The 70,631-nt window shown below is 46.2% G+C and overlaps 3 protein-coding genes across 3 annotated transcripts in view; all 3 read left to right on the top strand.

Moving 5' to 3' along the window:
- The first annotated feature begins 2,436 nt into the window (after positions 1-2,436).
- CPA2 (carboxypeptidase A2) lies at positions 2,437-23,923 on the top strand. Its single transcript, XM_088018389.1, has 11 exons — positions 2,437-2,501; positions 4,288-4,462; positions 5,340-5,474; positions 6,062-6,157; positions 8,509-8,610; positions 10,735-10,833; positions 12,150-12,260; positions 13,381-13,471; positions 15,034-15,233; positions 17,296-17,380; positions 23,708-23,923. Exons 1-11 carry the CDS (start codon positions 2,437-2,439, stop codon positions 23,893-23,895), a joined length of 1,347 nt encoding a protein of 448 aa, XP_087874515.1. The 3' UTR covers positions 23,896-23,923.
- Positions 23,924-27,148: 3,225 nt separating this feature from the next.
- Positions 27,149-47,038, top strand: CPA4 (carboxypeptidase A4). Its single transcript, XM_088018390.1, has 11 exons — positions 27,149-27,192; positions 31,224-31,305; positions 31,750-31,884; positions 32,987-33,085; positions 35,922-36,023; positions 37,351-37,458; positions 38,213-38,323; positions 39,468-39,558; positions 41,125-41,324; positions 42,278-42,362; positions 46,568-47,038. The coding sequence occupies exons 1-11, from the start codon at positions 27,149-27,151 to the stop codon at positions 46,753-46,755; spliced, it is 1,245 nt and encodes a 414-aa protein (XP_087874516.1). The 3' UTR covers positions 46,756-47,038.
- Positions 47,039-63,880: 16,842 nt separating this feature from the next.
- Positions 63,881-70,631, top strand: part of CPA5 (carboxypeptidase A5) — a 21,036-nt gene continuing 14,285 nt past the window's right edge. Inside the window, exons 1-3 of the mRNA XM_028106387.2 lie at positions 63,881-63,996; positions 65,151-65,232; positions 66,323-66,457. Of these exons, the coding sequence (XP_027962188.2) occupies positions 63,881-63,996; positions 65,151-65,232; positions 66,323-66,457 (333 nt within the window). The remainder of the gene's footprint in view (positions 63,997-65,150; positions 65,233-66,322; positions 66,458-70,631) is intronic.

The following is a 70,631-nucleotide window of genomic DNA, read 5'->3' on the forward strand; positions in this document are numbered from 1 at the left end:
CAGAGAAAATTCCGCTTCGTTTGAAAGCGTGCTGTAAGGGCGATAAAACAAAGTTCACAGTGGAACTTCACAGCGTGACGTGTGGGTGAGGAGCTGCGGGAGGCTGTGTGGAGGTGGTGATCTGCCCCCTTCCTTCAACACACCCTGGGAAGCACCCTTTCCCCAACTTCTTCCATTCCCAGCCAGGCATCAGTCACTCAGCACAGACTCGAGATTCTCCCAAGGAAGTACTTTTGAGCCCCTTTCACACATTCCCTCTGCTACCACCTAGTCTAGATGCACCACTTTATTTATTTATTTTTTATTTATTTTTTAAAAGATTTTATTTATTTGACAGAGAGAGAGCACAAGCAGGGGGAGTGGCGGAGGGAGAGGGAGAAGCAGGCTCCCCTGCAGAGCAGGGAGCCCGATGTGGGTCTGGATCCCAGGCCCCTGGGATCATGACTTGAGCCGAAGGCAGTTGCTTAACCAGCTGAGCCACCCAGGCGCCCCTAGATGCTCCACTTTAAATCCAGATTTCTTCAGGAAGCTCCTCACCTGGCTCTCTGCTTCCAGTGTCCCTGCCCTGCAGCCCACCCTGCCAGATTCATCATTCTCAATACTGCCTTCCTCAATCACTTGCCAGCTCAGCAACCTCCTGAGGCTCTCCATTTCCCCCTTTCATCAGGGGTAAACTCTGCTTGGACTGTGAGGCCTTCACTATCAGCCCTTCTCATATCTTCTCCTATTTCCCCTTTCTCACCATGCCCAGGGGCATGTCTGCGCAAGTGGGGCAAGTTTCCTCCTGGACCCAATCCCATGCCATGTGTCTCTTCTGGACCTTTCTCACCTTTCCCTACCACCAGGTTGTCCTCAGCAAATCCTACCTGCCTTAAGACTCACTCGGCTCAGACCCCATCTTTTCCCAGAAGCATTTACTGATTCTCCAAGTACATTCATCCCAAGTCCTATGACTACTGTTTACTTGCTAGGAGCTGGGCATATGAGGATGAATTACAGCCTCTGTCTTTTGGTTTCTGTCTTCTCCCTGACACCCAAGAGAATGAAAAACCAAGTTAATCCAGGAGTTTCTTAAACCAGAAACCCCATACATGTATACCTTTCCCCTTCAAGTACGTACTTGAGAATTCTAACCCCTGGATTTAAAGTGTGTGCAGAGGAATAATTTGACACACAGAGGACAGAAGAAAATTTCCTTTTGTCTGTTTGTGGTTGATTCTTGCTGGGCTGAACACAATGTGTGTGAATGATTAAGTGCAATAAAGTATGATTCCTAAAAATAGGTAGTTTGATCTTTCTCTTTCGCAATGAAGAACAAAGTCAGATTAATGTAGATTTATGTTTATAGACAAGGAAAGATCGCCTTTTTTTTTTTTTTAAGATTTTTAAAAATTTATTTGACAGAAAGAGACACAGCAGGAGAGGCAACACAAGCAGGGGGAGTGGGAGAGGGAGAAGCAGGCTTCCCGCGGAGCAGGGAGCCCGATGCAGGGCTTGATCCCAAGACCCTGGGATCATGACCTGAGCAGAAGGCAGACGCTTAACAACTGACCACCCAGGCACCCCAAGATCACCTTTGTTTAAAAAACCCTTTGCTTAAAAATCAGAATACATGGTATCATCTAATCTTTAAGAAAAAGATCTAAAACATAGAAATTTGGAAAGATATGCACCAAATGATTTTCTTCAGGTGGAGGAACTATTGGTGGTGAAATAAAACACTTCCTTTTTATCCAAACTTTCTATAACAAGCAATTTCATTGTCATAATCAGAAAGACATTTTCATTTTGGGAAAAAAGCGCAGAAACAAGGACAACAATTTGGTACAAATGCAGATGGATCACTTTAGAAACAGTCCAAAATTGAATATTAAAAGGCCTTCTGTTTTGTTTTAATATAGAGTGAGGACAGGAATGGGCCACCTCTACAGGGAGATTCAGTAGATGTGGACTGAGTGATTGTAGTGTTTCAGGGTAAACGTTATAAAAATAAACAAATGAGCAAACTAATGGAATGTGATAGGATGCTCGCATAATTACTATAAATGCTGTACCCTTTTTGTTTTTTTGTTTTTGTTTGGTCAGAGACCCAGAAAGGACTTTAACCTCAGGTCTATTAATTTGGCTTCTATCACTGGTCAGAGTGACACTTTATGTTCTAAATCATAAATACATGATTTGCCCTTGGTATGCTCTAGCAATTCTGTTTTCTTGCCATCAAAGTTTATCTCATTGCAGGAATGGAAAATGTACAGATTGGTGATATCACACAGGTGAGTGTTTACAGCCTTGAGAATCTGACATGCAGGTGGGAATTTTACCATGTGGGCATTCACTTGAGTTCTTACACCGCCTCCAGATCAGCCTCAGCCGTGGGCCCTATAAATAAAGTTCAGGAGTGACCCTGAATTCTGGACTCTGGGAACACCCTTGACCATGAAGTTGATCCTGGTTTTTGGTGCCCTTCTGGGGCATATCTACTGTCGAGAAACATTTGTGGGGTAAGTTATGCTTTTTGGTGTCTGTTTGAACTTTTTTTTTACCTGATTCACAGGGTCTCACTGGATTGTCACAGAATAATGGGTGCAAGTGTTCAGCATTTTCAGAGAGGTTCTCTTAGATTTAGAGAGGGAATAGTGGGAATGACAGAAATGAGTGACCCAAGAAAGAGATGAATGACATCTAAAGGAAAAAACAAAGTGAAGTCTGAACACATATACTTTATATCTCTTTCCCCTGATGATCTGAATGTAGGGATGGTGGGCATCAGTGAAAATAAAGCAGCTTGGCCGATTGTCTCAGTGCATCTCAGTAAGTGATGGGTTACTCTCCCACCACCTCCTCCTGGCCATTCTGGGCTTCGCCCTCCACGTCAGCCCTTGTCCTCCCCATCTCCAGATCTAGTGCCCGGGCCACGGAACTTCACGAGGTGGGAGGACCAGGGCTGTAGATTTCAGCCCAAATCCAACTCTCGTGGCATCATAGGATTCACCTTTGCTCTAAAGTACTTTGTTTTCAAGATTCTATGAAAGGCTTCAGGCAGCATTTTTTGAAGAATGTTCCAGGGAATTAAGGAAGTGGTCAAATAAGTTTGGCCCTAAGTAGTGGGTGGTCAAATAAACTTGGAAATCAGCGGTTTAACAAACTATAGGATTTCCAGTGACTTTTACTAAATTCTTGTGCATTGTAAATCTATAAGAAGGGATCTAGGTTGCTGCATTTACCCATTTTTTGGATCATCAAACTCCTCCCCACTTTTTTTTTTTAAATGTCCTGAGCAACTCAAAGGGCAACTATTCCTTAGAACACACACCAGGAAATATTAGCCCAAAGCAGTACTTTTCTCAATGCCTTCCCATTACAAAGGAGGGCTCCTGGGCTGTCTGTACTAACCAAAAGGAATGTGACTCAAGTGGAAGAATTTTCAGATCATGGGGCAAGTGGATACTTGTAGGCAGAAGAGCCTTGAAGATCTCACGCTATTACTTACGTATTTTACTAATGTTCATTGGAAGTTGCATGGCACTTGGTTTCAGAAGGTCTGGTTTCTGGTCCTTGTATATGGCTCTTTGTACCAATCCTTTCTCCACTGCACAAATGCTCAGGGCAGTGACTCAGGAAGTCAGCCTACTTGGAGAAAGGACAGAGGAGAAGGAATCTCTATTGCCAAGGAAGGGCTATACAAATCCAGATCTACTCCCCAACTTTTTTCTAAGGATATATGTTTGCTTGTTTTGCAACTTCTCTTTCCTGCCAAGGTGTCCCTGATATCTTTTATTCCTCATTATGCGTGTGTATGGTTTGTGTGTGGAGAGCACACCATGATTTTTCAGGGTCCTAGTTGTCTTTGGCATACCCCAAGCTTGGGCCACATGAATGGGGTTTGGAGATGGAACTCTAATACATTTCAGTTAACAACAACAACAAAACATCCTAGGTCTACCCAGATGTGAATTCGATTTCCTCTTACAAGCACCAACCTAATTATTCCACTTAAAAAAAAAAAAAACCCACCTCATTTCTGAAAAGCAGGAACAGACAAGTTTTAAAAGCTATTGCTTTATGACCAGCAGGTGTTATTTTATAAATCATCATTAGCTAAAGGAAAGGTAACTTTAATGGCAAGCTTCCTGCTAGGCGTAGGTACACCTCTTAATTATTATCTAGATACCATTTCCTTGGGGGGAAGTAAAGCCATTCTACCAAGTCCTCATTCTGGCGATGTGGGTCAGTATACAATTTATTAGTTTCTCAATTGTCAAAGAGATTATTAACTGCTCCATTAAGCTCCTACATGCAGAGAGTAACAGGAGCAGAAAGCAACAGGAAAGAGTGTCCAGGCTTTGCTTTTAAGATCATGTCTGTGGTTAATATTCTTAGGGACCAGGTTCTTGAGATCTCACCAAGGAATGAAGAACAAGTAAATCATCTGGTGGAATTGGAAGCTGAAGAACATCTTCAGGTATCCATCCTAGAGGGAGCTTCTGTTTCCCAAAGTGACTACTCCACAGTTAGACACGATGATTGGGATCTCTTTAGATTGGCTCTCATCTTCTCTGACATAGCGTGGAACGCAAACTCAAGGAGCTGGGATATGGAAAGCTTGGGCTCTAGTTTCGACTCTGTGACACTGGGGAAGTCACCTACCTTCCCTGTGTCTCATTATCTCATTCAGTATAATGAGGATAAATATACCATTCTTCTATCTCACAGGTTTATCATAAGAGTGAAAAGAGAGATCAGTTGTGAAAGTTACTTTGAAAAATTGCTGAACAGGGGCACCTGGGTGGCCTAGTCGGTTAAGTGTCTGCCTTCGGCTTGGGTTGTGATCCCAGGGTCCTGGCTTTGCGCTCCACGTCGGGCTCCCTGCCCAGCGGGGAGCCTGCTTCTCCCTCTCCTTCTGCCTGCCGCTCACCCTGCTTGTGCTCTCTCGCTATCTCTGTCACTGTCTCTATCAGATAAATAAATAAAATCTTGAAAAAAAAAGAAAAATTGCTGAACAGCTTTAATGCATTATTTCCATCCTAAAATAATTTACAGTATTAATGTTCTGTTATGAAATGAATTGGATTGGAATGTCAACTGTTAAAAAAAAACTGCCATAGTTTTAAAATAATCTTTGCCTTCCGCCAGTTTTAATATCTAACCGTAGGGGGGGTACAAACAATATGACACATAGGCCCCTGCTTGGATATTTAAAAACCCTCTTGCAATATCAGAGTGATTCTACAGTGATTCTAGTCTTGCGGGCTGGTAAAATGGATACAAATTGATTTCTGGAAACCTGTCCATTTCCCTGGAATGACCCACTTATTGCCTCAGCCTTTTACCCCTTCCAGCTTGATTTTTGGAAATCACCCACGATCCCAGGAGAGACAGCCCATGTCCGAGTTCCTTTTGTGAACGTCCAGGCAGTCAAAGTTTTCTTGGAGTCCCAGGGAATTGCTTATTCCACCATGATTGAAGATGTTCAGGTAATTACCCCATCGACCATCCTTCCAGAGTCTTGCTGGTCTACATGAACTGACAATCCATCCTTTTTTCTCCTTGGATACCCTCTGCCAGGGAAAGGGACCTGTGGGTGCCACTGGGGCCTTCCTGCAGTCTGGGCTACCCCTGACACTGACCCTCTCCCTTTTGCATTTGGCATAAGTGGAATATGGTAATAAAAGTCTTAAGGGAAAGGGCAAAACAATCTCTGGCAGAAATATAAAGTACAAACTGAAGGGTGTTCATTTAAGTAAAAGTAAAACCTTATTCATTTAGTTTTTAATTGGGGGTTAGCTCGGGCCCTGCGTTCCCAGAAAGGTAGGAGAGCTATAACACAACCACGGGACTAACTGTCATCCCATATTTGCCGCGTCTGGCTGGCCAGAGGTCCTGTTAGCACCTCATCCCCTTTCAGGATGCTGCCAGAATAAGGGAAAGGCATGACCCTAGAGCCTGTATGACAGGAAGAGGATGCTTGGGACTGGGGACCTGAGTGTTGGCATTTCCCTCACAACTGTAGATGCAAATGGATTGCCATTAACTGATCATAGGTGTGACTGGTTTATCTTAGGTTCTGTTGGACAAAGAGAATGAAGAAATGTTACTTAATCAGAGAAGACAACGGGATGGTAACTTCAACTTTGAGGCTTATCATACTTTGCAAGAGGTAGGTGTTTCAAAATGAACATCAGAGGAATGGGCCGTTTTCTCCTCTGATGACAAGGCTTTTACTTCTACCTTGTGATTTAATGGGGAGTATTCTCATATGATCTCCTCACTTCTCCAATTTTCTCTAGGATCTCACAGCCAGTATCCGTGTCACTGCTTTAAGGCAGGACCCTGAAGCCCACTTGCCCATCCCAGGGGCCATTCCATTATTTGGAATTGTCTAGGAGTGTCTTTTTTTTTTTTTTTTTTTTTTAAGATTTTATGTATTTATTGGACAGAGAGAGACACAGCGAGAGAGGGAACACAAGCAGGGGGAGTGGGAGAGGGAGAAGCAAGCTTCCTGTGGAGCAGGGAGCCCGATGCGGGGCTCGATCCCAGGACCCCGGGATCACCACCCGAGCTGAAGGCAGATGCCCAACGACTGAGCCACCCAGGAGCCCCTGTCTAGGAGTGTCTTAAGTGAGCACACAAACAGCCTCTTCTGCTCATGAGCCTCTCCCCTCAAGGCCCTTCTGCCCATTTCTGACCTGTGATGCCCCCAAAGCCACTTGAGAACTGTGCTTCCTGGCTGCCATTGATAATGGAATCGGGGGAGACCCTGACACCTCTGACTTTCTGCTGAGGGTTGGGTCTCCCAACATGACCAACACTCCCAGACCTAGTAGTAGCAAGTCTTGTGAGGTCTCTGCTGTCTCGCTGGAGTTTTGTTGGTGTGAAGACTGCCCCCCTTCCTCCAGCTGGGTCACACACTGCCACCCGCACATCTGGGCAGGGCTGTACTTGCCTCTTTGTGACACAGAACTTTTCTCGGGGTTCACAGGGGTCCACGTGCCTAAATGATTTGGAGTGGGCGAATGGAAGGGAGAGGATGAAGAGATGGGGGCTGGAGGGTAACAGGGAGAGGTGGGGGAGTAGGGCAGAGCCAGAGAGGAGGAATCCGGTGGGTCCTCATCCCCTAAACCAGCAATTCTAAATGCAAAGAAGTCTGAAACTCATTTTTTCCCCGATTTATTTGGTGGCAAAAGCTGACCTGACCTAAACTCATCTGGGGGCAAACTCTGACCTTAACTGACTTGCTACTCATTTGTCTCACTGCCAGAAAAATCTTTTTTTAAAAAGATTTTTTAATTTATTTGACAGAGAGAGACACAGCGAAAGAGGGAACACAAGCAGGGGGAGCGGGAGAGGGAGAAGCAGGCTCCCCGCGGAGCAGGGAGCCCGATGCGGGGCTCCCTGGGATCATGACCCGAGCTGAAGGCAGACGCTTAACGACTGAGCCACCCAGGCGCCCCTCACTGCCAGAAATATTAATGTCTCCGAATATGGAGTAATGCCACATGTACAATATACAATATAGGCTTCCTCCAACCTTTTTTTTCTAAGATTTTTATTTATTTACCTGACAGAGAGAGAGAGAGAAAGACAGCGCACAAGCAGGGGGAGTAGCTGAGGGAGAGGCAGAAGGGGGCTCCCCACTTGAGCAGGGAGCCCAAGGCGAGGCTCCATCCCAGGGACCCCGGGATCATGACCTGAGCCCCCCCCAGGCGCCCCCTTCCTCCGAACTTTCTTAAAAATTTTTTTTCTTAATTTGAACTATGTATGGCCCCTATGGGTTTCAGCTAAGGGATTGTGAACCAGTACAAAGAATGAGGGGTAAAGGGCGTGAAGAAAGTGAGAGGCTCGCTGGCTCGCTCTCTCCTTTGCCTGGCCTCACAAAGTGGTGTCCGTGTCGTCGGGGCGCAAGCGCCGGCAGCGGCCGGAGGGGCCGTTTTCACGCGGGTCCCTCGCCCAGGCACGTCTCAGTCCCAGCCACGGACCCAGCTCGGGTGGCCCGGCTGCACAGCGTTTCAGTCAGCCTCCAAGTAGGAGCCCAGGGGGCTGGTGACGGAAGTGCCTCGGAGGCCAGCGCCCCGTCGCCCCCGGCCTGAACCAGCCCCGCTGCCTTTTGTAGCGCCGGCCTCCAAGTCCACCTTTTTTTGGGGGCGTGCCCCTGCCATGCGTGTCCCTCTGCTAGTAAGGGCGAGCAGGTGTGTGGCCGGGAAAGCTATCCCTCCGAGCGGGGCTGAGGAAAGCCACAGGCAAGCCAGGGAAGTGCCATTTTGTCGGAAGCGCAAAGCCGGAACGAGCCGGCTCCGCTGCCACAAAATGGCTTCCCCCTTTCCCACCCCGGCGGACGCCCGGTGACTCATCGTGTCTTCGCTTTGTGTCCAACGTCCTCAGTCCCGCAGCATCTGCCGCGCTGCCCTCTCCGTTTCCCGGAAGGAATGGAAATGGAGGCGGGAGAAAAGTCATTAATGGTTGCATCACATCATTCATTTGCAAATGTCTACTTATTCTTACACATTTCAGATTTCCCAAGAAATGGATAACATCGTTGCTCAGCACCCGGGTCTAGTGAGCAAAGTGAATATTGGCCATTCTTTTGAAAAGCGGCCCATGAACGTGCTCAAGGTACACAAGTGCAGCTGTGGGTTTTCCTCCCGAGGTTTCTAGAATCTCGCCGCTCCCAGGCGGGCCGTCAGTCCCGGCTCTGCCTGCAGAGCAGTTCCTCTCCCTCCCCCCCCCCACCCCCTTCCCTTTTCTCCTCCTAACCGGTCCTTGCTGGTTTTGAGTATCCACCTCCCCACTACCCCCAACCCCCCCCTTTCCTTTTCTTTTTCTCTTTCTTGCGCAAGCTGACGCAGGTCTGCAGGAGTGAATTAATGCTCTCATTTTGATAGACTCGCTCGCAGGGAACCAGAGGCGAACGCGCCAATAGGAACAGAGGAAGGGGGAGGCGGTGCGGGCCCCAGGGCGAGGGGGGCGGATGGAGGAGGTGACGGGGGTCCCAGGGCGAAGGCCGGGGATGGAGGAAATGACGAGGGCCCCAGGGTGAGGGAGGTATGGGGGTGGTCGTCCGCCGTGAGGTGGGGGCTTTGGGAGAGGTGGTGTGGGCCCCGGGGGTGAAAGGGGAGAGGGACGGGGTGCGGCCCTCAGGGTGAGCAGGGGGGATGGAGGAGGTATTCTGTAATTAATCAAGGTAGGAGTTCTATACCTTGTTTCCCTTTTCTTTTCCTTTTCTTTTTTCTCTTTCTTTTTTAAACCAAGAAATTAAAAAAAAAAAAAAAAAAAAAAAAGGCGCCAAGTACTTGCCTGAGCTGCATTTGAAAACAGAAGCGTCCCTGCAGTGTGCGGGAGGATGACAGGGCAACTGAACTGCACAGGCAAATGCCCAGGAAACCAAGGCATTTGTTTGCTAGTTTGAAAAAGATTAGGGTTTTACTCCAACCTATAACCTCTTACCGTCTTAGTGCTGATAGTTTCAAGCTTTTTTACTTTGCCCCGAAAAAGTGAAACTTATTTACCAGGTTTCCTAGAAAGAGTTTGTGAAAGAGGGGGGAAAAAAAAAGAGATAATGTCACAACTCCCTACTAAATTTGGAAATGTTATGGCTGAGAACCAACGGACTCATTGGGACAGATGGATTTCTCCAGAGTGTTTCTCCCGAAGCAGGCTTGAGAGAAGTGGTTTGCCTACTTTATGACACCGTGGTACATTTGCTAATATTTACTACCTTCTTTAAAAAAATTTTTTTTTTCCTCTTCCCTGTTTCTCCTACCACTGGGCCAGGAAATCCCAGATTCTCCTCCCCCTCGGATTGTCCTGGCCTTCTCTTCTCTAGGGTAGTTCGTGGGTGAGAATGTTACGTGTTTTTGAAAGTTCCCCACTTTCTACAATTGAGCTCTTTGGAGGAAAAGACATGAAACACTTATAACTAAAACTCTCGAAGCCCATGAAATGTAATTTTTAGCAAGGATTTGCATTTCTCATTTACCTTATCTGCTATGTTTAGAATGCAGCGCAGAGATAGAAGTTGATGGTGCAAAAATAATCTTTTCCTCCCCATTTACTGATCCAATTGGCAAAGCCACTCTTCCAAATAAAACTGAGACACTTAGATCATAAAATTTAAACTCTGGAAAACACCTCCAGAACCTACCATCCTGTTTTTATGAAGGACTCAAAAGGTTATCACAAGCATTTTTATTACAAAAATAACACAATCATTGTAAAAATTGGAAAATAGAGAAGCAAAAAAGGAAAAACATCCCGAGTTCCACGGCTATGGGGTGATAGCCGTTAATATTTTGTTGTAATACATCTTGCTATTTCTCCCTTCCTCCCCTCTTCCTTTGTCTCATATGTTTGTGTGTGTATATATATAAACATACATACATGAATTAGCCTTTTAAGAGAATTGAAAATGCATCATACTATTCTGTAACCTGTTTTGTAAAATTTACAACAAATGATTTCCCGTCATTACATTATCTGCAACGAGTTTTTACAGATATCAGAGGAGGAAAAGTCTATGCCCTCTTGTTAGCCTGCATTTAAACTTCTATTAAAAGCAGGGGATCAGAAAAATCACGTGAAATAAGAGTTAATCGACAGCATCTCTGTCTACACCTCCTCCTTCTCTCTCAGTCACATCAAGTACAGAAAGAGGGACGGACAGACAAGGCCTCAGGGGAAAAGATCGGGGACAGGAGCCTGCAGCGGTGGAGTTGTTCACATTTCCACACTGTTTTACAGTTCAGCACCGGAGGAGACAAGCCAGCCATCTGGCTAGATGCCGGGATCCATGCTCGTGAGTGGGTTACACAAGCTACTGCACTGTGGACAGCAAATAAGGTCATTTTTCCTATAATTCCTCGATTATTTTGACTTTCTGGGGTTAGGCCCCACCTAATCACGCAACGGTCTTTGTGGTCCTAACGGTTGATGCTCTCCGCGAGCTTTTCTTTGCACCGGCAGGAAATAGGCCCGTTCAACCTTTTTGGGGATTGTGGTATTGCAACAACTAGCACATTGGCACTGTCCCCAGGCCTGCCGGCCACTGTGTTCTCTGTTAATAGGCACAGCCAGAAGAGATTGAGAGGGTGCTAAGTAAGGACCCCAGGAGTCAGATTTCAGCATAAGAACAGACTAGAGAAAAATTGCTCTGCTGCCTTGGGCCCTGAGGGCTGAGGGACGATGTGCTAGAAATCTATAAAATCACCAGAGGGGCTCAGATGGAAAATATAAACAGGTGCTAGAAGAGTTTACTTTGCCCTATAGATCCAAAGTGAAATTAGTTAACGGTTTTTGGGTTTTTCTGAAAATGTTCCAAATCTGATTTTGAAGTCAGAGTGTCGCAATACCTTTCCTCCACATGTTCATTGGAACTAAGAGGACAGTGGGCTGGGTGTGACCTAGTCTGGTATTGCTTAAGTAATTCAAAAATGACATGCTATAAATCAGAATGTTAATTCATGAGCAAAGGAAATCAATCCACATCAGATCATTCAAGCATGTGCAACCACGTGCATACTGACTGATACATTTTTCCTTTCAATTAAAATGCAGTTACCTTTAGGGTATTATGAAATGGATATTTAACAGTTGAATAATAATGCCTTAGGATGGCTGAGCACAGGAAATGAATAAATTTTAATCCAGCAGAAACTTCAACTCCACTGCAATTGATCGCAAGTGGAAATTTAATTCCCCAAATGGAATTTAACCGGTCCTCTGTATCTTCAGAAAAGTCTCTACACATTTAAGTAATCTGTTGTTTGTCATGAGTCCTTTTGGAAAGCTAGTCTCTGTGATGATGAAGGAAAACTGAAAAAATGTCTTCGGTGCACAGATCCCTATAAGCCACATATACCATTGCAAAATGCTTCCTTGGAATGAATAGAAAGAATTCCACTTTTGAGAGAGAATGGATAAGTGATATCTGAGTTTTACTTAAGTAAGTTATTCTGACTGGAAATAAAAGTATGGATGCTGGCATATTAAACACATGAGCATCACAGGAGACTGGGCTGTAGTCCTGGCAGGCTCTCATTGACCAGCAGTGGTATCTAGTTCATGTTCGAAAAAAAAACACATTGCCTTAATACTCCATCCCGTGTTCCCCCGTGAGAGGGGAGTGTGAAATTGATGTCTACATTGTCTCTGCTCAGATTGCCTCTGATTATGGAAATGATCCATCCATCACCTCCATTCTGGACACGATGGATATCTTCCTGCTGCCGGTCACAAATCCCGATGGATATGTGTTCTCTCAAACCAAAGTAAGCCTGGACCTTTTTCTTCAACAAGAATTTACGGAGATGTGTAGGAACTTAAACAAAAGTAACCTTTCTGTTCTTGGTTTACCAGAAGCGGAATGCGTAATTTCTCAGTAGTGGCCCTGAATTGAGGCATGTAGTGGAGTTTATAATCACCTCTCATTCTGACACACGATGTCTTTACACATCGCCTCGGTCAGAGCCCATTTCAGCTGTTAGGCTGGACTATTAGAGCTCAGTGTTCACTGTGAGTCACCTCGGAGCTTTGTTCCAATTCTCTCTGCGTTTTTTGTGGTGGGGTTGATGGAAAAGAGGAGGCGGATGTTACCTGCTGATAATTCGACTGCAGTAGGATTTAGGTAGGCAGTACAATGCAGTTAGCATTTTACTTACAATCTGTAGAAGAAATCCTCTGTAATATCACTAAAAGGAGTTACGTAGATTTTTTTCCCCCTTTAAAATCTTATTACAGAACCCCACTGTGGCAACGGTGACCCCACATATATTCAAAGTGAATCAGAGCTTCAAGTTTATTTTTGGAGAGAGCTGACTACGCTAGTGTTTTTCAACGGGTGTTCAAAAAGAACTCATACAAATACTAGTACTCACCTCATGAGATACCCTGTGGGTAGAGGGCTGCACGGTCAAGTGTGGGAAGTACCGCCTACCATATCCCTCTCCTGGAGCCGCAGGAAAAAACAGGAAAGCATTAAGAAACTCTTAGAAGTGCTGAAGTACCTTCGCGAATTTAGCTCTATAGTTTCCTGAAATATTCTATCACAGAACTCTTGCTCTCTCCCCACTTTTTGTTGTTGTTATTTTTTGTTATTGTTAACACTGAATAGAACCGGTGTCCTATGGAAAATGGTTTGCCAGGTATTGATTGGAGGAGATGGGGGATTATTTACTTCTCATTCTGGTGAGATGACCAAGAAGCTCCTTGAAGAACCCCGTAGGAGGACTGCTTGACTACTTTGTGGGCAAGGGAAATTAGTGTAATTCCAAAGGGGCCTTCCCAGGAGGGAGCAAGGGAAATGAACAGGATTCTAAAGGGACCTTTCTCATCAGGCCAAGTGACAGTCATTCTTTTTTTCCTGTCTTCTCTTTCGGTTGGATTTTAAAGAATCGTATGTGGCGGAAGACCCGGTCCAAGGTATCAGGAAGCTCCTGTGTTGGTGTTGATCCTAACCGGAATTGGGACGCAGGTTTTGGAGGTGAGCGCAGGGACTTGCCCCCAGGGATGGCCCGAAGTTGTCTGGCCAACTAGCTATTTTTGCAGGGCTCTGCAGTGCTGTCAGCCTGCTAAACCCATTCAGGATTGAAGCCATTTAAAAACCTATTTGAAAAACACTTAAGTAAATTCCCTTCACAGGCGCGTAGCGCTGTCACAGATCTCTGAGCAGCATTTAATATATTTTGTCTCACATCTTAGTTTTCCCGCAAGCTCTAGCCCAGCTCGGCTTCGCTTCTGAGTTTTCAGAGCAAGACTTGGCGCAATGGCGGGAGGCCTCACTCAGGAAGCCCTGAACCAACCACTAGAGGGGGTTAGGATCTATTCAGAGGAGAAGCATTACATCATCTCTGGATGTTTCGAGAAAGAAAACTAGAAAGAAGTACAAACAGGATTAAGAAATTGATTTTCAAAACAGATTCAAAGAGAAAATATTGGCTTGCTGCTCGGATTTTGTTGACTTGTGGCTCTAACTTTTTGGGGTTCAGTGGCAGCCTGGTTGGGGGGCTCCTTTATGGTTTTTAGGGACCAGTTAAAACTCCTATGTTTCTCTAATCACAGAACTGAAATCTGTTTGTTTTTTCCTCACTAGTTCTGGTCACAGTGAGGTTAGAAACTGTCTTTCATTGCACCTAGTACAGTGTCTGGAACATAGAAGGCAATCACTAAGTATTTGTAAGACAAATGAATTAATGAGAGTTATTGAACCAAGAAAAGACCCACTCAGGAATTGTGACAGGATATGGATGAATGGCAAGTTCATTCATCGCTTTTATAATGTTTTTTTTTTTAGCGTAGGAAAAAAAAATCAAAGCATCAGATCCAAAATACCGAACAATGCCCAGGGATTCAATGTCAGGTATTTTCTTCCTGAAATATTATGGTTCTTATTAAATAATCTTGAAATAAAGTGACAGGTTGTATTTATACTTTGTCTATATCATTTAGAGACCCTGGGGAGTCCCAGCCTCTCCCTCGAAGTTTCTCTAGCATTCAGAGCCCTGGCCAGGCCACAGTGGACCACTTTGGTGGTCACGAGTAACTCCAGTTGCTGAGAAAATCAAGGCCGAAGGTGGCCTTGTTGTCAAGTGCAGTTGTGATTTCCTCACTGCAGAAACGGTGTCAGAGGTTCCTTGCATTTGTGGCTTTGTGATTTAGAAGTACAGATGCACAGAATCTTCTACTCTTGGACGCTAAGAATTGGAAGCAATCCCAGAAAAAGAGCTTGCTCAACTCCCACCCAATGCAGGAATTCCATCCATAATGTTAAATCTAGCTTTCCTTCCAACAACTCCCACAGAGAGGAGATGATCTAATTTGATAGCTCTTTCTGCCATATAGAGGAACCATCTTTCTAAAGAAGAGAGGATGCATCCAGAATCGCTTCACTTTGGCCTCCTGTGCCCTTAGATAGCACCTCCACCTAATGCAGGGACAGTCTTGCTGACTTCCTGAGGAGGAACTTAGTGATGCACGGTAAATGTATCCATACAGCATCTCCTTGAAGCTTACTGTTCCTACTGGGCTTCTTCTGCATCCCATCAGGACCTGGAGCCAGCAGCAACCCTTGCTCTGATTCCTACCGTGGACCCCATGCCAACTCTGAAGTTGAAGTGAAATCCATAGTGGACTTCATCAAGAGTCACGGGAAGATCAAGGCCTTCATTACCCTCCACAGCTATTCCCAGCTGCTGATGTTCCCCTATGGGTATACATGTACCCAGTCAGATAACTTTGATGAACTGGTAAGTTTCCAAAATGTATTTCAGCTCAGCCACAAAGGTCCATTGTGTGGACAAGTAAGTTTCAGTCATAAAGTTGGGTACTGAGATGGGGGTGTACTAGTGACAGGTTACAAAGATGAATGGGTCCTACCACTGAGAAGATTGTGATACAGGCAGAGGTTTGAAAGACTGGTTGTGGACTTTCCCAAATTAAGTTTCCTTGGGAAGTAGAATTCATGAAATTACTGTTGCCTTAATCTAGATGAGCAGGAGCCTCAATTTGACCATGAATTCCCAGGATGCGCTTCCTGTTGCTTAGGACATAACCACTTGTTTTTGGACGTGAGGCTCTTACATCTGTAGTCAGATGCTGTCAGATGCTGGATGCTAAACAGTACTGTCTTCCAGCTCTTTGCCTTATAGCTTCCTGGTGCTTTCCACTCTGTGACCTGCCATCATGCTGCACAGGTGTGTGATGTTGGGCATCAGACACTCCCTTCCCTAACTTGCTACCTTCCATCATCTTTCCTGTTTCAGGAATGAGCAAACTGGTGGCAGCCTTAAGTCAGATGGTGACATCTCAGGGGGCTACTTTACAGTTGAGCAAGAGCTTTCCCCAGCTGAAGAGAACATGCAGATACTCCCAATTTGGCTTTTAGGCTTGGTTTTTGAGACCCATATGTTAGAGATAAACCCTGAGATGGGACCTTTTGGTCAAATTACTTTCAAATACGTTATTGTCCGCAGCCTGGCAGAAATGCAATAAATTATTCCCATTTGGGTGTATCTTTCATCTCATCCGTTGGATTTTAGCCCTGTAGGGCAGTTTTCAGGGTTTTGTTGGTGAGTATTACCACTCAAGGCCAAATCAAGGGAAAAAGAACCTTAGGATTGAAAAGAACCTAAAAGGTACTTGTAGTAGACCTAGATGACCTTAAATCATCCAAACTGGGTGCTCATATCTCTGCCACATAGTCATCCATCCTGTGTTTGGACAGGGATTCTGTTCCATGTTGGAGCAGATTTGATTGTTTGAGTTCTTCCTCATAGAGAGTCCATACCTTCTCCTTATGGTTTTTACCTGCCAGCCCTGGTTTATCATCTTGCTGTCTTTGAAAAGAAGCAAATCCATTAATCACTTGAAGACCAGTAACCTGGTTCTGCTAGGTTTTTCCATATCCCTACTCCATACCCACAGCTCCTTCAAGCACTCATAATATGGCCCCAAGTTCCCTCACCATTCTGGTTTGCTATTTTCCGAACATGCTTTGGATCGTCTCTGTTCTTCAAGGGTAGCTCCCAGGAGTGAACATAAAACTTGTGGGTTAACCAGCACAGAGCAGAGCGTGACCATAGCTGCCCTCCTCCAGACCATGCACTTCTGCTTAAACAGTTGAGGGTCACATTAGTTTTTTGGCAGTAGCACTGTGCTGTTGACTCATGTTGGGCTCATTGACAACTGAAACCCCCAGGCTCTCTGAGGATTCTGCCGAGCCAGGTTCCCCCATCTGGTAATTGTACAGTTGTTTTCCTGGACCCAAGTTCAAGACCTTACATTTATCCCTAGCAAGGACAGTAAAGCCCCAATCAGTCAAAATTGGAACCCTCAAATAATGGAAAATATTTTGCTGAGCTCTAGTTCTTGGAAAAAGAGACAATCATAAGGAGGTAAGCCAATGTAGGGATCTAGCAAAAAAAAAAAAAAAAAAAAAATCAACTTCCCGGGTACATCCTGGGGTCAGTACGTATTCTCTTTAGCCCCTTACTCCCACCCTATTTCCACCTACACCCCTGAACAAGGAGGGATGGTGGCAAAATAATGACCCTAGTGTATTTATTGCAAACACCTGGATGATCAAATAAACAATGAAGGTGTCTGTGTTGTATTTTCGAAGCCAACAGAAGTGAACTAATGTTTGCTTCTCAGTGAAAATGACTGAAACGAAAGGGCGTTGTGTTTAAGCCTGAGTTAACCAGAGAGTCCAGTTAATCAGACAGCCCCATTCTACTTTCTGCCCTTGGGCATTTGATTTTCAAGAAGCAAGTGTTATCCATCTACCTTTCCTTGGTTCTCTCACTCTAGAATGAAGTGGCCAAAAAGGCTGCCCAGGCTCTGGCCAGCCTGCACGGCACCAAGTACAAAGTGGGACCTATCTGCTCAGTCATCTGTAAGTATCTAATGTCTTTTTACAAATGACCCACTAAGCGGGCGCCATGTGATTTTGGGCCAGAGCCTTTCAGTGCCCTGATGTGAAATGGTTAGGTCTTCGTGTGTGGTGCCCAGCCCTGCCCGGTTTCCCCCCACAAGGTACTATGTGATATCTGGAACAAAGAGCTTCCTAAATATTTGAGCTATGTGCGTTGCTCTCTGCTTGTCCCGATCCTTCCAGCTCACTCTCGTTATGTGGAATCTCTTTGCCTAAAAATAAGCTTTTGTCAAGACTTGGCCCTAAGTCATCACTTTTATTAATTATTCCTTTCTTGGCTCAGAGGGGTTTATACCCTGAGTAGTGCTGTGGACTGGGTTGTGGGGGCAGAATGGGGGCGACTCTTTAAAAGGACCCAGATATTTCAGTGGATAGACTCTGTTGCAGCCATTTGTGCATGTAGAATTTGGGGAGACAAAGGGGAGGTAAATCCAGGAATACTGCTAATGGCAAGAATAAAGCTGGGGAGCCTGCTGTCAGACTTTCTGAGACTCCCCTCTCCCACGGTGGATTGGGATAGAAACAAGAAACAGCTGCAGTGCTGTGGGAAATCCTAATGCACCCGTGCAGAGTCTTGAGTCCCCCAGAGGAATCTCCCCACTTGCTTATGGGCAAACCCAGAAACTCAAGAGCCCACAGTTGAATGCTCAGGAGTCTCCCTGTACTCCCACACCCATGGACCCTTTGGAAACAAATACTTCTTACAGGCACACACTCTGTTCAGCATACTTTTATTAAGCCTCTACTATGTGCTAATCGTTATGCCAAGTACTACGGACATAGAGAACCCGCAGGAAACTCACTGTTTAATGTGGGAGACAAACAGGAAGACAAGTGAACCTCAGTATGCTGTGTGCAGTAGTAGGCTAGATGTGATACAAAAGTGTTAGAAAGTTGGGAGGATTAAACAGTGGCAGAATCAGGAAAAGCTACGTATGGAAGAGGGCAGGATTTTGATGGCTGCTCACCAAATAGCTAGAGGAGGGGAAAAGAATGGGCCATTCTGGCTCTTTAACAGCACGGGCAAAGGCACAGAAGTAAGAAACTGCCTGATGGACTCTGCGAACCACAAGGAGGTTTGGAACTGCTGGAAGAAGGTGGGAACGAGGGGAGCGAGGGTTCAGGTTTTTGGGTGCCAAGTGAAGGAGTTTAAGTCTTAACCCATAACCCAAAGGATTCTAGAAGCCATTGGAGAGTTTTCAGCAGGGAGTGAGTGTGTTGAGGCACCGTGTTTTAAATAAAACACAGTAGCTACTAGCATTGGGAGGATGGAGTGTGATGGGCTGGAAGTAGGAAATTCCCACAGGAAGAGTAGGACTTGTTCAGGGGGAGGTGGTGGTCCTCGCTAGAGCAGTGCCGTGGAGGATCTGGGGAGACATGAAGCGGGGAAAACCAAAAGGCTTTGGTCAGTCATTAGATGTTGAGAGTTTCTCACCAAAGGTCATTGAACAGGGCCATTAATAGAGGGAGACCTCCGGGAAAGTGAAAGACAGCGTGGGGTTGGAGAGGGAATGAGTTCAGCTCCGGGCAAGTTGAGGCTGAGATAACTGTAGTGTTTTCTAGTGGGGATGCCCCGTAGGCTTTGGGCCACACGGCTCTGGGCTTCTGTGGAGAGAGAGACTTAAGAGTAGTTGACATAGAGAGGATGGTTGGAACAGGAGAGCAAGGACATCACCTGGAGCGGGAGGAGCCCTGGATGGAGGAGGGAAGCAAGCTGTCAGACAGCAGAGGGGGTTCGTGAGGGAGGGCCACACAGCAGGGCTGGGCAGAGGGGCCAAGAAGCTTGTGTTTCAGAAGCTGGTGGGGGGGGGAGCAGTCGTCGGAAAGGAGGCAGGGGTTAACAATGATGAAAGGCTATGAGAAGGTCAACTATGCTGAGGACAGAATATTTACCACTGGATTTTTACGATGAGCTTCTTGGTGACCGTACCCAGACCGTTTCAGGAGCATGAGGGTCACTGGAGGAGCACAGGGGATGGGGGAGCGCAGAGGTCTGGTGCGTGGACTGCTCTTTGGAGGAGCCCAGATGAGAAGGGAAGGAGAAAGAAATGGAGGGTGTCTTTTCTGAGATGAGAGCCTTATTTATTGACTGTGGGAAAAGGACCAATAGAGAGGGAGAGGTGGAAGCTCCAGGAGAGAGAAGAAACGAGCAAGGCAGTGACACTTCAGAGTAGGGGAGAAGAGGGATGAGAAGGAGTCAAGCAGAGGTGGGTAGAGCAGGCTCGACTCAGAGGAGCGAGCCTGCACACAGGCTGGAGGTGCCAGCCCAGCTACGTGTACGACGTTGTGCTGGGAATCTAAGGGAAGGCACGCTTGTTAGTCAAGCTTTTCTTTTCTTTCCTTTTCTTAGATTTTATTTATTTGACAGAGACACAGCAAGAGAGGGAACACAAGCAGGGGGAAGCGTTGAGGGAGAAGCAGGCTTCCCGCCGAGCAGGGAGCCCAACGTGGGGCTCGATCCCAGGGCCCTGGGATCATGACCTGAGCCAAAGGCAGACGCTTAACCGACTGAGCCACCCAGGCGCCCCTAGTCACACTTTTCTTGACGGTAGTCTTGGAGAGCGGAGGAACAAGAGTTCACTTAGCATATCTAGGACAATTGATGGAAATCCAAAAACTGATCGTGAACGTTTCCCCACCCCCCGATTATGGTTTTTCTTTTCTTTCATTTTTTTTCTATTTTTTTTTTGCTATTATGAGGCATTTAAAAGACTTTATTAAAAAAAGAGATCCAATAATCATCACATTTTATGTTTCAATTTCATTCATAATTTTGTCAATGAACACAAATATAATTCTCTAGTTGTAATCAGTGTCTCTGTTCCATTTTGGGTCCAGCCTTTCTCAGTTAATGTTATTTTGTTATTTCCTGCACGGTTCTGTGCATTTCTACTCCAGGTGTTTGTTATTCCAGTTATTCCAGATTGCTATACCCTGGTTATTGGGCCTTTGTATTGTTTGCTAAGTGGTGCGACTACATGTTGGTACAAACATGTTGGTACAGACGTCTTTTTCTTTTTTCTTTCTTTTTTTAAAAAATATTTATTTATTTGACAGAGAGAGACACAGCGAGAGAGGGAACACGGCAGGGGGAGCGGGAGAGGGAGAAGCAGGCTTCCCGCTGAGCAGGGAGCCCGACGTGGGGCTCGATCCCAGGGCCCTGGGATCATGACCTGAGCCGAAGGCAGACGCTTAACCGACTGAGCCACCCAGGCGCCCCTAGTCACACTTTTCTTAACGGTAGTCTTGGAAAGCTGAGGCACAAGAGTTCACTTAGCATATCTAGGACAATTGATGGAAATCCAAAAACTGATCGTGAACGTTTCCCCACCCCCCGATTATGGTTTTTCTTTTCTTTCATTTTTTTTCTATTTTTTTTTTGCTATTATGAGGCATTTAAAAGACTTTATTAAAAAAAGAGATCCAATAATCATCACATTTTATGTTTCAATTTCATTCATAATTTTGTCAATGAACACAAATATAATTCTCTAGTTGTAATCAGTGTCTCTGTTCCATTTTGGGTCCAGCCTTTCTCAGTTAATGTTATTTTGTTATTTCCTGCACGGTTCTGTGCATTTCTACTCCAGGTGTTTGTTATTCCAGTTATTCCAGATTGCTATACCCTGGTTATTGGGCCTTTGTATTGTTTGCTAAGTGGTGCGACTACATGTTGGTACAAACATGTTGGTACAGACGTCTTTTTCTTTTTTCTTTCTTTTTTTAAAAAATATTTATTTATTTGACAGAGAGAGACACAGCGAGAGAGGGAACATGGCAGGGGGAGCGGGAGAGGGAGAAGCAGGCTTCCCGCTGAGCAGGGAGCCCGACGTGGGGCTCGATCCCAGGACCCTGGGATCGTGACCTGAGCCGAAGGCAGACGCTTAACGACTGAGCCACCCAGGCGCCCCCAGACTTCTTTTTCTTTTAGACGATCCTTTTGGTGTATATTCCCAATGCAAGATTACCAAGTCAAACAGAACGAACAGATTTGGAGCTCTTGTTACATATTTTTTGGGCTCTTCTCTGGGAAGACTGATCTGCTTACAGTTGCCCCAACCTTTTTAAACCACGTTCCGTGGGGGATTGTTCTCCCCTTTGGCAGAGGAACCCCCAGGAAGGAGGGCCCTGTGATTGCTGGCGCTGGGGAGGAAGGCCAGGATGGCCACTTAAGGCTGAGGGTTGCATGCTTTCTGTGTTGGGCAGCCTCTGAGTGGAGGCTGGAGTTGAGAATGTCAGCAGAATGGCATCCTGTGCTCTCCACATGGGGTCTCAACCATCATATTCTCGGAAGGCTCAGGTATAGTGTGTTTCTCTTGGTAAGGTTACAGATATTTCTAATAAGCAAGTATCAGACATGTGTAGGGTTTGCTGTGTGATCTTTTGGAACCTGACCATTAATGGTCAAGTAAGTTCGGGCTGCATTTTGCCCAGAGCTGACTCTGTTATCCTTGATTCTGGCCTCATGCCAGCGTGGACAAGCACTGCCTCTAAGAACAGGTCCCAATTAAGTACTTTTTGCCTCCTGCCCTAGATTGGTATGTAGCTCTGGGCTGAACACCTGCTTCACTCCACCCAAGAGGTGGCTGGACTCCTGTGGTGGGCGAGACATTTCCTGGGTAATTTCTCACCTGGAAAGGGCTCTGAGGAGCTGCACTACAATAGGCGAAGTTGTCACTTGAATTCTTTCTCAGAGAGGTGGAGGGTGAAAAAATCCAGACCTTGGGGATAGAGGCCTGGGTTTGAGTTATAGTTCTGCCACTTTGGAACCGAGTAATCTCAGGTGGGTCACTCATCCTCCTTTGTTTTTTTTTAATCTGTGAAATGGGTTGTTGAGAGGCTCAAAAGACAGGATGTAGAATAAAAGTGTTTGCAAACTGTAAGGCACTATATAAATGTTGCTTGTTAGTTTCCTGGTGGATTACTCCCCTCCAGGTACCTCTTACCTTTCACGTGGTCTGGCTTTTTTTTGATAGGATCCTAGTCGTTTATTGATAATGGTGGTTATAATCACAACTGAACTTTATTGAATGCTTATCCTACATACTTTATCCCAGCTCCTTCCCTTAATTTCTTGGAACCTCAGTTTCCTTATCTGTAAAATGGTAATAATACTAGTATCTGTCTTGGGACCCGTGTGAGGATTAAATCAACCGATTTAGCATAGTACCTAACATATTTAGTAAGTGCTCAACAAGTGTTGGAACCATACACATAATGTTCTCCCATTTAATTCTCCCTGTGAAATAAGTACTATAGTATTATGCCTATTTGACAGATGAAACCTTTGGGATTCAGAGAGGTAAGTGCCTTAGGTGACCCAGCTAATGATTTGCAGAATCAGGATTCAATCTGAAGCCAGTGTTCTGTCCACCATGGACCTCTTAGTGGGATAGGCTGTAGTCAGGTAGCGTAAGTTAGTAATTTTGGTACCCAGGAAGATTCAGTTCAAGTCAGCAACCATTTGGGTGAAGGCAAAGACACAAATCACAGGCATTTATAGTGTTAATTTATAATGTTAACCACTAATCCTACTTCTTCCTGGTACAACACCCTGGTCTTCCCCTCCATCCAGCCCCATTCTTAGGGGCTAGGTAATTTCCTCCATCTCTGCCCCCAACTTTTCCATTTGACCTCTACCCAACTTCCCTGGGAGGGGCCTCAGAGCCCGTCCATTGCTCAGCTCTCCTGAGTCATGATTGTCATAAGTCTTTGTAGGTTAATGCCACCTTCCTTCATCATCTGTCATGTCAACGGCCAAAATTTACACAGGTGCACATTACTTTATTGGTATAACCCATCGTGTATAAGTCCTGGGCCTATTATTTGATATCAGAATAAAACGTACTCCACCCTTATGCTGAAAGTTCCCAGAGGGCAGAGCCCAAATCTCTTACTCTATTTGTAATCCTTCTTCTCCCACAAGAGAAAATAAGGTCTACATCTAGCACTCCTCTAAAGAAGGAAGTGGTGTGGCCTCCTTAAGGTGTAGAAGGTGCCGATTGGGAGAGCAGGCAGGATTCCAAATGGGTGGGTGAAGCCAGAGGCTCCTAAAAACGCCAAAGGAAGGCTAAGTATAGCGTCCATTTGAATAACACCTTTTGCTTTTCAAATTAATCTTATATTTTTTCATAAGCATGACTCCCTATGAAGCTATCCCTGCTCTCAAGGACCATGCAGAGGGGCCTGACTTATCTTTGGTATTGGTGAAACCTAACATAGAGGTTATATATCTGGAGAGGCCAGAGGGAATAGCATAACCAGACTTTTTTCTCATTTGCCCTTCAGACCAAGCCAGTGGAGGAAGCATTGACTGGTCATATGACCATGGCATCAAATACTCATTTGCCTTTGAACTGAGGGACACTGGTCGATATGGTTTCCTCCTGCCGGCCAGGCAGATCTTGCCCACAGCTGAAGAGACCTGGCTTGGCTTGAAGACAATCATGGAGCATGTGCGAGACCATCCCTATTAGGGCTTTGGGGAATAGACACCATTAAAAGCTCTTTGATTTGAAGCAAAGTTGGGTTGTGATTATTCCTTTTTCTAATCCTGATCTTGGAGCACTATTTCTTTGATTTATGTTGCCCTAAAACATAACAAGCTACTGAGCTGTACCCCTTCATCTTTAAAAACAAACAAAACCCACCCTGAGCGAAAAGGCTCCCAACATCGTTTAAGAATTTTTTAAAAATTGTGGTAAAATATACATATCATAAGATTGACCATTTTCACCATTTTTAAGTGTGCAGTTCAGTGGCATTAAGTACATTCACAAGGTTGTGCAATCATTACCATCATTCATCTCTGGAAATTTTTCGTTATCCCAGACTGAAACTCTGTACCCATTCAGCATTAACTCCCCATTCTCCCGCCCGCCCTGCCCCCGGAAACCTCTATTCTACTTTCAGTCTATATGAATTTGCCTATTCCAGGTACCTCATATAAATGGAATCATACAGTATTTGTCCTTTCGTGACTGACTTGTTTTACTTAGCCTAATGTCCTCAAGGTTCATCCATGTTGTGGCATGTGTCAGCCCCTTCACCTTAATAGAGTAGCATTTTGGAGCTAGCAAGGGACTTTCGAGTTTCTTTATTCAATAAATACTAATTAGACAACTACATTGTGTCACACATTGTCCTAGATACTTACATATCTTCTGGTCCCATTGTTGCTTTTGGCTTTTTCCCATTTCTAGTATGTTGCATTATAAAAACAAGTGGGAACCCAAACCAATGATACCAATCAAACCTGGGTCTCAGATTCTTCTTTTTTTTTTTTTAAGATTTTATTTATTTGAGAGAGAATGAGAGACCGAGAGTGCGAGAGGGAAGAGGGTCAGAGGGAGAAGCAGACTCCCTGCTGAGCAGGGAGCCCGATGCGGGACTCGATCCCGGGACTCCAGGATCATGACCTGAGCCGAAGGCAATCGCTTAACCAACTGAGCCACCCAGGCGCCCCCCTGGGTCTCAGATTCTATTTAATTTTTTTTAGACATTCACTTCCATTAGGGATTGAGATTTTCTTCCTTTTGATGGTTTTCTCTGGGAGAAGAAGGTGGGAAGTGAATGTCAGCTTGCCTAGAATTCTGGGTCCTTGATTCTTTAGTTCACATTTCTTGCAGATTCAGCTCCCAGCTTCTCTTGTTACTAATTTCAAAGCTGAAATCTATCTTGGAGCCCAGCCATTGTTATGGACCAGGGTGTGTGTAGGAGTTCCGTTTCAGTGCTCAAAGGACGAAAGAGTCCTGATAAAGCCCCCAGTTCCACAATTCCTGACAAAGACTCTCCTTGACCCAAACTTACTTCGGCTTCTCTGGGCCCTCTTTTTGACCAGGCCTTGTCCTTGGCCCCTGTCTAAGTCAGTCTTAGCAAAGAATCCTGCTAAATCATCCCCTAGTCCTTGATATCTGATTGAATTCCTCGTCCTCCAACTTTGATGACTAAGTCCTTGATCTGCCTTTGGCAAGAACCTGTGAGTCCAGTTAAACAAGAAGACCCCTACCCTTGATGTTTCCTCTTAGCAGTATTCCATCCACTGACTCCCTTCACTCTGCTCTCTTTACTGTACTTGGAGTTGAACACAATTACTCCCTTCTGTTGTGTGAGCCCTATTGTAATAATCTTGAATAAAGTCTTCCTTATAGTTTTAACAAGTCTCAGAATAATTTTTCTTTAACACCCCCGACAATGACCATCGATTGTATCCACCCTCCTTGAGCAAGAGCAGAAAGAATGATGTAGACCATGGGGACAGTGGGATGGGGGAGGCTTTGGGTTTGGGGCTCTGAATGTGAGGATTAGGAGCTCCCAGGACAGACTTGAAGGCCTCAGAGTCCCTAAGGAGTCATGCAGATCATGAGTGCCTTTCATTTATTCTGATGTGATTTGGTGGAAAGGACACCAGACTCGGAGTCTAGCAAACGTAAAAAAGTCTCATTATTAATAATACCATTAAGCCTTACCTTTACTCAGACCCCAAGGAAAACTGATATTTTATCCAGACTAACACTTCTTCCTTCCCATTGACCTCATATATTTCTACTTTTTTAGTGGAGTCATAAGAGTTAGGTGTCAGATTCATAACAAAGGTCACAAACTCTCATCATCATGACCTGCTCTGGTGAAATTCTCTGACAGGGCTTATCAAGTGTGTGGTCTTGGAGTTGGCTTGGGGTTTCTTTGATAGTCTTCACTTTTTTTTTTTTTTTAACTCTAGAGGTAACTCCATTTCAGGTTTACAATTTGGCCTCTCAGTATAAATTCTTTCCAGCACTGTGGGACTTGCCTATTTACTGAAAAAACACTATTTAAATACCAAGCGATGAGCAATATGGCACCTTTGGCACAGACTTCCAGTCTGAGGAGCAAGTTCCTGATCTTGTAAATCAAGAGGCTTTTATCACCCAAAAGGAATGGAAGAGGCATTGGTAGGAGCCCGCTGACGTACCGTCACAGTTGCAAGGGTGCTTGGGAATCACAGTAGCATTTTTGAGGACATGAGTCTACCTCACACTTCTTATAAATACAGCTTGACTCAGCCACTCCATGACTGACACCCTTGGGACATGAAGTGGATACTGTTCTTTGGGGCCCTGATCGGGCTCAGCATCTGTGGCCGAAAAAGGTTTTTTGGGTAAGTTCCTTTTGGACTTATTATTATTACTTGGTTGGTTCAGTGATATGGGAACCAAATGGATTTGAAAATGAGTGGCTGATTATATCTCAAGTGGAGTTGACATTGGGAAAGAAGACACGAGCTCATGTCCCAATTCTGCCCTGTGTCATCCTGGGCAAGCTCCTTCTCTCTTAGGCTCAATCCTATCTGTGAAATCAGACAAGGTGGCCTCTATAGTCCCTCCCTGGCTCCCTAATCTCCTGCCAGTTCTTTTCCTTCCCAGTTCTTATTTCTAAAGTCAGGTTCAGGCCTCTTCTGCTTTCTTACTTCTATATTATGAAGTACCAAGAACTCCCAGAAATTGTTTCTAATTTCTGCCATGCTTAGGGGAAAACCTGGGTCTTAGGCTCTTTGGTTTCACCTCTCTGTTAGCGGGGAAGGCTTTGTAGAGCTGGGGCTCTCTCATCAGCGCCTGGGACACGGAGATTCACTAGTTCTTGCCTAGCCACAGTGGTGAGACTTGACATGTAAGGGCACACCTGTACACCGTGTGTGCGTAGGTGTGTGCGTGCACACGTGTACATGTACGCACATGCTCAACACGCTCCATGCAGAATGCTTTGCAGTTTGTGGAGGAGAGGACATTTGGGAGGTAGGAGAGATGAAAGGATGCCATGGTCCCCTGCTAGAAGATGGAATTCTAATACCTCGTTACTGCCTAATGCTTTGCCATTTGCAAAGAGCTTTCATGTGCATTATCTTTTGGATCACGCAACAACTCTGCTGGGCAGGGGTGTTATTTTCCTCAATTTGAACATGAAAAAACTCAGCCTTAGAAAGGTTAAGGAACCTGCCCAATGCCACTTAGCTGGTAAGCAGGGGAGCTGGAACTCCGAAGGCAAAACCCATACCCTTTTGCTATAACACAAGTTAATCTCCAGATAGAATCCTCTATCTCACAGATATATCTGTATCTGTTAGTTTACTCTCTAATATGCTAGCTGGCTAAAGGGACTTGGGGGTTGTTTATTGAGGTAATTACTTATATGAGATTGAGTAATTTTTATGGTGATGACTTCTTTTCACACCTGGTGTCTACTGTCAAATAGCTCAGAGGGGTTAGGCATAGCAGGTGGCCAGAGAAGGAGATTTTTCCACAGGCAGCTCAGCAGTAGGTGTGTAATAACTATGCTTGCTGCCGTGTGGCTGATGCACGGAGCTGTCAGGCTCTCACTGCAGCTATTCACATGGCTGGAAAAATCTTTATTTCTCAGGATGCAGACTTCGCTTACAACGTAGCGGACACCTGAGTTGAGACAGCTGGGCCTGGCGCTGGAGTGCCCACCATGGGAGCTTACACAGAAAGGGCTGCGTGTCTGAGCTAATTGCAGATGGTTTTAACTGATGGTGTCATCCTCACCCCAAAATCTGTTCTCCCCCTATAGGAGGGAACCCAGCAAAGGTGGTGGGATCCTTCCAGGGGCTCATAGACATGTCCCACACACCCAGCTCAGTGAACATTTCTAGCAAGGGGAAGCTGGGCTGTCTGAGCTTTCAAGTGGTGGGAAGCCAGAGCACAGGTTGGCTGGGAGGGGGGACAGTACCAATGGAGATGGAGGTGATGGGTTTTCTCCCCCACTCTCACCCCCCAGCTTTTGTTCCTTCCACCTAATGCCCTACTGCCCTCCCCCCCCCCAGTGTCTCGCTCTGCTGGTGTCTTCTGTCCTGCCCTTTGGTCATCTTAAGGATGGGCTGGTGACCAGAATGCCTAGAGGTACAAGTCAGGCAGAGAATAGGAACGTAGTTGCAGAACCGGTTGGAGCATCAGCAGTAGTTGGCAGGCATTTAAGAGTTCCGTGAAACCAACTCTTGTGGTGGCTCCTAAGCCTGGTCGGGGATATGGGCGAGAGATGCACAAAGAACAGGCCCCTTGGCTTGCCTGCATGGAAACGAGGGAGGGATAGAAGCTCAGCACCAGGGGGGCTGTTAACTATCAGAACGTGGGATGAGGGGCACCTGGGTGGCTCAGTCGTTAAGCGTCTGCCTTCGGCTCAGGTCATGATCCTGGGATCCTGGGATTGAGCCCCGCATCGGGCTCCCTGCTCCGTGGGAAGCCTGGGATGAGTGTGAGGGTGAATGAGAGGGCGCCAGGAGCACCAAGAATACCTGGGTGGAGTAGCAGGGGCAACTTGCAAATCCCAATATGTGCCCTCTCCCAGACCAGCCTTCCATTTGCAGGGAGTTTGAGATCTTTGCATGGATTTCCAGACGTCAGAGATAGGTTGTGTTCAGCTATCTGCACTTTCAGGACTGGGAAAGAGCATTTTTCAAATAGAGACAAGGATGATTAGGGCAAGAAAATGGCTGCCCTTCACCGGCACCTACTTAACGTTCTCTCTGCTTCTAGGTTTTGATGGACTTAGGCTCATGAGAATGGTGTTAGATCTGCCAAACCACCCCCCCCCCCTTTTTAGTGCCCTCTGAAGACTGTCCCTAATGTTGCCTCCAGGTTAGGGGGAACCTCATGGGTGATGACAGTTGGTTCTAAAGCCTGGGTGTGAGTTTGCTAGGCAGATAAGGAAAGAGGCTGGGCATCCGGGCAGAGGGAACAGCATGTGCACAGGCATGGAAGGGCAAAGGACATGGTGAATTTGGGATTTCAGTAAGGCTGGAGCTGAGAGGGTGGAGGAGGGAGAGGTGGAGGAGAAACAGATGGGGAAGGGCTCCACTCTGCACCAGCCCTTCCACTCTGTCTCTGTACTCCAGTTGTGTCTTTGTCCTCTGTAGCTTGGTTCATAGGGCATGATGAAATGTGCTGTGGATTTACTCATGCTCAGGGCCAGTTAGATCCACTGACATGGGTTGTGCCCAGGAGTATGGAAGTTCTGCTGTGAAGTCACCACTCCGGGAAAAATAAACTGCATGCTCTGGGTGCCTGTGTAACATGATCTTCATACTCTTGAGAGCCCCTTATTCTTAGGTTCCTCTTTTCTTCCTGTTCCTTCCCTCCCCTCCTTCCTTGTCATTGTTCTAGTCAGTGCTGTATTTTACAGATGCCTCATTTTGCGGATAGAGATGTCAGTGCACAGGTGCTTTCTAGAACACTCATTTTAAAGACTCCTCTTTTTCTGGGGTGTTGGGGGTGGGTTGTGACAGAGTGTAAGTTCGGCAGATGGGCCCTGGTACTTAGCCAGGAGTAAGGATTTCCCTTCTGTTTTAAACCTGTTCCTTTTTTGGGAGGCTGCTTGCCTGTGTCGGGGAAATGGTGGTTTGACTCCCCATCTTCACAGGGCTGTGGTTCAACTCCTAGCAAGCCGGTTGGGTTCAGACTGAGACCTGCCAGGCCACTGGCTTCTCCACTGTGGCCTCAGCAGCTCCCAGGGCTTGTGCTTGGCGGCCCATCTCCAAGGACCCCGTGGAGACTGGTTGAGCCGGGAGAAAGTGAGCCCTTTGGCGTTGGCATTTCCTCCAGACCTGCCACCCGCAGTGGCAGCAACTCTGCGGTGGACCTTGCCTCTTTGGGGCTGGACTAGACCCCCTGGAGATTCTCCAGAACCTCCCGGAACAAAGTGAAACCCTGAGAGTCCCATCTGGATTGAGCCGGTTTTCTGATGAGAAGATGCGGATCTGCCACGTGAGGCTGCACATTTAGCTCCCTGTGACAGAACCATTTTCCCTGTCAACAGGTCCTTCAGCCCACAGCCCTCTCCAGCAGTTCTTCCCGCATTCATTCGTGTAAAGGGATGACGCATGTGACAGCGTCGAGTGCGGATTCATTCGGGCCGTCACCTAGCAACGGCCTAATGGCTCCCCTGGCTCCCTGAGCCGGCTGAGAGCACAAAGGCAGCTTTTCAGTCTTGGCCTTCTCCCACCCACACACAGGACTTCAGGGGCCTCGGCCCCTGCCGCTGCTGCGGAAGCTAAATGGTGTAGATGAAGCAAGTTCAGGACAAACAACAAAGGGGGGCTCGGGACTGGCCGGCTCCCTTCTGGGCCCTTCTCAGGGCCCCCTTGGGGGGACTGAATCCCAAGTCAGCCCCAGCACCCTAGCCCGTATTGTACGCATTTGTATTGAGTTCTGGAGCTGGACAGGATTGAGAGACCACCCAGCAAATAGCTAACCCTCTGAGGATGGAAGGTCTTTTCTCTTTTCCAGCTCTTTCCAGCGTGGACCTTCAGCCAGAGTTTCAGTCCTCGCCCCTGACAGTGAAGAAGTGCTTCGTTATGTCTTGAGTTAGCTTTGCGTGTAACTCAGGAACATTCCTTTCTGCAAAATATATATGTTTTTCATTATAAAGTAATACGACCACATTACAGAAAACAGATACAAGGGTAAAAAAAGTCAGTCATCCATAATCCCACGACCCGGACATAAGCACTGTCAGCATTTGCTATATTTCCGTTGTCTGTTTTTCTTCCAATGCATCTGCTTTTTCCATACTTGTAATCATGGCATACATACAATTTTGTGTCCTGCTCTTTCACTTAATATTTCGCTTCAAGTTATACTATAAGCACTTTTTCATATTTGCCACGTAGTCTTATTTTTAATGGCTATACATTATAACCAAAGACTAGACCATTTCCTCTCATTCGGCCCAGTTATGTCTGGGACATAGGCTTGGGGTTTATTTGCCAGCTGAAAGCTCACCATTATCTTTTGCTTTTTTTTTTTCCCTCCAGGGACCAAGTTTTTAGGATTAACGTCAGAAATGGAGACGAGATCAGCAAACTAGGTCAGCTAGTGAATTCAGACAACCTTAAGGTACCAGTTCTTTGTCCTCTTGGGTATCTCTGACTTTGGTGAGAGGAGACTCTTGCACCACTGGCATTGTTACTCCTGGAGAGTTTTTGTTAGTATAGTCCTGTATTAGTCAACAGGCCCTCACACGATTGTGGGGGTTGATGGGGAGAAGTGCTGTAGATCACAACACTGCTGTCCTGGGAGCTGGGCAGCCTCAACGGTGGGCTCTATCTTTCTATCTGCCTTCTTACTACTTACTACTTACTACCTCTTAGATTTTGCCAGGTAGTGCCTTCTGGGTAGGCCTGACCAGACACAGCTGTGAAATGGGCAAAGTTTGCCCTTGGGCAGAACCCAGCTCCTCAGGGATCACCCTTGCTTTTGGCAGTTGTTCTAGAAGAATGAGCTCATTGTGCCTTTTACCTGAACTGTCATTTAATCTGGTTTTATTTCCATTCTCTTCAGCTCAACGTCTGGAAATCTCCCTCCACCTTTAGTCGTCCCATGGACGTCCTGGTCCCATCTGTCAGTCTGCAGCCAGTGAAATCCTTCCTGAAGTCCCAGGGCTTAGAGTACTCCGTGACAATTGAAGACCTGCAGGTGGGTAGGCCGAGGTCCCTAACTGGTCTTGCACAGGACAAAGCACCCAGAGTGGACCCGACACATGTGCAAGTCATGGCCTTATCCTTCTCCATTTTATAGATGAACTCACTGAGGTCCATGGAAGTAAAATGCAGTGACTTGTTAGTGGGAACATGTTGTAGTAGAAAGGGCATACATAGGTTAGGGAACTGGACAGATCTATATCCAAATCCTGATTTTGCTAACTATCAGCTGTGTGACTTTGGACAAGCTATTAATGTCTTGAGCCTCTGGTTCTTCATCAGTAAAATGGTAACAGCGATGCCCACTTCATACAATTTATCGAGAAGATTAAATGTATTAAGTGTATGTGAAATGCCCAATGGTACTTGCCCTGTCATAGATGCCCCACAAGTATGAAGCTTCTCTCCCTTGTTGTATTTGAAGTCAGAGGGAAGAAAAGTGTGTTTGTGTGTGTGGGGGGGGTTGCTGGGGGTGTTGGAGACCAGTCATAAAAAGCATCTTTTGAGAAAGAGGGAATGTCACCAATAGTTCTCAGCAGAGGGAACATCACCACCCAAGCCAGACACAAGCCTCAGGACCTGTATCTGAACAGCAGGACAGTGTCTGGCTCATGTTCTCTCCCTCACCGAGGTGGGTTATGGACTAATTGGTGATTTGGCCCGGGAGTTTCCTGATGGCGTGAGCAGCTGTGAGCTTATTAATCATCCTCACATGTCACGGACATCTGCCAGGAGCCTTCAAAGTATGAGCGGTTATAAGAATTTCTTTGTTTCTGAATGGTTTCCCAAGCTGTGTATTTCAGAGACACTGGATACCAGATGCGGGCTGATGTCTAGAGAATTCATAGTATAGAATAACCAAATAGCACATATGTTGCTTTTGGGGAGTAAGTGGGTTTTGAATGGGGTGATGTACGTTGGGTGCCAAGAAATAAGCTTTTATAGATATGTGGAAGAAATCTGACCGCCTTTCACACCTTGACGTTTGTGTGCCAAGGGTGCCGCCATCTTGGCCAGCTTGTGCCAAAATATGGCAGAAACAACATGAACCTCCATCTCCAGTGGGTCACATCACAGCGTTGCCGTGTCTGTTTTAGGCCCTTTTAGATAATGAAGATGAAGAAATGCAACGCAATGAAGGACAAGAGCGGAGCAGTAATAACTTCAACTATGGGGCCTACCATTCCCTGGAAGCTGTAAGTGTCTCAGAGCAGGTTAAGATCAAGGTCATTAGCATCCTGGGTTTTGTAACCCCTTTCCTAACTTCTAGGAGGCATTAGTCCTTAGCGCAGTACCCCTTCACTAAGGGGCTAAAATGTGAACACTTCAATTTGTTTTGTAATTCTTGGGTTGTTTATCTCCCACCAGCACCTAAGAGCATAGTGAAACACAACTGAACATTTTCTCCCACATGCATCCTTCTTTTCTAAGGCAACCCCTGAAAGAAAACCATGAAATAATTACAATCATTTCCATCCTTGTAATTCAACCTTCTTATACCCCACCATAATCCCTGTATTTTACTCACCCAGATTAAAATGTTACTTATTCCAGGCAAGTAGACAAGTGGTTATTTCCAAGGTTAACCAAATATTTCCACGCATTTATCATGATTACTTATAATGCATATTCTATAATGTGTTTTGGTGCTGTGTTTAGTTAAAAACCACTTTATATAGATGACTGACTTTCAAGGTAAGCCAACACTTCCAATAAAAAACTTGGAGCAGAACCACTTAATATGATACTAGAACTTGAGGAATCAAGAGGGGCTATAGAATGGGACTGCATCACGTATCCTACAGTTTCCTTACGACCCCTAATGTCTTCTACATTAGTCTGGACACTCTCTACTAGCTCAGAACAACACCTCAAAATGAAATTGTTTTTCTCCTTCCCATACCTGCATACACGTTGTTCTTTATATCCAAAGATGGGGTTCCTGGCATGCTTTTTGTGAGGCATATACTTTGAGTTGTTTTTCTTCTAGATGAGGGATTATTTCCAAGGTTGACCAACTGTTTTCACTTCTTTCCCATGATTGTCAGTAGCTTTGTTTATTGTGTACACTTCCAACTGCACTGCCCCTTGATCCCTTTTGTGACCAATGACATACATCTGCAAAACAGCTGGATAAAGTTAGGAGTTCAGTCCAGGGCCATGGACAAAAGCAGAGCTCAGGGCTCACACAGGGCTCAGACCCATGACATGAGCCTCGTTAACATGGCACACTCCCTAGCTGAGCTAAGTGGTTGCAAATGTCACCCGAGACCCCAGGAACTCCATCCCCTCACCTGCCTGCTATGGGAGCCGCACTTTCTCATGCACTTGCTTTTGCTCTCTGGCTTTAGGGGCCACTGCCGTCTGATTGCAGCTTCCCCCACGCCCCCCCTACCCCCCATGAGGCCTTCTGCTGTGCCTCAGTGTACTGTCTCCCTCTTGGCTTGATCACATGCAGTTCTTTCTAAAAACAGCTTTGAAGAGCCCTCATCCTGTAACCGCTTAGGCCTGGTTGGGTCTCTGGTGGGAGTCTTATGTCTGTCTCAGCCAGAGTTTCCAATTTCAGATTTTCTGTGTGTTGTTGTGGTTGCCATTGTTTCTGTTAGTTTCTCGGCTGAGTGTCCCCCTCATGTTGGCAGTGTGAATTTGGACCCCTCCCTCCCTATATAGCTTGGTATTTTAACTTCTCATGGGGGGACTCTCTTGCCTCTCATGGCTCAGGGTGGGCATCTGGCTTTTGCTTCACTTTCTAGGGTCAGTAGGTAGAGTTTCCAGGCCCTTTTCATGGCTGGAATGGATGGTTCTCAGCTCTCAAGTTCCAGCTCCTTGGCCCACCCCGGTCCTGTGCCCTCAATCACTACTCCTGACTTGCTGTAAACCCTCAGTGCCTAAGGCAGATATCTGGTCCTGAGGCTCCATTTTCTGCCCTCTACTCAGCTGGTTAGGTCCCTTCTCACTTCTGGCCCCTACAATGTCTCCTTTCTTGATTTTTAAGCTTGGCTGTGAATTATTTTCATTGTAGTTTATCTGGCTTGAGTATATATTTGGGGGGGGTTTCTCGCTTCTGCTCAGTTTGCCATATTGACTGCCACTCTGATAAACCACTGAAGCTGGAGTTTTATTCAATATTGATTGTGTATTTTTCTCCTCTGTAAAGCTCCCTCTTCCACTTTTAAGATCTAAATATGAATTTCTTTATTTCCTTCTTTTGCCCTCAGAAGTTTTGAGCAACTAAGATGGATGAACTCTATATATCAAGTTTTTTTAGAAATTGAAACCAAATGGAAGCATTTGTAGCCGTGATTTACAGCTCTTCACTCGTTCTCTTAAGGCCGTTAGAGGAATCTCCAAAGTGGTGTGCTTGCACTACAGGGTGTAAGCAAGATGCTTCACCGGGATGGAGGAAGAAACTATTACAACTTCTGTTTACGTCCCACATACGTTTATATTTATTATTCATGCCACCATTTTGCTTCTTTTTTCTTGTTTTATAATGTACATAATATATTTGGTACATTATTCCAGTGGTATACATAATGTATTGTGTATATGTAATATACATAGTATATGTATATTATAAAACATATATATATATATATATACATATATATATATGGTGTATTCTAATTAAAAAAAACTGGTGGAGGAAGTGATCAAAAGGTTTGGAGAGGACCGTTTTCAAGAACCTTGGCTAAATGGGGCAATTGCTGATCATCCAGTCTGGTGTGGTATGAAGGACTGCACTGCTAGAGCAGTATGTGCACAAGTCTCTCTCATTTAGTGGCCTATAATTTTATGGACAGATAAAATGTGTTATTCTCTAGAATGTTGTAGAGAAGGACTCTTTAGGCAGTTCTTCAAGAATAATTCCATGGTGATAATACTGTCAACCCTGAGATCACAGAGCTGGATCTAATCATTGATCAAATCAATGAAGAAGTCATTGGGATCCGTAAGATGAAGTTCACAGATACCTACCCAGAGCTGAACAAAATTTTCAAATGCCCCTGAGTTCACCTTTTCATGCTTCAGATTTACCGTGAGATGGACAGCATTGCCAGAGATTTTCCTGAGTTGGCGAGCAGGGTGAAGATTGGGCATTCGTTTGAAAACCGGCCCATGTATGTACTAAAGGTGAGGCCCCAGGCTCTTCAAGAGGCCTGACTGGACTCAGGCTCCTGGTCCCTTGTGTCCAGGACCCAGCCCTCAGACCTCTGAAGAAGGCAGGTTTTTAGGTTCTCCTTGACTTTGGGGACGTGGGGAGACATCTACTGAGGTTCAAATTTGGTGTGACCGAGAGTCCCCTGTTTTTGCCTAACATGGAAGGAGTTAGAACTTAGAAGGAGTCCATCCCATTGCAAGTTTTGAATGAAAGGCAGGATCAACTGGGGTAGGGTGGTGGTGGTGGAGTGGGTGAGGGGTAGTGGGGATGGGGGTGGGGTGGGTCGGTTAGCCTTCCAGAAAGCGCTCAGATGGGCCACAATCTTTTGCCTTCATTCTTACCTCTAAAAAGCAAGTCAAATTGGGATAGTTCTACAAATTCTATTCTGCTTTTAGGGGTACTTATTGGAAAAGCAATCTAGGAAGCTAATTTTAGGGTTGATGTAATTTTAAGCCCAGCCTATGATCCTTGGCTGCACAAAGCCTAATTTCTAGATATTTCTAACAGATTCAGGTCTATATTGGCAAAAGAGGTAGAGAATTTATGGCAGGGACATAAATTACATAAATAATCCAGCCAAATGAATAAAAAGGAATTTGGAGATATGAACCATGGAACAACTGAAGGTGCTAAGAATTTGTCAGATCCTTAGCTTCATATCAGCCCTGAAGAACCCAGGCTCATGGCTTGAATTACCAGCCAGAGGAGATTTGCCACCAAGCCGGTCGCTCTAAAATAATCCACATAAATTGAGATTATTTGCCAACCTGATGGAGACTCTGGCTTCATTCGCACCACGTTTTGACCCAACGCGGCCTGGCCCCACCCTTAAATAAGGCAGGAGCCAGAATTCATTTAATGCCATTTCCAAAGAGGTATAGTGAACCTCTCTCTTCCTCCTTTTAAAATCAAATTCATTTATTGCATCAACTAGAACAGGCTGGTTCCTGCACTCTTGTGTCTCTCTCTGTTGGGGTGCCCTTCGAGGTCTTTCAAGAGACATAATATTATCTCTGATCACACTGGTATTCTCATTCACAATAGCAATAGTTTCCCCTTCCCATTTGCTTCCAACCCCAGAGTGGCTCGAGCAGCCCAGGGCTGCGGCTGGGCCTCACCAGCCACCCAATTAAGCTCCCTGGTCACGGATAAGCCTGATAAATAGATTGTGCCCTCAGGAACATTTGGTCTCTGAATTATCTTAAATGGATTAAATGAATAGGGGTGAGCTGGGGAGAGGAGAGGTGAGTGGAGACATGGGCAGGAGGGTCATTTTCTGGCCTCTTTGTCCTTCCACAGTTCAGCACCGCAGAAGGCAGGCGGCGGCGGCCGGCCATTTGGCTGAACGCAGGCATCCACTCCCGGGAGTGGATCTCGCAGGCCACGGCGATCTGGACCGCGAGGAAGGTCATGTCGCCCGGTATTAGCTGAGAATTCTGGTGGGCCCAGTGTGCCTCCGCAGGGTCCCAGGGGGCTGGGCCTCGGGGGACGAGGTGGGAAGTCACTCTGCACAGACACAGTAGGCTGGGGGGCCTTTCCCGATTGGAGAAGCAAAAGGTCAGAGCCCTTTGGTCAAGCCACTGTGGCTAAATGACAAAGTCCCTTCATGGCAGCGAGCAAGCTAATGAGCTGCAGAGGTGGCCCCGAAACATTGACCCATAGTCAGCCCCGCAGAAAGGGAGCCGAGTCTTCTCAGCAGCAAAACTCAGATGAACTTTGCCCTCGGACCCACCCTAGCCCTCCAGACCCTCAGGGACCTCATGCTGCCTCCATGTCACCCCCGCCCCCACCCGCTCCGAGAGTCTGCTTTAAGGCAGCACTAGGGAGAGGAGGGGTACTGTGTGTGCAGGATTTATTTTCCGCGTCTGTTAGCATGGGGGCCCAGATTTCCCAAAACTATGATGATGTGTGGCTCTTCCCTCCCTGGTTCGCACCCCCTGGAAGGAGTGAATCAACCAGGCAGGCCCAGCCTCGTTGCGGTTGATGGCATCATGACGCCATGTTCCCCCAGGTTTTGAAGCGCTCCCAGAGCTTTGCAGAGAGCTGTGTTTATGAGGGTGGCAGGGGGGCTGCAGAGGGGCATCTGGGGGAGTTACACAGGCTTAGACCGGGCACCCCAGCCGGCCATGGCATAGCTGACAAGCTTCTTGTCTCTGTTTAGATTGTATCTGATTACAGGAAGGATCCAGCCATCACCTCCATTTTGGAGAAAATGGATATTTTCTTGTTGCCTGTGGCCAATCCTGACGGATATGTGTACACACAAACTCAAGTGAGTAATACCGAATGGGCCGGGCTTGAAGTTAAGAAGAGTCTGTTGAATTCCTTGCTGTAGCACCTGAACAGTTGTAGGAACACGTGTGCATGTTACAGGCTTCCCTGGGCTCCCATTTTTCACTCGTTCCCTGAGCCGGGAGTCACCAGAGAATATTTTTTCTTAGAATAGTCTAATGAACTCCCTATCATGGATCTTGAACAATTACCAACACTTTACCAATCTTCTTTTCATTTCTTCCCCTCCCACACATTTTTTTCCCTTTTGTTTAAAAGCACATCTCTGACATCAGGTTATTTTATGCCAAATTTCTTTAGTATGCATCTCTGGTTGATGATAATTAAAACAAAACAACAACAAAAAAACCCCAAACAATACACGGCTGTCACTTTAAAAAAAATTAATGGAATTTATTTAATATCATCTAATTCCCCCAATTATCTTTTAAATGTCTTTTGAGTCAGTTTGTTGAAATCAGTACCCAAATAAGGTTTGCACCTGTATTTGGTTGTTGTGCCTCTGCAGGCTTTTCAAATCTATGGCAGTTACCCGCCCCCACCCCTGCCACACACATCTCTTTTAAAATGTCATTCATGTGCTGGAGAAACCAAGCAAATTGTCCTGTAGAATGTCTCACATTCTCAATTTGGCTGATGGCTTCTTTGTTGTGTGTCATTTGTTCCTCTACCCCCCCCCCCCGTTCCCTTCCTATTCACTAATAGTCAGAGCTTGAAGTTTGATTGGATTCAGGTGAGTTTTTTAGGCAAGAATAAAACAGTTGCTGTGCACTTCCTGTCCCACCAGCGATTGTCTGGGCATACGATGTCTGTCTGTCCTCCTTCTGCCAAAGCCAAAAATTATTCGGTGGGTTCAGGTGGCATCAGGCTGGTTCTTGCGTTACGAAGTTCTCATCAGGGCATTTTGGAGGAGTCCTTCTCTCTGAGCCCAAAGGGCTGAGCCTCCTATCTCCGGGAGACGAGAGGAGACTGCTCATCAGTCCGTGAGGACCGGAGCCCCAATGATCCTCCAGGCAGAGCTGCAGGCAGCTTGCTCCATCATAGACCCCCCCAGAGAACACCTTCACTTCTCCTGTGCCCTGACCACCTCTGAATGCTTGTTCCTTCCTTGGTGGACTTTTCAGAACCGACTATGGAGGAAGACACGGTCCCACAATCCTGGAAGCCCTTGTGTTGGTGCTGATCCAAATAGAAATTGGAATGCTAGTTTTGCAGGTAGGCTGGGGAGGTGGCTTTCCCTCCCTGCTGCCCCTGGGGAGCCTGGTCCATGGGGCTCTGGCTGGCTCCATTCCTGCTTCACTGAGAGACTTGGGCCGATCCCTTACACTCTGTCTCGGGTTGTTTTTTTTTTTTAAACATTTTTTGGGGTAGGTAGTTTTGAAAGGAAATGACTCAGCAATTCTTGTTCTCCTGAAAGAACACTTTTTAATTTTTGAAGATTTTATTTATTTATTTGACAGAGAGACAGAGAGAGAGAGCACAAGTAGGCAGAGCAGCAGGCAAAGGGAGAAGCAGACTCCCCGCTGAGCAAGGAGCCCAACGCAGGACCCTGGCAGACGCTTAATCGACTGAGCCACTCAGACGTCCCAGAACACTATTTTAAAAACGGCTCTAGTCTTAGATGTACAGATCCACCCCCTGTGCCCTGGTCATCCCCGTTTCTCCCAAGCGAGTGACTGGGTGGGTGGAAGGGCTCCTGGTGGTAACTGGGAAGAGAGCAGTTAGCACCATTGTCCTAACAGACCAGACTGTGGGACGTCGTGAGGCTTCAACTCTAGCAGTTGACCCTTAGATGTGTCCGTGTGACGTGCAGCCCTTTGGTGTCATGGAAAGGGCACGAGGCTTAGGAGACCTGGATTCTGAGTTCCAGCTATTGAAAAATCATCCCTACAGTCTTGCCCACTGGCTGCCAGGTATTTTCCTGTGTGTTAACTTATTTTTTTCGCCTGACCCGGTGAGTGAGTTTTGTTATCTGAAAGGAGACAGTCGAAGCTCAGAGACAGTCTCAGGAGCATGCAGTCAAGAGTTAGAGTCGAGCCTCACCTTGCATCTCCAGAACCCGGTAGTGCTCTCTCTCGCTCTTCCACAGCTGGGCTGATGTCCTGTCCTCAACGTACTTCTTGCACTTGCCACACTCGTCTGCCACACACACCGTGGCAGGGAGAATCATGGGCCTGTGGGAAAGGAGCTGATAGAAATGTGGGAACTGAGGGCATCAAAGTTAAGTCAGATCTTCCCACAAGTGGGGTGGTTTTACACACATGCCAAGTACCTCGGGGAGCTATGTCATGAAGTAGTACAGAAGGCAATATTTCTAAATACCTGTCAAATGCGAGGCTTTAGCCACAACAATAGATTATTTTTGGCAGCACTTGGCCATTAAGATCTGAACCAAGAGAATGAGTTGACACCAGAATAAATGGAGTCATTTTCATTATTAATTGGTATTCATATTAATTATCTAGAATACTTATTAATTACAACTCACTGTCAAGTATGATATGAATTATTTATGACAACTGTTAGTGATGCAATACAAGGTCAACTCTGTCCATTTAAAGGAGTCCTTCCAGTTTTTCTTCCTCAGCTGTGGCAGGTCCAGTACCCTCCCACATCTGCACCCCCCGCCTGGCAACACATACTGCAGACTAGGCTCCTGGGGGGCTCCTCACATTGACCTGTTCACGGCCAGCCCCTTCTGCCCTTCCTCCGGGTTGAGTGTCCTGCATTTCTGTGTTCTTGCGTATGGGTTCATGTTTCTGCTTGGGCCACTCCCCATAGGAGAGGGAGCCAGTGACAACCCTTGCTCTGAAGTATACCACGGACCCCACGCCAACTCGGAAGTGGAGGTGAAGTCGGTGGTAGATTTCATCCAAGAACACGGGAATTTCAAATGCTTCATCGACTTGCACAGCTACTCACAGCTGCTGATGTATCCGTATGGGTACACGGTCAAGAAGGCCGCGGATGCTGATGAACTGGTGAGTGACGGGACGCCTTCCACCTAGACCTGGGCCTGCTCGGCCCCGGGGTGCTGCCACAGTAGTCCTTCTACAGCTTACAGGGAAAGTCCGGGGGCCTGGACTTACTTCATTAAGGGCCTGGTCTCTCTCCCTGCCCTTTGGAATGTGCCATCGGACCTACTGGGGACAGGAAGAAGGCCGTTCTCCTTGTTTCTGTGTTTGCTGTGAGTTTCAAGAACCACACCTGACCCCTGCCTTTCCTTCTCAATTGTTCTGACCAAAATATATGACGGACCCACTGCTTGCCAAGAACTGTGGGTGGCACTGTGGTGGGTAAGGGGGAGATGCTCCTCATTCCAGTCAAGGTAGAGTTTAAGTGGGGTGCAGGCTACAGCCTAGGGGTGCTCTGCGTTGCATATAATGACTCGCCCTAGGATGTGAACAGGCACTTAGGGTAGACTGACGAGCAGGGCTGGCATCTGTAGGGTGACTGCAGGCTGTTCCCTCTGTGCTTGTCAGCTCGAGAGTGCCCCCCTGCCCAGGGGCACAGCTAGCCTCTAAACCTCCCAGCAGATGCAGGGTTCATGCTAGGTGTGGGCTAGATTCTGATCTCAAATAGGCATAGGCACATCCATATACGGTGGCCCTGTCTCTACCTCCACTCTGGGAATACCCAACTCTTGGAAGGTTTTCTTTGGAACATCCTTGGCCTTCCCACATGTTCATGAACATGACATTCCCGTCCCTCAGCATAGGTGAAGATGGTGGTGTATTTACTAGATTGGGTTGGTGAGCAGCCCTCCACATCTCATGTATCAGGCTTCGGCTCTGGTTGGATGGAAAAGAAGGAGACTGGAAGGGAAACTTGAGGGAGGGGCCGAGAATCTTCCACACCATCATAGTGCAGAACAGCTGAGGGATGTCAGGCTGTGGAATCCATTCTTTCTCACTCCGCTGGTTCCCCCTCCTAGGACAAGGTGGCGAGGTGTGCGGCCAAAGCTCTGGCTTCCCTGTCGGGCACTACATACCAAGTGGGTCCTACCTGCACCACTGTCTGTAAGTACTCGCTGTCTTGGTTATTCAGAAAATGCTTGGAGAGGAAACTTGCAATGAATTGGGAGAAGAGCTGCAAGTTAGGCTTACTATGTTGTAGCCTGATTATTTTTGTTGTTGGTGATAGACTGAATTTGCGTCAAGCTTATGGAATGATGGCTGCTGTAGGGGGTCATCTTCATCAGTACCACCACCATGGTCATGCTATCTGTCCTGTGCCCGTGGTGAGCTTAGTCCTGCTAGTGTGCTAGAGTGTCCCTTCTAGTCCATGAAAGATCCTGTCATAGTTTATAAAAAATTCCTCAAGCCCATCATTCCATTTTCAAAGGAAACCCACTTTTGGAGAGGCAGACCGAGGTGGCGGGAGTAAGGCTGGAAGCGATTCCCTCACCTTCCCATCAGAAATGACCACGTGGTGGAGCACAGCATGCCAGGAGCTGGGGTCCTCTTTGCAATGATTAGCATCAAGCCAAAAACAAACAAACAAACAAACGAACAAACAAACTCTACCGAGACTCCAAACCTGAGATGGTCTTCAGGCTCGTTACCTACAGCTTCAGCCTCATTTTGAGGAGAAATACCTTTGTTTTGGTTTCTCACTGAAGTGTTTCATCTGAGCATTTCCCTCTGTTCCTACTGAGATCCTTCCAGTTCCCTCATTCCGTGAGCCCGAGCTTTAAACTTAAAGATCAAATTGAAGAATATTATCATTCTCTGAGAGTCTAGCTATCAATGGGAAATAAAAATATGGACATGAGGAGAAAGGTTCTGACACCTTTAAAGCTAGTGCCCTTCTTTTCCCATCTAGTGTCTCTAACAGTTGGTCCACCCTCAGACCCCCTGCAAACATGCTGACATTTCTGTCTTCTTCCATACTGTAACTCTCCCATCCAATTGCTCCACCCTTAGCTAGCTGTTCCCTTCAGTCTTCCTCCTCTGGGAAGTTTCTCCATCCCCCCTCCTGGGTTCCTGTACTCTGACCTCAGCGCTCTTGTCTGTGTTTCATATGCCACCTTGCTGCATAAAGCAGTTAGCCTGATGTTGGTGTTTGTGTGGCTAATTGCAGCGACCATCCGTTAATTATTCATGGTTGATTATTATTAGTGTTATTAAATGGGAACTCCTCAGAGAAGAAACACATCAGGAGAGTTTCTCCATCCTCTGCTTAATTAGTGAGAACTGAGTTTAGGACTGCAGAGAGGTGAAGAGACTTGGTAGGAGTCCTTTGACGAGGTCCCCTCAAAAGAGCTTTGTGGGTCACCACAGTCCTGGCTTTTGGGTCAAACACCAGTTTAAAGGATGGCCTTGTAATCCCACATCAAACACATTCTTCCCAGCGTATGCTATGCCAAAATCAAGAGATACTCATCGGATTCCTCCAGAACAAGAGGAGGAAGGCTCTCCTGAGTGCTATCCAAAAGACATAATTATTTCCTAAGTCTTTCAAGAGCACATCTTCGGTATTGTTTAAAGGCTTTGTTTACCCTCCTTGCTTTCCAAAAATGTAGTCAATTTTTGTATAACACTCCGATCCCATGGGTTATTGCATGTGCTACATGAATAGTCGACGTTTGTCCCTTCAAGTGCCAGATCTTTTCTTAGATCAACCATTTTAGCTGAAAATAATTCTCAAATAAATTTCACACTTTCTTGCCTTTTTAAACAGAGCAAGTACAAGGGATTGAAGCTCCTTTCTTCATGACGGAGTGGCCTTCTGAACATCAGTTGTAATGTCCTGAAGGCCTTCTGTGCCATATTGTATTTTCAATCCCTGTGCTGGACAGCCCCAAGCCCATTTTGCTTCTTGAATTCTTGTGTCTGCTTTTTTAGAGTTTTCGTGTTTCCTTCCCCTGGTCAGACTGTACTGCTTTCAGGCCACCTGCCTCTAGCAACCTTCTCCCCTTCTCTTCACTCCTAAAGGCTGGGACACAAGTTCTTTGGGCTTATTTGACTTGTGGATAGATTGTGAGTAAGAAGGATGTTCATGACAGCATTGTTTATAGTCATAGAAGCCTGGTGAGCACCTAAATGTCCGTCAGTACAGTACTGAATAAAAACACATTTGGTGCAGGCACACAATGAAACAGTGTGCCCCCCTTAAATGAATGAGGTGTGTCTGTATGTGCTAATAGGGAATAATCTTTAAATGTTAGTTGAAAAATATAGTGTGGTTTTTATTTTATTTATTTAAATTTTTAAATTTTTAATTTATCTTATTATTTTTTAAAGGATTTTATTTATTTATTTGAGAGAGAGAGCGCATGAGAGAGAGTGAGCACTGGGGGGGGAGGGGCAGAGGCAGAGGGAGAAGCATACTCTCTGCTGAGCGAGGAGCCTGAAATACAGTGTGTTTTTAATATTATGTTCCCATTAATGTTAAAAGAGTAGACAGACTGGGGCACCTGGGTGGCTCAGTTGGTTAAGTGTCTGCCTTTGGCTCAGGTCATGATCTAGCCCTGCATCTCGGGGTCCTGGGATCTAGCCCCACATCGGGCTCCGTGCTCAGCGGGGAGTCTGCTTCTCCCTCTCCCTCTGCCCCTCACTTCCACTTGTGATCTCTTTCTCTCAAATAAATAAATAAAATCTTAAAAGAAAAGAGTAGATAGACTTTGAGCAGGGACCCAAGTAAAGTGAAGTGCATGCACTTGATCACTTTGCTCGGCAGAGGACTTTTTGCCTCCTTCCTGAATTTAATATGTGTTCTGAAATAGTTGAGCTTACCATATAAACAACCTCTAGAAACTTCTGGTGCCATCATCTGTTTTTTATTCAGCATTTTCTCATGGTAGAGGAGGAAGGATTTCAGAGACTATAGGAGAGCCTGTTTCATAACCTCAGGGGGTGTGTCATCACAGTAGAAGCAGCATCTCTAGAAAAATCACAAGTGGTATCATGAGAAACAACCCTCGAAAATGATGGAAAAACAAGAGGACCCGTGTTTTCATTTAACAGACATGTACTATGCTAAATGGACTGGAAGGAGGTTGAGGAAAGCATGGGCTTTTTTTCAGCAGATGGCCTTGGGTTTCAGTTTCAGTCCTGCCATTTTCTGTCAATATTTCCTTAGATAAATTCCTCATTCTGAGCCTGGATTTCCTCCTCTGAAAAACAAGGACAGTGATACCCACCTCACTGAGTTTTTAAAGATTAATGAGGTCATAAATGTAAACTTTCCAAAATAGATGACCAGCTCATGGGAGATGTTCAATAAATGATAGCTGCTATTGACATCACTATTTTATTATTCAGTGTCATTCACACTTTGCACTTTTGGCCAGTTTCTGCTCTAGTAGAGTTTGGCTGGAAGAAGCAGGAAAACGGGCCTCTTTCCTTTCTCCAGCCTTTTGGCAAAGGGAAGTCCCAAGGGCTATGCTTCGTTCTCTCTGTGTATCAGTTATCTCTTGCTATGTAAAAATTTATCCTAAAACTTAGCAGCTTAAAATAATAAACATTTATTTTCTTCCACTGTTTCCCTGGGGTAGGAATTCAAAAATGGCTTAGCTGGGTGGCTCTGGCTCAGGGCCTCTCCCAAGATTGCAGTCAAGGTGTCTTCCACGGCTAGAGTCCTTTAAAGGCTTGACTGGGCTGGAGGGGTCTGCTTCTCCCGTGGCTCACTCAGGTGCTGAGTACCGGCAGGAGGCCTCCAGTCTTCACCACCAAGACCTGTCTATAGGACACTCTCTCACCGTCCACACACTCTAACATGTGGCTTTTCCCAGATCAAATGATCCAAGAGAGAGCAAGGCGGAAGCCATAGTATTTATAGTCTAGCCTTGAAGGTCACACACCATCATTTCTGCAATCTCCTGTTAGTTACCCAGGTCAGGGCAGCCCCACTCAGTGTCGGAGGGGACTACCCGAGGATATGAAGACCAGGAGACAAGGATCATTGGGGCTGTCTTGGAGGCTACCTATCACACTCTGTGAAGATTGGTTTTGAGTGACCAGAAGGAGTCTACACAGTGAGTTAGTGACAAGGTGGGCACGAAGATTTAAAATCTCTTGGTTTGAGATGAATGAAGACATTCGTCATATAGGACAGCCTGAGACATATGGATCAGGCCAGTGTTTGTGTGTTGGTGGCCTGATGACCTTCAGAAAGAATTCTACATCCCTCAGGAACCACAGGCAGGCAGAACTCCTGAGGCCTACTCATCTAACCCTGAAAGGAACTGGGGTTCCAAGGTGCTTTCTTTTCTGACTTACAGATCCAGCTAGCGGGAGCAGCATTGACTGGGCGTATGATAATGGCATCAAGTATGCATTCACGTTTGAGTTGAGAGATACTGGGCACTATGGCTTCCTCCTGCCAGCCAACCAGATCATCCCCACTGCAGAGGAGACCTGGTTGGGCCTGAAGACCATCATGGAGCATGTGCAGGACAACCTCTACTAGATGAGGAGCCCCACTCAGTCTCCAGTTATTTCTCCCCGTGTATGCGTGCTCGCTAAAGCCACAATTAAAGGGAGCTTGTTCTTCCATGTGTGACTCAGAACCCTCTGGTTTTGTGGGGGGCACATGTCAGCCCCTCCCCAGCCCCCATCCTTGAAGTTCATGCATGCTGGTGGTGCACCTCAGAGAGGCGCTCTTGCCACCCTGCTGTGCTTTGGTCCTGCTGTTTCCCGAGCCCTTTGTGTGCCCTTCCTCTCACATAATTGGTTGGGCAGGCCACACTTAGCATCATTCTGTACTGGGTGGCATGGCTCTACCTCATTTTTAGAACAAAAAAGACATCTAAGATGGTTCCCTGGCCTTGTCCAATCTAGCCAGGCTGGTGACCTTGCTCTGCTGGGGCCCCAAAGGAGACACTGTGGGCGACAATGTCTGTCTTTGAGATCAGTCTCAGAGGTGACATAGACATTTAATTTATCGCACTCCTTGAACATATTTGTCTTTGAAAAATAAATCTTGTAGGGTTATCAGTAGAGGCCATCTTCCTTTTTTTTTTTCTGGTTTTTGTTTGGGGTCTGAATATTAAATAGTGGATCCCTTCTCATCACTGGGCCCCAAATTTCCAGATATAACAGTTCTGATCACGTTCTTCCCTTTGTTACATATTGTAACTAGTCCCAGAAAGGGATCTGTGTCACTATAGGTACTGCTCACCCAGGAACCCTTAATGAAGTGGTGATCTAATAGTAGGACTGCTAAATTATCCCCATCTGTCCTAATGGGCTCACCTCTATTTTGCCTTTTGAACTCACTTCAAAGATCTTGCCCTCACCCTACGGGTCCTAAATCACTCCTCTGGCCTGGATAATCTCACTGCCCTGGCACATTCCTGTTTGCAGTCTGGTGTACCGTGTGTTTCCTTCTCCTGGCTTTTCTTTTGGTCTTTAAAGACAACTTCCATTTTGCATCCTGGACCATGAGCGTCAAGGTGGAGCAAGGATTCATCAGTCAGGCTTCTCTTGTTCCATTCCTCCTCAGCACATACCATCTGCCCTTTTTTTTTTCCCTTTTTTCAAACATGTCTGTAAATCTTATCCTCCTGCCTAGGATTTGTGCGGCATCTGGTGTGTGCTCATAAGCCAATAAATATTCAATATGAGTCTCATGATCATCTCCTATTCTTCGCCTTCACCTGAATGGAACCAAGCCATGGTTTTGAATATGCAGCTCTTTCTAATGTCAAAAGTCAATTTTAATCCCTGTCTGTATCACATGACATGTAGGAGGACCTTCTCCCCATCAGGCCCAGGAGCCTCCAGGGCACAGTGTTACCTTGGTGATTGCACTCTGGTCCTGGGTCTAGTTCTTAGTTTTTCAGCTCAGGAGCTTGATAGTCTCAGTGTCCATGTTGATTAGACTTGGGGATGCTGACTCACGCCCACAGAGCTCAGATGAGGCAGATGATAAAATCAGAATACGGATTTATTAATTTACATCATCGCATGTAACTGTTTAGTGGATTGGATCCTCACGTCGGTCTGCACAGTACATTCTCTCCCTGTAGGCAAGATACATGGGAAGCCAAATTATAATCAGAAGGTTGTTTAGTGAGCAGGGCGTCAGAGCAAGGAAAGTTAATTACAGTCTGTGATTAGAATTTTTAATGGTATCCAGCTCTAATAGTATGATATATCCAATTCTATAACCAGAACACACCTGCCAGCCAGCCAGCTGGTCACTGGTGCTGGCTAGTCAGGGTTGCCTCGGACCAGGCAATGCCCCAGGAGGCCTGGTCTGTAACCTGGCTCTATGTGTAGACTCCTCACCCCCAAGACTGAGAGTGTCCTTTAGATCCCTTGAGGGAAAGAGTTCTTCAGCAATACATAAAAAGCCATAAAGAGAATACCTGTGACTATAATCAAATTAAGAGCTTCTGTTAGGTAAAAGACATGTAAAGAAAGTGAGGAGTAAAGTTATAAACTAGAAGATGTTCACTATATTCATATACACACAACAAAGGGCATATGAAGAACTCCTACAGATCAATAAGAAAAGCACAAAGAACCAAGAGAAAATGGACAAAAGCTGCGAGCCAGCATTTCACAGAAGAGGAAACAGGTGTATTTGATCGAGGACCTATGAGTGAAGACTGCAATGAGATGCCATTTTATACTCTTTCAATTTACAAAAATCAAAATGTTGGAGAGGAGGTGGATGATAGGATCTCTATTATCGGTGGGCATATGAATGTGTAAAACCACTTTGGAAAATAGTTTGGCATTACCTTCTAAAGTTCACACATTATGGTCCAGCTATTCTACCCCAGGCATAAACCCAAGAAATTCTTGGACATATACAACAGGAGACATAATGAGAATGTTCATAGCAACACTGTTCATAATAGCAAAAACCTAAAAACAACTAGCAAGTGCACCAGTGGGAGAATGGGTGAATAATGTATGGTATTTTCACATACTGAAATATACAACAGAAGAAAATTTAGTATGATTTTTTTTCTAGAAAGTTCCAAATAACTGAACAAAATGCAAGTAATAATTCATTTTCAGGAAGACATACAAAATTTGATAAAATTGTAGAGAAAGGGAAGAAAGATAGGATCTATGCTCAGACCCCTTATCCTTTTCAAGTGTACCGATTCCCAGCTGCTATGAGTGTTGGCTGCCAACAGCTCAAGGCTCCCTCCCTCTCTGGAGAATTGCTGTTAGCCGAATAGGGGCTGACTCACACAGGAAGTAATGCACTTGTTTTCCCTATATCACCTCCCCAAATGTCAGCCAATGACTGACTAACTTGGGGGCACAAACAGCTAATCTTTTGCCTCAACGTAGGGTCACACTGTGGTGCAATGTGGACTCCAGAACTCTGAATACGTTTTCCAGCTGATTCCACATCCTTCCTTAGCTTCGCGCCCCCCCCCATTCTGTCCTGCTTCCCAAACTCTCCTTCTCCTGAGAACTCCCTCAAAAAGAATCACCTAAACAAGAATCTCATCTCAAGCTCTGCTTCTAGGGAAATGGACTTAAGACAACAGGAAGTGAAGAGCCTGGCATTCTGAGTGATGATTACATTGGATGGGGAGAGGCGGGGGATGAGATAGGGGCCAGGGACCTACGGTTAGATTCAGGTTCTGTTTTTTTTCAGGTATTTTTACCTAATTTAGAAAAAAACAAACCCTAATTCAATAGCTAAATAAATCATAAAAGAGGGCCATGCATGGATCAATGATGAGCATGCCATTAGCCAAGGATTATGATTAATCTATTTCTATGGACCTGAAATCCAGTTTTAAAAATGTTTATAAAGGTGCAGATTTTAACACAAAAATGTTTTCCTATTCAATATGCATTTACTGAGCGTCTAGTGTGCCAGTGACAGTTTTAGATGCTGGCAAGGCACTAGCAAACAAGAAGACAAAATTCCTTCTTGCATGGAATTTCATTGTTGTTGGAGAGACAGAAAGTACTGAAGAAAACAAATTAAAAATTTTAATTTGGTTAATGAGAGCTGCCATAAATAACAGAAAACTGGCTGCTGGAAGGAGAGAGATGTATGGTGGTGGGGCCTCTTGACTGGGAAAGTTAGAGAAGACGGTGTTTGGGCTTGTGGTATAAAATTTTTCTGAACTCTCTTCTTTGTATTCTTTTTGTACTCCCCAAACCACATGAAAAATGTAGGCTAGATGTTATTATCCACATTTTACAGGTGAAAAATCTCAAGAGCAGTGTGTCTCTTGCCTGAGACAAGTAATTAATATTTTCTGTTCTCTAAGTGAAGACCCCACCAAAAAAGAGAAAACTTGAGCCATAAACATTTGTGGACACAACTTAAATTTCTGAAACACACTTAAGTTTGGAAGGCTTCCGTACCTCATCAAATGAGTCTCTATGGAATTTTCCACTATTAAGGATCAAAAAGGGACAGTCCATTGATAATGGAAAAAAGTATTTTGAGTTCTTTTTTTGCAGTACTGGGGGTGGAGTGGGGTTTGTTGAGCCATCCCCAAGTCTTACACCCAGTCTTGTGGGGGGTCCAAAAGAAGACCTCGGTGACGTGGCTGAGGATGAGGGATATAGTCCATGGCTGTTGATGGGACTAGCAGTCACCTCTGTGCTACCCACTTGAAACCAGAGCCACCCATGGAACTGCAGCCACCTGGGGACTGACACAGACCACATCCACTTCTGTCTTCTGGGTTACAGATGGTGAGGAGCGGTAGGATAGCCCAGCTCCTTCGCTTGGCCATGTGTCCTCGGGTCTTGATGGACTCTCTGGGAGCTCCAGTTTCCTCATATTTAAAATGAGAATAATGGTAGTATTTAGAATAGTGTCTCAAGAGTATTCAGGAAGCTGACGTATTAAAGTATGAAGCACCTTTATCCCGCAGCAGCAGTTCTCAGTGTGTGTTAGCTTGAATCATTATTCTCACCAAGAGGTGGACATTCATTTATGAATCAGATGATTGGCATTTCCCCTAAATTCCTTTAGATTTTTCATGAGACTTAATGACAAAGATCTCAACAGTTCACAGAAAAGCGCTCGTTGGATGCTAGGTCATTTTTAGTATTATTTGGGTTTTGAAATATTGGGGTTCTTTCTGTGGGAGCGTTCCCATGTTAAATAGTTATTGATGCCCCTTTACTGGGTTAATACAAAGGATTATTGCCCGAAGCCTTCACAGGTCCAGCTTTCACGAACAACCATGTCAAGTCTATGGGTTCACCTTTGATTTTCACAGGTGCTGGGAAGACCCCACTGTAAATTTCTTGCGAGTGAAGTTGAGGGTATGTTCCAGCCCTGGAATGTCCTATGGAGTTTGCCCTTCTTTTATGTCACTACTAGGACTACCTATATATAATATATATATTCTTCATATATATATAATATATATATGAAGACTCATTTATATTGTCATCATCATCATCCTTATCTTTTTGTTTGACGAATTCTGGACTTCTGCCAAACCAGACAGCTTGTAAAATAAATCCACTGTACTATTTGTATTGAGCCTTAAATCATGAGCACCAGCTGTTTCTTGTATTTGAAGTAAAGCTCCAGGTGTACTGGGGGCATCCAGAGAGCACAGTTTTTTCCTCCTCTAGGATGCATAGGTACTGTGGTGTAGCTGGGTCACTTGCTCCTTTAATGCAAAAAGTGAATCTCATGGTTTGGTGTGATTGATTGATTAATTAATTATTTTTTTGTATCTCCTACAAGATCGAGCTCAGCAGCTAGTAAATATTTGTTGATTTGATTTGCTGCAGGGACAGCAAGTTAACAATTGCATAAGCCATACTCTCAACAAGTCAGGGCAGCAGGAAAAGGGTACTTTTCCCAACCAATTGGTGGCATTCTGGAAAACAGCTTGGAATGCATGTGCCTAATTTCTAAGAGACAGCATAAATTAAACCTTCAGAGATAAGAAAGACTTGATACTGGTCACATTGCTTGCATTTTTGTCATGATTTATAGTTTTAAAATGCTTTTATAGATATTGGGTAATTAAATTGTCACAACCACCCGGTGATATATGCAGGATGGCTATTACCTACTATCCCTGCTTGGCTGATGAGGAATCTGAGTTTTAAAGAGGTGAAGTAGCACGCCCAAACATACACCGATGGAAATGATGAAGCAGATTTTCACGACCAGTCTCATAGGTTGTTGCTCGGGAAGCAACTTGAACACCTTTAAAATGCACAGAGTTCCTCCAGCCCCTCTGGTCTCAGAGCCCTATGTCATCTGCCTGGCTCCTGGAGCCTTTGTTTCCAGTTTTGCAGTGACGAGAGGGGATGTAGGGAGGAAACAGGAGCCCAGGTCCCCCTCTCTGCCTGCCACTGCTGGCCGATGATGACCACAATTGAGGGGTGTTTTGTGTGGTTCCTGTGGGTCTGCCCTTCCTGTGCCCGAGCCCAAGATTGCCATCCAGGGAGAACTTGGAATTAATGAATTCATGTTTTACTTATTATGAAACATCTGGAACGGACCCCAAACACTATTTCCATCCTTTAGGCCTTTACGCCCTTTCATAGGGATTAGACAACCCAGAGAACCACCAAACCCCATCTTTAACTGTTAGCTTCTCAAAATTTGGATGACAAAATGTCCCCTTCTCTCAACAAGCAGATAGATATATTTATTCTTCTTGAGTATTTAAACAACTTGGACTAACCTTCAGAAACCATTCACCTGGATTTGGGGCTTATAATTTTCTCAAGGGCAGAGCCAAGGTTTTATTTATTTCGGACCCCCAGCACCTAAGCATACACTGGTGCACCATAAAGATACATTGACTGAATACCTGCAGTGGTGTCAGTTTCACGTCTGATCTAGAAGCAGCCCGGTGTCTTCTTTCCACTTCGTTAACTGTCTGAGGCCGTCTGCCTTCCTCAGCTCTTGAGTACATTGCCATGGCATTGTTCTTTTCTGATGGATGTGGGAAACACAGAGGTCAGAGAAAGCAAAGCCCTTCTGCTCCAATTTCAGCACATCTCTGTTAGAAAACTCAGAGACGCCAGGCCCAGTGGAAAAGGAAGGATGATGACCTATCTCACATTGTGAAGTGGTATTTCTAAAGCTCTTTCAGAGGCAGCTGTTGGTGGACAGGTATTAACTTGTTAAGGAGGCATGTCAAAGAAGAATGCACCAGATCTTCCCTCCCTCCCTCTAGCCCCAGGGCCATCGGTAGGATCAATATTTAAGCGGCATGTTTCTCTGTGTCCTCAGGTTGCCTGGTGCCTGGCAGGTCTAGGGACCTTCCATTTGCTCTGGAAAATAAGTGAAGGACTTGTGGAGCCTGAAAGATATTTGATCAAGTTGGATAGTGGACACGTTGCTAGGTTGGGGAAGGCCTGGTAAAGAATAGCACTGGCCCTGGGAGAGGGTGTTTCCCCTCCTTGGCAGGACTACAGGATGGCGGAAGGGTATAGGTGCCCGCTCCGAGGTCTCAGAGGCCAATGGCATCATGACCTTCAGAAATGAAACCAGGAGGGGCGCCTGGGTAGTACAGTCGGTCAAATGTCTGACTCTTGGTTTCTGCTTGGGTCATTATCTTGGGGTTTTGAGATCAAGCCCCGTGTGGGGTTCCATGCTCAGCATGGAGTCTGCTTGAGACTCTCCCTACCTCTCTTTGCACCTCCCCCCATGCTCTCTCTCTCTTCAATAAATAATCTTTAAAAAAAAAAAAAAGACGGAATGAAACCAGGAGATTAGGAAAAGGCAGTCCAGAGATATTTCCCTTACTCCCAGTAGGAAGAGAAATAATAACAAGTTGATCAATGTTTTCCTGAGTTGCTCAAACATGATGGGGCTTTTGCTCCAGCAATATCAGGTTTTTACTTTTTATTTCTCTGACACTTGGATCCAAATTTGTGACCCTTCCCTAACTGTTACCTTCATCAATATATGAGCAACAGAAGGTTCACAGTGAAGTTGTTGCTTAGGATTTAATGGCCTGCCCTGTGTTCTTTTTTTAAAGATTTTATTTATTTATTTGTCAGAGAGAGAGAGAGCACAAGCTGGGGAAGTGGCAGGCAGAGGGAGAAGCAGGCTTCCCGCTGAGCAGGGAGCCCGATGTGGGGCTAGATCCCAGGACCCCAGTTTCTCATGATCTCAATACCCAGAATATTTCTGTGGTCCCAAGGAAGGATTTAGGCTTTATTCTTTAGGCTTTATTCTTATTGCAAGACCCACTTCTAGAGGCAGGCTGCCTTCTCCTTTCATATGTGATAAATTCCTGAACACGTATGGACATAAAGCCTAAAGTGTGAAAGTCTAGCAGTAGACAGATTGTGATGAGAAGTATATTCCCAGGGAGCCAGAACCTTTCTACTCAGTTGAATGCCAACATCACGCTATACCGGGGAGCTTGTCAGCATCTCTGGCCTTGCTCTGACCTACTGAATCAGAATCAGCATTGCACATGATTCCCAGGTCATTCATATACCCAGCAAAGTTTGGGAAGTGCTGAGCTAAACATAAATACGACTAATTACTCCTCACCTCATAATCTTTTGGACAGGTGGACTCCACCCTGCCCATATAGGAGAATCACCTGGGGGCTTTTGTGAACTCAGATCAGGTAAAACAATCTCTGGACCTTGGTTCTGTAAAAATCTGCCCCGGTGCTGCTAATGGACAGCCGAGGCTGAGGACTACTGTTTTAAACCCAATTTCCAGTGCCGTCTCCCCAGAGTTTTATACATCAGTAGGGAGATGATTCTCCATGGATCTCTTACGTTTCTGCATGTCCAGATCATACCAGATTAGAAGAACAGAAATCATAAGAGGTTTCAGGTTCCCTTCACTCACGGTTCCTCTTCTGTAATTCTGCCTATTGCCCATACAGGTGTCATCTGACCCCCTTTGTGGAAAATGGGGCCCAAGGTACTGGCACAAATACGGATTTTGCCATGAATAACAAAATCCTTTGTCTCTGGCCTGGGATTTTTGTTTCTTCCACCAGCATCCACGAAATAGTGGCAAGCTAACATAGTAACTTGAAGGGACGGCAGAATGTTCGAGCGTTCACAGTTCTTGACAACATCTTTTATAGTTTTGTTCTTCTCCTGCCCTCATCAATACCTCGCTATGTGGGTTGATCCAACGAATGTCCGAGTGAGGCTATTTCCTTCCAGAATGTCTACCTCCATCTTTAGCTCAGCTGCATCAAGTTTATCTCAGTTGTTTAATCACGGGCACTAATAATTTTAGATTACATTTTCCACTAATTTTTACAAAATATGGGCAAAATGCAAAAAACACTGCTGTTTAGATGAAACCAAATGAGGTGAGAAGCTACATTGGCAAGCAGTCCTCCCACCCCTCACCTGCAGTCCTATTGTTGTGCGAAAGTCTGTTATGGTAGAAGAGACTATATGCAGTATGCACGGGGCATGTCCCTGTATAATTGATGGCAGTCAAAGAGAGCCCGAAGTTCACATGGACCCAAGCATTCATTGTAAAATTCTTGATCCCAACGGCCTGTCAGAGGAAGAAGATTTTGACTCTTTGTGATAAAAAGGAACAGCAAAGATTAAAATCCCCACCAGACATCAGATTCCCAAAAGGGAACCTTGATCATAGCAGTGCTCAAAAAAATAGCTTTTCCTCCCCCATAATACATTGATTTCAAAGATAGTGAAATTCTTCAATATCTGTCAACATTGATTTAAATAAATTTCAATTAAAAACTCAGATTTTGCCATCTGACACAATGTGAGAGGAGAAGCACTTTTTGAAACAAAAGCATGAGAGTTTTAGGCTTTTTTCAAAATAAATCAGTCCCTGAGCATTAGGCCAGCATTCTTCAGATGGTTTTTCATCCTGCACTCCTATAATGAAAAACCTGTTAACATGTCACACCCAACATATATCATTACCTATTTATAAATTCTTTGCAAATACCATTGTACTCATTATGTAATTTTAAAACACAAACAAAAATTGAAATAAAAAAAGGATAAGATAAAAGTACAGACATCCTAATAATTTCTTCCTTCACCCCCAATAGGTGTGAATGTCTCACTTTGGAGATCATTGGATTGATTGGAATGCTTCTAACACCTGTCTCGATTTGCTTGAGCTATATTTTTATTTTTTAAAAGTTTTATTTATTTATTTTAGAGAGAGAGAGAGTGAGAGCGTGGGGAGGGGCAGAGGGAGAGAGAGAATCCTCAAGCAGATTCCCTGCTGATCACAGAGCCCTACATGGGGCTTGATGCTATGACCCCAAGATCACCACCTGAACGGAAATCGAGTTGGACACACAACTGACTGAGCCACCCAGGTGCCCCAATGAGCTATATTTTTAAATGTAAAAAAGACAATTCAGTGAGAACTCTTGCTTTATCATACCTTGTGGTCCCCCAAACCTATTATTATTTATTATTGGCCCTTTCCAGAAAGAATTTGCTGTCCCTTGACAGGGAAAGTGTCTGGGTCACATTTCCTTTCTTCCATGTGGTCAGGACTTCATAAGCTCCATATATAGGTGTATATATGTATAGGTGGCTCTTCAGTCCCAGGGGCTGGTCCTGGTTATAGCTGCACCCGTTGGCCTGCAGACACCCTTCCTCCAAAGAGTAAGAAGTGGCTTCTTGGGTGGTGGCGGCCAACCCTCCGTGTTGCTGGGGACAGGCTCTTGGGCTATGGTCTTGGGCACCACAGTGGTCGTTAGCTGGGTACTGGCGGCCAGGCCCTCAGCCACAGGGTGGTGAGAACTATGGGCTGGGAGCCAGAGCATGTCACCGTGCCAACCCTTGGCCCTGTAGAGACTAGGTGGAAGCAGGCAGGAGCTCGGAGTCCCCGTGGTGGGTGGTTGGACCAGTGGGGAAGAGAGTGGGTATAGTGCAGTTGGGAGGAGGCCAGCTGGGTGCCCAGCTGAAGGCAGCCATGTAGCAGAGGGAGGCCGAAGAAGCTGTCACTAACGGCTTGGCCTAGGTTTGGGGATGGACACCAGTCCAGGGGGCGGGTGGGGAAGGCAAGACCCTGGTATTGGAAAGCTGCCCTTAAGGATGACACCAAGTGAGGTCTTTGGCTGTGGGTGGTAGGAATGGAGTCCAGTAACTAAAAATGGGGAGCAGAACAGAGCAAAGATTTGGGAGCTCTGAGCAGATGGATACAGAGCTGGTGGTATAGGCAGGGGTGAAGGCCTAGGAGGCAGGCACCCCAAGCTCCCCAATCTCCCCAAACTTTGGGCAGTCATTGGAATGAGGAAATCAGCAAATCGATCTATGGGTAGGTAGGTCATGGGCAGTGATCTGGGCTGTATGCGGGGATCCTGGGTCACATGGGTGAAGATGACACAGCCCCAGCCCACAGGGGGATTGTTTGATGGTTAGACTGATGCTTGCGGACAAGCAGAATCTACAGTGTGTGATGCTGGAGGGAGGCACAAGGCATGATCAGCTAAACTGAAGATATGGTCGTTTGCTATGGCTTCCCCTGGGGGGTGGCCCCAGTGTGGGATTTTGAACGATGAAGTGGATTTGGAAACTCCAGAGCAGCATTAACCACCTTTTGGTGGGTTATTGTTTTCTTGGATTTTCATTACTTGGTTTCCTCGGAAAGCCCCTGTCTGGCATATTTCTGGAAGGTGGGATAAGTCTGTTTTTTTGTTAATTAAATCACATTTTGAGTGTAGTGGGGGAAGCTGGCTATGTTAAGAAACTGTGGTAAATCCTCTTGTTAATCAAAGAATCCTTTTGTAATGTGAATGATGACACTCTTGTTTCTCTGTGTTTTAAAATTACATTTGATATATTTATTTCCATTAAACACCCAAAGGGGACTTTTGGAAATCAAACATAATTTCGTTTGGGGGTTTTATTTGTAAATATTGGAGCACCTCATGCCATCTCTGGAGACCCTCAGGGAGGTCCCCAACCAAAGTGGGAATTAATACCTTTAATGAAGAGGGATTCAGGGCAAGAATCAGATTTCCTGCAACCTCCGCGCCCTGCCTTGGCTAGTTAACTCCTTCCTATCTTTACCTAACTCAGCTCAAATCGCACCTCTTTTTGAGCCTCAGTATTTTTGTGTGGTAACATAGGCATCACGTTAAATTGACCACTTTGTCATTTTTAAGCGTACAGTTTAGCAGCATCAAGTACATTCACATTGTTGTGCGACCCTCAGTTCCGTCCACCTCCAGAATTTCTTCATCTTCCTCAACAAAACTATCCCAGTAAAACATTAATTCCTTGGTTGCCCCACCAGCCCCTGGAAACCACCCTTCTGTTTTCTGTCTCTGTGCGTTTGACTGCTCTAGGTGTCAAATGCTGCCATTTATCTATCTATCTATCTATCTATCTATCTATCTATCTATTCATTCATTCATTTAGAAAGGATGATGGGGGAGGGGCCAAGGGAAAGGGAGAGAGAGAATCTCAAGCAGGCTCCCCTCCTAGCGCGGGACTTGATTTCATGACCCTGAGATCAGGACTTGAGCCGAAATCAAAAGTAGGACGCTTAACTGACTGAGCCACCCAGGATCTCTCAATTTCACTTTTATTTTAATCGGTTATACAGTACAGTGTTTAAAGAGTCAAATAGTTTTATAAGACTTGTTGTAAAAAGCAGCCAAGTCTTCGTTCCTCCCTCCCACGTCTTGCTCTCCAGCGACAACCATATTGAATTCTTTTAGTCTTGACGTTCACATCCATAAACCTAGGGAAGGTGCTTATATTGCTCCTTTTTGATTTTTCTGTTTTAGGCGTTGTCTATTGATTTCTCACTATGAAAAATAAGAATTTAGCTTTCCCATAACTCCTTTGAAATGTGTTTTGTTGTGAAGTATATCACACATATGAGAGTCTTCCATAGCCTGCTAAAAATAAAATACTATTACTTGTTCAGCTGAAGGACACTGTTAGAAGCCTGCATGTGCCCCTCATTGTGCTCCCTTCTCTTTTCCAGATGAAAGCACTAATCTGTGCTAATAATTTCCTTCCTTTTCCTTATAATTATCCTGTGTGTGCATATTTCTAAACAATCTATTGTTGAGTGTTACCTGTTTGTGAATATAATATAAATGGAAACATATGGTATGTTCTGATTTTGCTCCTTTCACTCAGCTTTATGATTCTGAGGTTTGTCCACTGAATGTATGCAGCTACAGCTGGTTCATTTTTCTCTACTCTGTTGTGTTCGGTATGAATACAACTACACCTCCATTTGTTTGGTCTTGTCCATATAGCTGGTGCCCATGAGCAAGAGTTTCTCCAGGCCGCATAGGCGGGAGTGGAATTGTCAGGGCATAGGGTATGCGGTACCTTTTCAAGTTCACTAGGTAACAACTGTTGGTGGTAATCTCACCAATTTAAACTTCCACCAGGAGTGGTTGAGAGAGATCACTTGTGAGTGCTCTTCTATGAAATGGCCTTGCATATGTTTTACTCGTTAAAAAAATTAATGCACAGGTGTTCTTTATATATCACGGTTATCAATAGTTTAGTGGTTTTATGTATTGTAAATATGTCTTCCCAGTTTGAAGTCAGCTTTCTTTTTTTTTTTTTTTTTAAGATTTTCTTTATTTATTTGACAGAAAGAGAGAGAGAACACAAGCAGGGGGAGCGGCAGTGGCAGAGGGAGAAGCAGGCTCCCCGCCGAGCAGGGAGCCCGATGCGGGGCTCAATCCCAGGACCCTGGGATCATGACCTGAGCTGAAGGCAGACGCTTAACCTACTGAGCCACCCAGGCGTCCCTGAAGTCGGCTTTCTATTCTCTGTCAAGGATCTTAAGAACAGAAGTTCTTAAAATTTAATTTAATTTTGTTGATTTTATCCATCTTGCCCTTTATGGGAACCTTTATGTTCTTTTTTTCCTTATGTCTTATTTACCAAAATTATTCCCCATCCCAACTTCAGAAAATATTCTCTATATTGTCTTCCAAATGTGTTACAGTTTTGCCTTATACATGTGAGCATTTTAATCTACCTGGAATTGATTTTTATGTGTGGTGCAATAGGGATTTAATTCCATTTTTTCCATCTACCTCTACAATCATCCCAGAAACATATATTGAATAGTCTGTCTATTTCACAGTGATCTGCTATGCCAAGTCTGCAAAAAAGGAAGTTTCCAAATATGCTTGGGTTTGTTTCTGCACTCTATTTATCTGTGCCAATACTATAGTGTCTTAATTACTATAGCTTTATAATATGTTTTAATGTGTCATGTAGAAAGTCCTCCCACTTTGTTTTCAGAATTGTCTTGACTCTTAGGATGTGTGTTTGTGTTTTTTCGTGTATATTTTTATCAGCTTGTGAAGTTTTGTGGAACTGTTGGGCTTTTGACTGCAATTACTTTGCATCTCTAGATCTATTTGGGATAGCTGAAGAATAAGTACACGAAAATAAACTGCAGAACATCCGAGACAAAGAAGATCTTCAAAGCAACCAGGGATCAGAAAAGATCACCTGCTAAAGAACAGTGACTAGACTAATCAATTATATTTTAACAGTAAACATGGAAGCCAGGAGACTGTGGGAGATGTTTCCAATGTGCTGAGAGTAAAACAATAACCAACCTGGAATGGATACCCAGGTAAACTATTTTAAGAATGAAAGCAAAATAGAGGTGCCTGGGTGGTGGGGTCGGTTCACTGTCCCGCTCTTGGTTTTGGCTCAGGTCATGATCTCAGAGTCATGAGATCGAGTGAGCCCCACTTCGGGCTCTGCACTCGGCACGGAGTCTGCTTGAGATTCTCTCTCCCTCTCCCTATCCCTCCCACTTGTGCTCTCTCCCTGCCTCCCACCAAATAAATAAATAAATCCTAAGGGGGGGGAAAAAAAAGAATGAGGGGCACCTGGGTGGCTCAGTCGGTTAAGCATCTGTCTTTGGCTTAGGTCATGATCCCAGGGTCCTGGGATTGAGCCCCACATCAGGCTCCTTGTTCATCGGGGAGTCTGCTTCTCCCCATGTCTGCCGCTCCCCCTGCTCGTGCTCTCTCTGACAAATAAAATAAATAAATAAATAAATAAAATGAAAGCAAAACAAAAACTTTCAAACAAATAAAAACAGAGAACATCACTAAAGGAAAATTTCAAAAGATCTACTTTGAGCAGAAGGAAAATGACCCTAGATCCTAGGTATATTCTCCTAGGAGGAAGATCAGGAACTGGGCTTGAGAGAACTCTTCCAGGGGAAAATCTGTTTACCGTTCAGGTGTCTGGCTTTTATTCCTTTTTGAGATCTGTAGATTCTTACTCTCATGCCAACTCAGTGATGCCTTTTAAGTGTTACTAAAAATATGTTATCCAGCATTTTAGTTGTTTCACGTGGGCAGGATTGTTGGGGCATCTAAACCCCCCACCTGCAGGAGATAAAAGTCCTCCAACAGAACTTCTTTCAGAAAACTCCGTGTCCTCAGTCTGTGTGGAGTCCATGGTACCTCTCCTCATGGCATACTGTAGCACACACACCAGCTCTATTTTTACAGTTATTGCATGCTCTTTAAATTAATTGTCTACTTACCCCATTAGAAATCTAAGGGCCAGGTCTGTTATTGCTCTCTGTTTTATTCCCACACCTTGGCAAGTGCCTGGCACATAGCAAATATTCAGTAGACATTTATTGAGTAAATGATTAGATGAATAATGAATTTTGAGTGAGAAGCCAATATTAGGTATTAAGTCAAGCAGAGCTGTGTGTCTCTGCTCCTAGTCCAGCCATTGGAGGTACTGCTGTAGGGCTGGTGAATTCCCACAGAACTCTGCTCTGTAATGTGATAGCCATTAGCCGCATGTGGCTATGTAAATTACTGCAATTAATTAAAATTAAATAAAATAAGAAATTCAATGCCTTAGTCACACTGGCCACATTTCAAGTGGCTAGTGGCTATCCCATTGGACAGTGCAGACATAGAACATTTCCATTATCACAGAAAGTTCTATCGGAAGGGCTGCCATAGAGTTCTCAAGAATTCTGAAGTGCCCTTCTCTCTTTCTCTCTCTTTCTTTTTTGCTCTTGCTCTCGATCTTTCTCTCTCTCTCCCTCTCTCCCCACCCCTAAACCAAAAAGGCAGGGATAGTTGTCTTATTATTAGTGACTTAAATGATGCTTTTGAACAAGAAGATGCTGGGTACTTTTGGTGACTAGCACCATCCCACTTTTTTTTCTTTTAAATCCCTGAGCTATTGTTTACTAGTACACTCTTTTATTCCTATGTCTACTAAAGCTGAATGTTACTTGGGTGGAAAGCCTAATTGCTTTCTTTTCTAGGTCCTTAAACCCTTTGCTAATGTTTCTGTCTGAGAGTTCCCAAAGCCAGGGTTCTAGGAGAGTTTGGCATGTCTGAACAGCTGAACCACAAAATAATGGAGTAGGTCCGGCGGGGTGTGGGAGCAGGGCATTCTGTCAATAAAAGAGCTCCCCTCTCTGCACACATGGCCAGTTAATTGGCCATTCTGGGAAAGGATGGATGGGGAGGGGGGCTTCTGAGAATCGCCGGTGACAGTTAAGTGGCCTTTTGTTGACGTCCTCTGCTGAACAACTTTGTTGGATTTAGTCTCTGCTTTTCCTCGGCCTCCTGTGGATTTTCTGTTAGATTCATTTACCATTCAGGCATCATCTTTCACTCTCTCCTTCCAATATGACTGCTTTGTGTGCTGGCCTCGGCTTTATTCCCGCTCTTCCCAGATCATAAAGGGGGCTGTGTGGGGCTTCGGCAGGACCGAGAAATTGACTCTGCTGTCTGTCGAGAACCATAATGATTGCACGGAGCTTGGTGTCTAGCAGAAAATGCACTACCTGCACCAGCCTACTGGCGACCGGCTGAAGATCGAGGAAAGGGAGTCTTCCCCGAATTCCTTCCCATGCTATGTATCTCTTTCCTTGGTTCCCCCTCTCCATTCCCTTCTGTCCGCCTTCTCCCTGCTGCAACTCAAGTCGACCTAAGATGCAGCCGTGACTAAGCGTTAATGCTCTTGAAATAATACATTCTATTTTGCAGGCTTGGCCAAGCCAGTTCACCCAAGTTGTCTCATCTAATACCCCCCCAAACCCCTGTGAGGTAGGGAGGGGAGGTATTATTAACCCTGTTTTCCTGATGAGTAAACTGAGATTTAGAGAGATTAGGGCAGTCGCCCACAGTCTTTTAGACAGGAAGTGAGCACGAGGCCTCTGTGTCTAAACCCAGCATTCTTTCCGTGGCGTCCACACCCTTATGTGTGAGGAGGACGTGGCCCAGGGGAAGTGTGAGTGGATGGGGAGGGAGAAGGAGAGCAAAAGAGAAACGTTCCATGAAGAGGGAGGAAAGGAGTGATTTCCTTGGGCCTCTAGCTCTTCTCAACTTTCTACGAAGATGGAGGATTTGATGTCCACCAGAGGCTGGCCCAGCAAACCTCCAGGGAGGAAAGAAAGCCAAGAGCCTCGTCTTCCTTTTTCCCTCTTTCCTCTTCCCAGGAGGGCATTGGCCTAGCAGTGGGGAGGGGTGGCCCTAGCTCTCCCCAGGCCCTGCGTGTGGGAGTCACACGCTGGGTCTCCCCCGAGGGAACCTAACGCCCATTCTCAGGCCGGGCCTGCCGGCCTTTAGGTGCCACGTTGTCTTGAGGCCTCGGCCATGCCTGCCCACGAGGAAGGCCCCTGAAGCTCGCCTGAAGGAAGAAGCATGCAGGGCGCCCCTGGAGGAGGCGTGGGCCCTGGCCCGTCCCCTGTGGACAGGTGGATGCTCCTGGTCTTCAGCTTTATTCTGGCAGCAGCTTTGGGCCAAATGAATTTCACAGGGTGAGTGGCTGTTCTTTAGTGCGGGGGGTAGTGGCTGTGGAGAGCTTGGGGACCAGGTGTGTGTGGGGGGGGGCAGGGGGAGGTGGCTGTCCTACTGGGACCTGGCCAAAGTGGAGGGAGTGGGTCCCTTAGTTCCCATTCAGGTCCATAATCTCCCATGCCCATGCTCAAGGGCAGGACAAGCAGCTGTGTTATTGTCCCTCCCCACGTGAGTTCTTAATGGGCAGCCCATGGGGAAGCTTTCAGGGCTCCATGAATCCCCTGATTCTTGATTATATGTAAAATTATTGGCCTATCTACTTTTTTTCCTGGGGGGAAGGTTTATAACTTTCCTCTGATTCTTAAAGAAGTTAGTAACCGCCAGAAGACTATGTCTCCCTGCCCTAGGGATGCAGTATTGTCCCCCTGTGAATAACAAGAAGCCCTAGTGTCTCACACCAGGCCCTCTAGGGACCTGTTTCTCAGCCTCCCAAAGATCATGCAAGGTGACTACTCCATGGTATGTCCACAGTGGTGATCAGAGAGGGGGTTAGTGAGGGGCTTCATCCTCCCTGATGTCTGAGCCAGCCAGGGAGGGAGCCGGCGCCATCCCAGGCAGCAGACCCTGGAGGTCACCGCTCCTCCAACAGGATGGGAAGGGGCTCAGCTTCTTCCCAAAAGGTAGCGTGAGGCTGATCTCCTCTTCCGTGTCCTCAACCTCTTGAGAGAAGACCGGAGAGGGCCCGGGGTTTGGACAGATCACGGCCCCGGGCCCTTGTATGAAGAGCACTTGGGGCCACAGTTGGTCTCCCCTGTCCCCTGGATCTATGCCTTTCTCCCCTTCATTCCTTTTGTTCTCCAGCCCTCCTCCATTCCCCGCAGTTCCTTTCCCGTACTTCCTCCCCCGTCTTGGCTCTGGGTTCATCAGGAGCTCTGCCAGGCTTTCTTTAGTCCTTTAGGTGGTCTGTCCTCAGGCTGGAGCGGCCCCTATCCCAGGCTGAAGGACTTGTGTGCTTCCCAGAGCTACGCATCCTTCTGCTCAGGGTCCTCTGGCCTCCCAGCCTTCCCGCCAGGTGCCCTCGGCCTGGTGTCTTCTCACTCCACCTCCTCCAAGCAGCCCAGCCTTCCAGGAAGCCCTCTCCGCAGCTCCCTCTGCCCTCCCTGTGTCTTTCCAGAGACCAGGTTCTTCGAGTCCTGGCTAAAAATGAGAAGCAGCTTTCAGTTCTCAGGGACCTGGAGGGCCTGAAGCCCCAGAAGGTGAGGACTCCTCAGGGCTGAGGAGCACGTTGTGAACTCTCTTATAGTGGCTTGCACTATGTGTAAAATTATTGGCATATCTACTTTTTTTCCTGGGGGGGAAGGTTTATAACTTCAGCCCCTCGCCTGCTCCCCCCACCCCAAGCCTGCCCGCCAGACAGCTCTGCCAAAAAGCACAACACTGTGGAAAATCACATGTGGCTCCTCTTCAGGAAAGGTTGGGAACACTCGCCCAGAAGGTTGGGTGACCCTTCTTGGCTTTCTCCTCTGTCCTAGATGGGGGCCTGTTGAGCAGACCCCGTCAGGGGCCACTTCGCAAGTGACTGGAATGTCCCAAAGCCACACGGGAAGCACATAGGTCTCTGGGTGGGACGCCATGCTGAGTGCAGCCTGGACACATCTGTTTCCCAACTGAAATGGCTTAGCTTGGCAAACCTGTGTTTTATTTGGGTTCGTCCCTGTCAGGCTGAGCATTTGTTTCCAAGAACATTGTCCTCTGCAAGTATTCCATGATGGAAAACATTCTCTTCAACTGTTAGAATAGAAGAGTTTTGTTGGAGGGCTGTTGAAACAACCAGATATTTCTGGAGGTGGCCCGCAGCCCTTGTCCCTGTTTGTTTGAGTACCCCTCTCTCCCAGGATGCATAACACTTTATAACAGTTCTCTCCGTTTTACAAACTGGGAAATTTGGATGGCATGGGAATCCAGATTGGGTGCCTCCCACCTCTCCGGGGCTTGGGGACAGTGATGCCTCCCTCTTCTGACCAGAGTTCTTGTCCATGTTCATGCCCTATATGATGAGCTGTCTCACTTTTAGCAACTGTGTAGGGCTCTTGGGGTCCAGGTGAGGTTGCAGTGTGTCGGGGAGACTGAGAGATGAAGGTGCTTGGAATTACGGAGGGGAGCTCAGTTCGGGGATTTGGTTTGTTTGCCCCTGTCTTTCTGCTTGGCTTTAGGGTTCTCATTTTGGAACTGGGGCCCTTTTAACCATGTAAGAGAAGACGATCACCTGGCTCCCTGAGGTGCCTAGAGGATGGTGAGTAAGGACGCATGATAAATGTGTCTATTTTCCTTTCCTTTGTGACCAAGGTGGACTTCTGGCGTAACCCAGCCAGGCCCAGCCTCCCTGTGGATATGAGAGTTCCTTTCTCGGAACTGAAAGACATCAAAGCTTACCTGGAGTCTCACGGCCTTGCTTACAGCATCATGATAAAGGACATCCAGGTGAGGTCCTGCCCCAGGGCTGCGGCTAGGGGCCCCCGTTCCACATGCCTTTCTGGTTTGGGCCCGACACAGAGGAAAACAAGCCAGGGCTAACAGTGGACATCTTGTTTCTAGAGTTCCATCTGCATTCTTGTGAACCGGCTATGGAAGGAATGAAAGCTCACACTTATCAGAGAATATTTAAATCTAGGACAGAGTCCACAGGGGGAGGGTCTCCTAGTGTGATAATGGCGGCCACTTGTGGGCGAGTCCTCTTGGGGAGGGATTCGCAGCTCACGGCCATGGAGGAAAGCCGGGAGGAGGGGGGCAGGAGGAGGTAGCTCAGGTCTTCCTAGGCACGAGGAAAAAGCAGCTCTGGATGCCTCCCTTGGCTTTTCTGACTGTCCCTCCTGTCCTTGCGGTGTCTCAGCCATCCAGTATCAGGGAGTTCCTTCACTCCAGAGAAGTGGGAAGAGGTGAAAGAAACTTAACTGTGGATCCGCTGTAGTTTCCCTCCCAACACCGGTACCGCAATGCTCTCAGTCCTGGGCACCTCTCCCAGGCAGGACACTCCCAGGGCAATAGCTTTGGGAAGAGGTGGCTGCAGACCCGCCCTCGGGTAGGGCAGAGGGAGCCTCCCTCCTGGCCATGCCAAGCTCCCCACCCCCGCTGGTCAGCACACCTTACAGAGTCTTTTCTGAACGTCATGGCATTTTATTTCCACTGTTCTGTCTTCACAAATATCCCAGGGAGCCTCCTTCCTACAGCTGTTCTTGGGGGCGCCACGTGCCGGTTAGGCCTCTCTGGCCGCACCCCTCTGCAGATGCTTTTGGGGGCCTGTAGAGTCGTAGCCACCTAGACTCCCCCCCAGCCACACTGTGACACAGCTCATCTCTGAGGGCTGGGAGTGTGGGAACCCAGTCTCCCGGCCGCACAGACTTGACACCACATGCCAGGGGATAAACGCATTAGGAACATTCCTTTCCCAGGCAACCACAGGGCTGGGCCACTTAGGTCCATTCAGAGACCTTTATCCCTCATCAGGCATATGTGTTTGCTGCTCAGCGTGGAGGGGTGGGCTCTTTCTCTAATTAATCCCCCACAAACCAAAATGGGGAAACTCCCGCAGACGAGACAGGATGCCGCATCAAAAGAAATAGCACTCACTTCTCATCTTTAGCCCAGGCCTGAATTTTGAAGTTTGCGTTTCCCTGCTTGCCCTGGAAACCCCGCAGGATTTGGCAAACAGATATGAAGAGGTCTCTCAAAATTTTCTGTTGATTTCTGCACATCAGGACTGGCCCCAGAGGCACCTCTGAGCCTGCCCACCAGTTCCTTTGGAGCTGTCATCCCCATTCTCCCCAGCCTGTCCCCTCCTGTCATCCTGGGCCTGGAATCCTCGGGGGAGGGGGGGGGGATAATGCTTTTTACTCCCTCTTAGTAAGATGCCCTGGACTCTCAGCCCTCACCCAGCCAGGCAGGATTTTCACCAACAACTCCCTCTGTCTGCACTGCATCAAGCTCTGATGGTCATACTTAAGATCCCATTTTAGATTAGAGGAGCTGGGGGCCCCTGGGGGAGGCTGCTGTGTTGAGTTGATTTGTGGTGATGAGGGGGAGGGTGTCCAGGAGGAGAAAAGCTCAGAGGTGCTAACAGGAGGGGAAGGCTTTGCACCACTCAGGTTGTTGGCCTCCAGCCTTATGTTTCAGTTATTGATGCACAGGCCAAATTTCTTCCGATTCTTCCGAACCTTCTCAGCTGCGGTGTTTGGCATAGTTTCTCTTGCACGGTGGGCCCTCAACTGTCGCAGAAATTACTCTATTGGCAGGTTCAGAAAGAGCATGCCCAGACAGAGACCTTGCTATTATGTTGGTCTTTGTCTCCAGAGCCCCCTCTCCTGAGCCTCTCAAGGTCCAGGATCAGGCCTGTTGTCTTTCTTTATACCCTAGCACCTCTGAGAGCACCTGCCACTCGGTTGGGGCTTAATAAATTTTAGCTGAATTAATGGATGCGGGGCAAGGAAAGAAGTGGAGGTGTGTTTGCTGGACAGTACCAGGCTGAGAGGGAGAGGGAAAAACCTTGGTGTGGGCTTTTGCTTTGGCCAGAGGCGGAGATTTTTGAGGAAGGGAGGTGCCCCCACCCCCCACCCGCCAGCTGTGATCATGGGGCTGCGTGAGGTAGAAGAGGTGGGTGCATTCATTCCACCCACTGGTGCAGAGATACCTACTGTGTGCAAGGTGCAGGAAATACAAAGATAAGAACTCTGGTCCTGTATCCAGGGGCACCGGTGTCATGGGGGTGGGGAGCGGAGGGGAGTAAATCAGTGATTACAATGGAGTGGATGAGTGTGCTGATGGAGTGCAGCAGGTTGCTATGGGAGCGAGGACACGCGGCTCTCAGAAGGCAGTAATTACGGTGCGGCTGAAGAGCAGGCGAGGGCGGGGGGGGGGGGGGGTTACCGGCAGGGGAAGGGGGCCCCCCCGATTGGCGATGAGACCCGACCAGATCACAAAGGGCATCCTCTGCTGGGTGATGAGGTCGAGATTTTATCCCGAAAATCATGGGGGAGCCATTGGAGGGCTCTGACAAGATCAGATTTGCATTTAAGAAAAATCCCTCTGACAGTGACAATGTTGAGTTGGGGACAGGAGCAGGGAGAGACTGACAGGAAGGAGGGTGCTGAGAAAATTGCAGTGGGCCAGGCAAGAAATTATCTGATTCTGAGTGAGCTCGATTTGCATTTAATTTTTCTTCACCTCCCCGTTTTTTTCAGCCTTTTGGTTTTGGTGTAGTTTTTTTTTTTTTTTTTTTTCTCTAGGATGAGTCACCATGGAAAAGCTTCACTTGAGCAATCAGCTCTGTGGATTTTAATGGCTTTTTTCTGATTACAAAATTAATAAATATTCATGTTAGATAATTTGGAAAATAGGGGAAAGCACAAAGGAGAAAACAAAAACCACCCGTGCTCTGAGCATCTAGAGCAAAACACAATTTAGCGTAAATATTGCTTTGCCAATCCACCCCCCCCCAAACAGCGGATCATTCTCATTAGCATACAAATATAGAGGTATTTCTTTTGCCCTAAAAAAAATCTGCTCTTGATCCCTTCCCTCCACCTCCAGCTGTCTATCACCCCATTTCTCTGCTTCTGCACACAGCAAAACTCCTGGAAATATGGGCTGTACTTGCCATCTCCATCCCTCTCTTGGGGCAAACCATCCACCCCTCATGTCACCCAAACTGTGTCATGACCCACAGCTCCTAAGTCCAACTCAGCGGTCAGCTGTGAGTGCCCGTTGTTCTTTCACCTTTCAGCACAACTGGTCACGCTCTCCTCTTTTGAAACATGTCCTGTCTTGGCTTCTGCCCTCTCTTGTCTTATCCCACCTTACTGGCTGCTCCTTTTCATGTTGTTTTCCTGTTTCCCGGCTCTGTCCTTTGACCTCTCCTCTACCCCTTCATCCGGGATCCCGGTGTTGACTACCTTCAGCCCCCTGAAGGTCCCCATACTTAGAGCTCCAGCCTGACTCCTACATTCAACCTGAACTCTAGACTCCTATGTCCCACCACCTCCGCCCCGTTACCACCTGCCTGCTTAGCTAGTGGGCGTCTCAGACTTCACTGTTCCAACCTGAGTACCACCCCCTGCCTGACCCGCTCCTGCACAGCCTTCTCCGTCTCAGGAAACGGCAACGCCAATCCTTCCGGTCACTCAGACAAGGAGCCTGGAGTCATCCGTGACTCCTTTCTCACATCCCACATTCAGTTTGTCAGCAAACCCCATCAGTTTTCCCTTTAAAATGTGTCTGACCGTTCCATGCTGCCACCTCGGGCCAGGGCGCCGTCAGCCCCGCCCCTGGATTATTCCAGGAGTCTTCTACTGCTCTTCCCAACTCCACCCTTGCCTCCTTGTTGCCCAGTCTCAGACCAGCATTCAGAGGGGTCCCTTAAAATTATTAGTATTACATATTGTATTCAATGATGTCACTTCTCTGCCTAAAACCCTTAATGACTTCCCAACTCAGAGTAAAAGCCAAAGTCCTTAAAATGGCTACAAGGCGCCACATGATCTGTGCCCCACTCCCACATCACCAACTGCTCTCCCCTTGCTCACTCTGCTCCAGGCACCTGGACCTCCTTAATGTTCCTTGAACTTGCCTGACCCATTCCTGCCTCAGAGCCCTTGACTAGATT

The sequence above is a fragment of the Eumetopias jubatus genome, unplaced genomic scaffold (genome assembly GCF_037043125.1).
Source record: "Eumetopias jubatus isolate StellerSeaLion01/CBP00866 unplaced genomic scaffold, mEumJub1_p1.0 scaffold_14, whole genome shotgun sequence".
Taxonomy (NCBI): Eukaryota; Metazoa; Chordata; class Mammalia; order Carnivora; family Otariidae; genus Eumetopias; species Eumetopias jubatus.

Coding starts and splice junctions, on each gene's coding strand:
- CPA2 (XM_088018389.1), top strand. CDS start 2,437: ATGAAGTTGATCCTGGTTTTTGGTGCCCTTCTGGGGCATATCTACTGT. Junction 5,475..6,061: donor CCATGATTGAAGATGTTCAG/GTAATTACCCCA, acceptor GGTTTATCTTAG/GTTCTGTTGGACAAAGAGAA. Junction 6,158..8,508: donor CTTATCATACTTTGCAAGAG/GTAGGTGTTTCA, acceptor TACACATTTCAG/ATTTCCCAAGAAATGGATAA.
- CPA4 (XM_088018390.1), top strand. CDS start 27,149: ATGCAGAATGCTTTGCAGTTTGTGGAGGAGAGGACATTTGGGAG. Junction 27,193..31,223: donor GAGGAGAGGACATTTGGGAG/GTAGGAGAGATG, acceptor TTTTCCCTCCAG/GGACCAAGTTTTTAGGATTA. Junction 33,086..35,921: donor CCTACCATTCCCTGGAAGCT/GTAAGTGTCTCA, acceptor TTCATGCTTCAG/ATTTACCGTGAGATGGACAG.